Below are 72089 nucleotides of genomic sequence, written 5' to 3'. Positions count from 1 at the left end.
GAAGTACCTGAGATAGGATCCCAATGGGGCTTGATCTTTGACGGAGCTGTTAATGTTTATGGACGAGGAATTGGGGCAATCATTGTTACCCCTCGAGGTACCCATATTCCATTTACCGCCAGATTAACTTTCAAGTGCACAAACAATGAGGCCGAATATGAAGCTTGCATCATGGGTCTCGAAGAAGTCGTGGATCTAAGAATCAAACACTTGGATGTATACGGAGATTCTGCTCTGGTCATCAATCAAATCAAAGGAGAATGGGAAACACGCCAACCTGGGCTAATCCCTTACAAAGACTACGCGAGAAGATTGTTACCGTTCTTCGACAGAGTAGATTTTCATCACATTCCTCGTGAAGAAAATAACTTGGCAGATGCATTAGCCACTCTCTCTTCCATGATTAGGATAAATCATTGGAATGACATTCCTCTGATCGATGTCATGCGCCTGGATAGGCCCGCTCATGTTTTCACAGTATAAGCAGTCATTGACGATAAACCATGGTATCACGACATCAAGAACTTTCTTCAAAGGAAAGAGTACCCTCTTGGGGCATCAAAGAAAGATAGAAAAAAATTGAGAAAGTTAGCTGGCAGATTCTTCCTGAATGAAGATGTGCTGTACAAGAGAAATTTAGACATGGTTCTGCTCAGATGCGTTGACAGAAAAGAAGCAGAAATACTCATGAGAGAAATACATGAAGGTTCCTTTGGTACTCACACCAATGGACACACCATGACATGGAAAATATTGAGAGCAGGGTATTATTGGCTGACGATGGAGTCAGATTGCTACCAGTATGCAAAGAGGTGTCACAAATGTCAGATCTACGCCGATAGAATTCATGTGCCACCATCTCTTCTCAACACACTCTCTTCCCCTTGGCCTTTCTCCATGTGGGGAATCGACATGATCGGAATGATCGAGCCAAAAGCGTCCAACGGACATCGCTTCATTTTGGTAGCCATAGACTATTTCACCAAGTGGGTCAAAGCAGCTTCGTATGCAAACGTCACAAGACAAGTTATCGTCAGGTTTATCAAGAATCACATCATATGTCGCTACGACATTCCTAGCAGGATAATCACTGACAATGGGTCAAATTTGAATAACAAAATGATGAAGGAACTTTTTGAAGAATTCAAGATTAAACATCACAACTCATCTTCTTACAGACCAAAGATGAATGGAGCTGTAGAAGCAGCTAACAAAAACATCAAGAAAATCATTCAGAAGATAGTCATCACTTACAAAGATTGGCATGAAATGCTCCCGTTTGCTCTTCATGGTTACCGTACATCTGTACGTACTTCGACTGGAGCAACTCCTCTCTCCCTTGTATATGGCATGGAGGCAGTCCTACCAATAGAGGTTGAGATCCCATCAATGAGAGTCTTGATGGAGGCAAAGTTAACAGAAGCCGAGTGGTGTCAAAGGAGATTCGATGAATTGAACTTAATCGAAGAAAAGCGCATGACAGCTTTATGCCACGGTCAGCTATATCAACAAAGAATGAAGAAAGCTTTCGACAAAAAGGTTCGACCTTGCACAATCAAAGAAGGCGACCTTGTACTTAAAATGATTCAATCTTTTCTCATAGATTCGAGAGGCAAATGGACTCCCAATTAGGACGGCCCATACATGGTCAAGAGAGCTTTCTCGGGAGGAGCCTTAATACTCACGACTATGGATGGAGAAGAATTCACCCGTCCTGTGAACGTCGACGCAGTCAAGAAATACTTCGCCTAAATAATTAAAAGAACAGCTCGCTAAGTTGAAAACTCGCAAAGAGCGGCTTAGGCAAAAAAGAGCGTCTCGGTGGATCGAAAATCCGAAAGGGCGATTCAGGCAAAAGTTAGAGACATAAAAAAATATATAATCAATCCCGGTAGACTTAAAACCCGAAAGGGGTAGTTTACGCAAAAGTTAGGGATATATGGCAAGTAACTGTGTTCGGGACAAACTTGATCATTCAGAAAATCCATAGCGGAGTATTCATCATCAGTAGGTCATCTTATACGAAGCACGAATACAGCGCAATTCAGAGTGGAAGGGAAATATAACGGTCGTCACGTTTCATCGTAGCCGTTTTCCCGAAAATTACCAATTTCCAACTTTGTAAATACTCCATGGAATCGAGCATTTGGCTGGTTACCATTCCATAAATAATAATTTGAGCCTTATGCCTTTTCTTTGCAATCAAGTCTTATTCAGTTTCTTAAGATGCATTTTAAGTTTAAACAGTCATTTTTCTTGAAACAAATATTTTCATAAAATAAAATGAATTTACTTGCAAAATAAAGGTGAAATTTCTTTTTAGGGTTTACAGACAATAGGAAGAATGCAAACAGTTGCTCCAAGAACGGTTGAGACTCCGGGAATAAAATTCCCCATGAGGTCGCTTTGCGAACATCTCTCGATAATGTATCTTCACTTCAAATCATTTCACTCACTTCTAACAGCAGACAACTTGTAACCCGGTATCCCCAATGGAGTGCAAATCTACAAGAAGAAGACATCTTCTGACCAACAAATTCAAGTCATATCACAGGATTTCACATCCGCGACAATTCTATTCACATTCACTTTACATTTTATAATCTTCATAACATTCATACATTTTTTACGGATCATATCACATGACTGCATAGTTAGCATAGTCTAGTTAGGATTTGATCCTGTTATTACTCGAGTCACTTGGACATCTGCTCAAGTTTCCCCAACGATTTGTGAAAGAACCTTCCTCTTCATGATAACGGTTCATACACGAGGATTCCCCAGCAAGTCAGCAAGCAGGATTCCCCAACTAGGATTCTCTGACAAGTCAATAGTTGGCAGTCTTCTCCGGAAGATAGTTTGACCGCTTTCGAATTTCCCCACAAAAGTCAGCAAATGGCAGTCTCTTTCAGCAGAAGACAGTTTGCTCACTTTTTTTTCCTAAGCCGGGTCGACGAATGGCAATCTCTTTCACAGTAGACAGTTCCTTCCGCTTAAGGATTCCTCAACAGGGTTGACAAATGGCAGTCTCTTTCGGCAGAAGACAGTTTGTCCCCCTAGCAATTGGCAAATGGCAGTCTTTCCTAGGAAAGACAGTTTGTCTGTTTGATACCCAAGGAATCAACAAATGGCAGTTTCTTTGCAATAAACAATTTGTCTGCTTCTGAGATGTTTCATTCCCCATTAGGGTCGACAAATGGCAGTTTTCCTCCTAGGAAAACAGTTTGTTAATCTCCCGAGCGGAGTCAATGAATGGCAGACTTCTCCAAGTAATTCAGATTCCCCGGCATAATTGACAAGTTGTAGTTTTTCCTCTTGGAAAACAGTTTGATAATTCCCAGGCAGGGTCAATAGATGGCACTCTTCGTCAAAGAAAATAATTTGGATTCTCCAGCTGGTCGATAAATGGTAGTCTTCCTCCGGAATATAGTTTGCTCGCCTCCAGAATCTCCCCAGCGGATCAACAAATGGTAGTCTTCCTCCGGAAGACAGTTTGTTCACTTCCAAGGCTTTATCAGCATAAGTCGATGAATGGTAGTTTTCTTCCCGAAGACAGTTCGTCCACTTTCAAGTAAAGTCATTAGCCCCTCAGAAGGACGCATGATCATATGATATTCCTTCAAAGATGTCGGGTTGGAAGGAAATCATGGTGAAGTTTCTTAGTTGCCATCAAATGGTATCTTACCTCCAAGTGCCGGTGAGAAGTTTGATGAGGAAACAAACCCTTGGAGATTTTCTCTTCATCAGAGATATCTTCCAAAAGATGATGAAGTTTCTTAGTTGCCATCAAATGGTATCTTACCTCCAAGTGCTGGTGAGAAGTTTGACGAGGAAACAAACCCTTGGAGATTTTCTCTTCATCAGATATATCTTCCAAAAGATGATGAAGTTTCTTAGTTGCCATCAAATGGTATCTTACCTCCAAGTGCTGGTGAGAAGTTTGATGAGGAAACAAACCCTTGGAGATTTTCTCTTCATCAGAGATATCTTCCAAAAGATGATGAAGTTTTTTAGTTGCCATCAAATGGTATCTTACCTCCAAGTGCTGGTGAGAAGTTTGATGAGGAAACAAACCCTTGGAGATTTTCTCTTCATCAGAGAGATCTTCCAAAAGATGATGAAGTTTCTTAATTGCCATCAAATGGTATCTCTCCTCCAAGTGCTGGTGAGAAGTTTGATGAGGAAACAAACCTTCAGAGAATCTCTCTTTATCTGAGATATTATCCAAAATCACAACTGAGACTAGTTTCGCGATTTAAACATCCGAAGCTATAGGAGGTTGTTTACCTTTTTCTAAGTAGTAAACGCTTAGTTAAAGAAGATGGATCACGCATTTCGCATTGCCATTCATTCACCAAAATTTGCATAACACATTTCTCCAGGAGCTTATCTTCCTATCCCCCGCCAAGTGCGACAACGGGATCAAGTCATGCACAAGGATTTTATTATCGCTGCGACATCTCATGGACGCCCAAAATTTGGGCATTCTTCGATATTTAAGTCTCTTCCACGCAGGAGAGATCAAGATGTCAATCTTTCTCCCTCTGGGTGAAAGAAACTTAAATAGGGGCATTTGTCATACCCTAATTTTAACCCGTCCATGAGATGTCATACCTCCAAGTACCTCATCAAACTCAGGACAAGTACTCAGAGCAATCACTTGTTTGTCTGATACCCAATCGAGGGTGCTCAAGGACAAAGGAGTTCAGGCAAAGGATCAATCAATATGAGAATAACCTCTAATGCAATCATAGGATTCAAATGATTCATTTATTCTCCTATGTTGATTTGACAACAGTTATCAGGACTCAGGTTTGCTCAGCTAGGGTTTTGAACCCATCAAGGACTGAAATCAGGGACCACATTTGGGAAACCCTATAAAGCCCCAGGGCATCACTCAAAGGCTTCAATCATCTTCAAATGATCCATATTACAATATCCATAAGGCATTACACTACAATTCAAGACCTACAATCATCAATTTCATCTGGTCGACAATTAGGGTTTTTGACCTAATTCACCAAGATAGTTGACTTTTAATCAGGACATGGATCCAAAACTCAAAACATGACTCAAGAACTTCTATTACCTCAATATAATCCATTCACATCATTCATTTGAGGAGGAGAGTTTGATTCATCACAAAAGTCCAAGATTTCACTTCACTTGGAAAAAGTCAATTGTACAAGATCATCTTTGACTTTTAGGGTTATGGGTCAAGACATGACTTTTAAGGATCAATATCATCAATATAAGATTATTGAAGTCATTTGACCAAAGAAAATAAAGAAAATTAGTCAAGAATCAAAAAGTCAAAGATTTACTTTTCATACTTAGAAATTTTTCCAAGTGTTTAAAAGTCTTTTTTTTTTCAAAGCTTTGGAAGGGAATATCTCAAAATTTCAAGTACAAACTGAAAAAAACTTCCAACATCAAAGTTGTAGATTTTGATCCAATGAACAACTTTGTCACATATGATTTTTTGGCTAGAAATCAACCATTGAAGAGATATGGAGCTCCAAAGTTGCTGCCTTCATAAAACAAGTAAAAAACCCTAGTTTTCTTCAAACTTCAAGCTCATTTTTCACAAATTTCCCAATTGATTTTGAAGAAACTCCAAACTAATGAATTGAAGTACATGTTAAGGGCTTTCCAAATTGTGCTCAACCTTCTCCAAATTCATGTTGAGCTAAGAGATATGAGTGATCAAAGTTAGGCATTTGAAGAGAAATTATAGGTCATGCCTAAGTTTGAATTTTGCAATTTTATGCAAGTGCTTACACTAAATGGTGCCTCTAAACTTCAGAAACATTGCAAGGATAGGAGAGAATCGTTTGCATCATTGCACAAATATTTGAGGGGAATATTCTGAAACCAAAACATGTGATTATGTAATGATTGCATTTTAAGAATTTATGACCAAGTGGTGATTCATCAAAGGAATCTTCTCCCAACCAATTAGAGCTCATTTCTGCATCAAATTTGTCCCCTAAGATCAAGCAAAAACGATGGCTAGGGAGTGGTATCAAAGAACTCATCATTGCATATGGATCTTTCTCACATTTCTTCATAACCAAGAAACCAAGTTAACCTCATTAAGCAAAGCTCACTCTCTGCAAACACACTGAACTCTTTGCCTATAAATAGAAGAGCATACCTCAGTAATTAAACACACCAAAGCAACAGAATTCTTGCATTCTCTCTTCTCCCTTCATACTTAGGTTTTTCAAAGGTTCTTTGGCAAGAAGACTCGAATTCTTCAAACCAAAGCTCTTCCTTTAAAAGTAAGTATTCATACATATCAAAGGAGGTATTTAGAGGTGATCCAAACCTCTGGAACACTTCTGTACGTGGAGAATCATCATCTTCACCTCTCACTTGGAGCTGTATCAGTTGGGGTCGAGCAAGGAGTTCTGAGAAGTTTCAACCCAAGCTAAGCATCTCAACACCTTCCTAGGGGATCACTGAACCTATCTGGATCATTGCAACAACTCTGTAGCACACTTTGATCAGAGCTTAATCTCCATTTTTGAGGTAAGTTTCATGATCTTCAAACTCCAAAATTCACGCATGATAAATTAAAAATGAAGTTACCAGTTGGTTTCTGCACCTTTAAGGATCATTAACCCTCAATCAATTGCATCATATCATGCATATAGAGTATTTCATGTTAAATTCCAGTTTTAGGGTTCTTAGTGTTCACGCGTGCGAATTTTGAATTACACTGAAAATTAATGAAATCAAAGGATACCATCATAATCCTTGTTCAAAAAAGAGCAAAATCCATGTTTACATCTTTGAGTTTGGTTGAGAAACGAAGGAGATAGCAAATTCAAATGTTTGAAGCTTGAGGTTGAAGATGAAGATGGTGGCGCCATTTTTTCAAATTTCCCAGGTTTTAGTTTATTATATTTTGAATGGGTTGTGTTTAACCTATGAATTCATCGTAGTGTCCCATTGGTTACAGCGCGCGTCCAAAAGCCTTGCCTTGCCTTACGTCTGGGGTTCGATCCCCCCTCAGACCTTTTGTTCATTTTATTTTTTAACCACTTTGATGTTTGGCTTTCACATATAATCATATAGTTGCCTTTCCTAAACAGGCCACACGCGTGGCCCAGTTGATATTTGTTTTGTTTGGTAACCTATAGGGCGTGGGTTCAACCCTTGGCAAGACTAAACCCCCTTTTTTTATCACTATTTTCTTTCATTTTATTTTACAACTTCACCTAATTAATTCACCCATCAATTTAAATCATTTTCTCGTGATTTTTCACATACTTCTCTCTTAACATGTCTATTTTGAGAATATACAAAAAAATCATAAAAAAATATATTATTTTAATATGTTTTAATTAGGATTAAAAATCACATATTTCAAGTATGTTTTAATACTTTAAAAAAATATAATTTTCATTTGATTTTCAAAACCTAATCTCTTGTAAATATTTTCGAGTTAAAACCCTATTCATTTAGGTCTTAGTACGGTATAAACTTTGTCATTACCCTAATTAAGTTGACTGTTGTCAAGAATTTAAACTGTTTTCAAATCTCTGATTAACTAGACAATCAAGGTTTTTCAGACAACAAAACTTTGTATCATTACAAATCATTTTCAACTGTTTCTTATAAACAGTAAATAAATGCCAACACCTTTTTTTTCTTTTCTTAGTTTGTTTTCAAAAAGCTGTATTTACAAAATCCTCTTTCTATTTTCAAAACATTCTTCTGGTATTTGAAGGGCATTATTCCCTGTGAAACTCTTCAGATACCTATGTGACCTATGTCCATCTTCACTTCTTCTGTTTTCAAAAACCCTTAACTGTTTATAATAAATATTCAACTGTTATCAATAAAATTGCTGGTAAGGCTTTGTACATACATCTTCAAAGGCCTCCACTCCATCCAGGTTAGCCTTTATAGCTTTCAATTTACAGTCTTTATTTAAATTACTGTCAAATATAAACTGTTTATATATTTGTTTAGGACTACGTCTGAGTGTAAACCTTAGGACAGTTAAACTATATATATATATATATATTATAGGACTATGGCCTAGGATTGAGAATGTCTTCCCGGTGAAGGCTCTTTCCTAATTAGAGATCTGTAGTTCAAACCCTCAAGATGAATTATTCCCGGTGAAACATCTTGAAAAAGCCTTAGAACCCAAATAGGACACATCCACCCAAGAGGAATTATTCCCGGTGAAACCTCTTACCCATTTGCTTAGAGCCAAAATAAGTTCAAAACCACATAGCTTTCTCTTGTGCTATAACCAGGACCCTCGATGACACTCGATTAGCCTCCTCTTGGGCTTTGTACAAGGACCCACAGGCTTCTTAAAAGCATTCCCAGCTTCCTCTTGAGCTTGTATACAAGGACCCATCAGGTTTCTTATAAGCATAGGAACAGGTCTTTAGTTACCTTTTAGCCTATCCTGGTGAGTTTCTTCCATCTTTTAAACCAGACTTTAAATAAGCTAAGAATATCTCAACCTCATATTGAGTACACCTTTTGGAATGAGAGACATGGACAGTCTCTGTCACCCTTATCTTCATTAATCTTCCTTAGCAAGAGTCTAGGATCCATATTTGTCTATTCTTAGTCAATGTAAGCCTTAATCTTGGGCTTTAAACAAGAAGTCTCAACTAGATAATCTTTCTGCCAACAAAAACCCCTGGAAAGGGTTAGCCTCCAAAATCACTCCTTAAAAATCCAAAACCCCTGGAAAGGGTCAGCCTCCAAAATCACTCCTTTAAATCCAAATTCCCTAGAAAGGGTTAGCTTCCAAAAATTAAAATTTCAAAAGATAAAACTCTCTAGTAGAGTAAAACCCCTAAAAAGTCAGCCACAACCTTGGGCTTTATACAAGGCAGATAATAGAGTTTCCCCAGTGAGTCCTTCATCATCAAGTAGCCACAACCTTGGGCTTTGTACAAGGCAGATAAACCACATTTCCTGTGTCAAAGATTCCTAACCTCTAGGATCTTTTCCCCATAGAGTCATCCATATTCAGTTTCTTTAAGAGTCCGCCACAACCTTGGGCTTTGTACAAGGCAGAATATAGTGACTTCCCCAGCTAAGAGTCAGCCACAACCTTGGGCTTCATACAAGGCACAAAATAGAGTCTCCTTAGGTAGAGTCAGCCACAATTCTGGGCTTTGTACAGAACACCAAATAGAAATCCATCAAGAAAAACACTCTCCAACCAGAGTCAGCCTCAATTCTGGGCTTTGTACAGAACACAAAAACTTCTTAGTTTAAGTCAGACCCTAGTAGAGTTATCTCCCATAGTCAATAAAATAATAAATCAATCAAAAGCCTCAAGCTTGGGCCTCATACAAGCCAGCTAAAGTCAAATCTTTTATACAGTAGATGGATATAGCTTATCTCTATAGAGAGATCTTTCTCCTATCTCACCACATTCAAACAAACAAACATTACATTACATTTTAATTTTAATTAGTCTCCCATTTAGGATTTTGAAAGGCATGCTCTGGCAGTAAAACCCAGGCATGTAGTAACTTTCCCTAATTTGGATGAGCATCTTTCTTTCATTCAAGATGCAGTTGACTGGTATACTTGCACATAAACAAGTAAGGTCCCCCTCTTGAATGAAATGAATTCAGTTATTCTGTCACTCTTTTAATGTTTGTGGTGGAATAGTAGAAATACCTCTCTGTAAAGATGATTTCATGTCTCTTTATTGTAAACAGAGATTTAATTCAAGCTTCAAGCAAGGCACCAAAAATAATTAATTTCCCTAATTAGTTCTCCGAACTACAAAAAGCTCTGACTTCCATTAAGGATGTGTAGGCATGAGGTTCACAAGGAATCTCAGCGAGCTAATAAAAAACCAAAAATAGTCAGTTTGTCTGTCTTTCTTTTATTTCAATTCAATTCCTTCTCCTAACACATAGGAGAAACTTTCCCAATTAATCAGCAACAAACACAAACACATAGACACAGAGAAGGTTCCCGTAGAGTACTACGGATATTAAGGGTGCTTGAACTCTTCCCTATGTATAACCGACCCCCCGGACTCCAGAATTTCTAGTCTAGGTGAATCCCCACACTTAGCAAACACCTAGGGTTTATTTGAGATCTTTTTCCCCTTTCCTACTCGTAGGATAATTAAAAAGTTCGTGTGATATCGTAGGAAGAACTGAAACAAAATTCATCCCGCCCCGAGCGCATTCTCCTTCCAAATTCCGTGCGAAGGGTCTAGCGTGCCGTCCTCCCAAGTGAAACGGGGAGGTAAAGAAAACGACACCACAACTAGGGAGTGAACAGAGGTTCTCTTGTCTTAGATGGAGTTCTAAGATAAAGGTTGCATTGGGTAGCGACTAGGTAAACCAGAGGTTGCTTATTTGTAAACTAGAGGTTGTTTACATAAAATAGTACTACTGATTGTGAAATCTTCTTCCTGGCTTGGTAGCCCCCCAGAGAAGGTAGTTAAACCGAGTTGGGTTAACAATTCACTATGTTATTTATCTTCTGCATTGTATTTTCTATTTAGTCTTGGAGGTTGTAACATCGCGTATAACATCAGGTTCAGGTTTGATAGCTATTCCTTTTACAGAACCAATAAAGATTACAATCTGGTTATATTGACTGAACATACATGATCCCCGTACTCATGGACTCCTTCTAGGGGTAATTAAAAATTGGGGATCTTTCTGTTCTGCCTTTGGTAAGTTAATAACAGATCAGATGTGTTAACATCGTGAGGGACATCCTGAGTCTTTCATACCAGAATTTCACAAACAAAGATTAGGTTTAGGATGAGATAAGGATTATGGAAATGGATGTGAGTATTTATAAAGGAATGAGGGAAGGAGGAACGCAAACGTATAACCTGATGTAATTAATGCAAGAATTTGCATGCTTAATAAACATGATGAGAAAATATTGGAATACGCAAAGGATAGAAGCATTATGATTAATGATATTAGGGGAAACGTAAAAATTTAATACAACAGTTACCAAGAACTCGTTCCTTAATAGCTTGCACGCGTGACCTTTCAGAGATTTGCACACGTGTTCAACTCCTAGGGTTAGCGTGATACAACGATTTTATGTAATGAATTTATGAACCAATTTAGAAAATGATCTTGTGAACCAATTAGGTCAGATATTTCTAAATGGCTTCACTTCAAATCTTATGGAAAGTTATAAATCAGATGGTTCAATTTAGGCAAGGAATGTTCTAAAGGAACTTTAGATAATTAACAAAACTTTATTCTGGACATGATTCCATACCATTACTTTTCAGTATGAAATTGAATCTATATTCAGAAAGAGGTTTTGTGAAGATATCAGCTCATTGATGGTCTGTATTAACAAAATTTAGACTTAGTATCCCTTTCTGAATATAGTCTCTAATGAAGTAATGTTTAATTTCTATATGCTTAGCTTTAGAAAGCAAAATAGGATTTTTTGAAAGACAAATAGCTGAAGTATTATCATAGAAAATAGGAATCTTACGCTCATAGATGTGATAATCTTCTAATTGACTTTTCATCCATAGCATTTGAGTGCTACAGCCTGCAGCAGCCACATATTCAGCTTCTGTAGTTGATAGTGCAATTGTAGCTTGCTTCTTGCTATACCAAGAGATCAGATTCCTTCCCAGAAACTGAAAGCTTCCAGAAGTGCTTTTACATTCCACTCTGTCTCCAGCAAAATCACATCACAATATCCTACTAAGTTGAAATATTTGGATCTTCTGTAAAACAGTCCAACATTAGTAGTACCTTTCAAATACCTCATAATTCGCTTGACAACAGTCAAGTGAGATTCTCTTGGATCTGATTGGAGTAGAGATCCAATCATACATCTGTAGAGTTTCTGATCTACCTATTTACTTACCTCATCTTTTCCCAGAATGCATGTAAGATGCATTGGAGTTTTGGCTTCTTTGCTTTCTGATAGATGGAATTTCTTCAAAAGTTCCTTGACATACTTTGTTTGATGTATGTAAGTTCCTTCAGAAGTTTGATTAATTTGAATTCCCATAAAGAATTTAAGTTCTCCCATCATACTCATTTCGAATTCTGCTTGCATAGATTTAGCAAATTCTTTTCCAAGAGAGATATTAGAAGTTCCAAATATAATGCCATCTACATATATTTGAAAAATAAAAATATCATTTTTAAATGTCTTGCAAAATAAAGTTGTGTCCACTTTTCCTCTAGTAAAATCTTTATCTAGAAGAAATGAACTTAATCGTTCATACCAAGCTCTGGGAGCTTGTTTCAGACCATATAAAGATTTCTTAAGTTTCAAAACATGTTCTGGATATTTGCAATCCTCGCAACCAGGAGGTTGATGAACATAAACTTCTTCATCTATGTAGCCATTTAAAAACGCACTTTTAACATCCATTTGATATAAAGTAATGTCATATTGAGCAGCAAAGGCAATTAATGATCTGATAGATTCTAACCTAGAGACTGGGGCAAAGGTTTCATTATAGTCAATACCTTCTTGCTGACTATATCCTTGTGCAACCAGTCGTGCTTTGTTTTTTACAACTTCTCCTTGCTTATTCAATTTGTTTTTGAATACCCATTTAGTTCCAATGATATTGAATCCGTCTCGTCTTGGAACTAGATCCCATACATCATTTCTTATAAGCTGATTTAGTTCTTCTTGCATAGCAATAATCCAATCAGTATCTTGAAGAGCTTCATCTATAGAAGTTGGTTCCACCATAGAAACTAATCCAACTAGTGAATCTTTGTTGTTTCTTAGAAATGATCTGATTCTTATGGGGTCTTCTTTCTTTCCAAGAATAACATCTTATGGATATGATGAGTTAAGTCTAGAAGATCTTTTATGTGAGTGTTCCTTAGAGTTTCTCAAGTTCTCCATAGATGTTGTAATTTGAGGATCTTCTGAATTGTCTTTTGCTTTAAAGTCTTCAGTATTTGTTGGTTGAATTTCCATATCTGCAAAATTTTCAACTTGCTTTGGCTTTTGATGGCCAAGCTTATCATCAAATCTAACATTGATCGATTGTTCAACAATCAGAGTTTCTGTATTGTATACTCTATAACCTTTTGAACATTCAGAGTATCCAAGCAGAAAGCACTTTTGTGCCTTAGAATCAAACTTGTTCAGATGCTCTTTAGTATTCAAAATATAACAAGTACATCCAAAATGATGGTAATATGAAATGTTGAGTTTTCTATTTTTTCACAATTCATAAGGAGTATTTTCAAGAATAGGTCTTATAGAGATTCTATTTTGAATATAACACATTGTGTTCACTGCTTCTACCCTTAAATTTTTTGCCATATCGGTTTCGTTAATCATGGTTCTTGCCATTTCTTGCAATGTCCTACTCTTTCGTTCAACAACTCCATTTTGTTGAGGAGTTATGGGACAAGAGAAACCATGAGAAATGCCATTTTCTTTAAAGAAATTTTGAAAGAGATTGTTCTCGAATTGTCCACTATGATTACTTCTAACCTTTATGATTCTAAACTGTTTTTCATTTTGATCTTGGTTGTAGAAATCAACAAACACATAAACTTAACCCATGTCCATCTGCTATAGTTATAAACAATTACCAATCCATACTTCTTGCCTCTGATTGATACAGTTTTCACTAGACCAAATAAATCAATATGCAGAAGTTCTAATGGCCTAGAGGAAGAGACAACATTCTTTGATTTAAAAGAGGGTTTTGAAAACTTTCCCTTCTGACATGCTTCACACAGAGCTTCTGAGTTACTTCAGATTGGGAAGTCATGTAACCAAATTGAGTTTGTTAAGCTTAGATATTTTCCTCATGCTAACATGTCCCAATCTTCTCTGACAGACCCATTGCTCATCGTTAACAGACAGAAGACAAGTTACTTTCATAGTTTTAAGATCGGAAAGATCAATTTTATAAATGTTGTTCTTTCTCTTGCCAGTAAATAGGATTGATCCATCTTTCTGACTTACAGCTTTAAAGGATTTTTTATTAAAGATTATGTCATAATCGTTGTCACTTAATTGACTTATGGACAGCAAGTTATGTTCTAATCCTTCAACTAATAAAACATTAGTTATGGAGAGAGAGTTGCCGTTACCAATGGTTCCAGAACCAATAATCTTTCCTTTTTGATTTCCTCCAAATCTAACATCTACACCAGATTTAAGCTCCAGGTTTTGGAACATAGACTTTCTTCCCGTCATGTGTCGCGAGCATCCAGAGTCCAGGTACCAAGACTGGTGTTTCAACTTTGTTGTGAAGGACATCTGCAACATACATTATTTTCTCCTTAGGTACCCACATCTTTTTGGGTCCTCTTTGGTTAGAGTTTTTAAGTTCTGTTTGAACTTTGGTTTAGCATGAAAATTTTCAAAGTAAGATGTATATTTGATATCATGTGTGTGACCAAAGCTAAATTGTTTGTGCAGTGGTTTATATGTGATATCCATTTTATCAACAAGTTTAGGTTGGTATGTTTCTTTCCCTTTGGGAGTTTCATATCCAATTCCTCTTCTGTTGTTTCCACTTGCACCATAGATCATTGAAGCCATTTTGCTTCCATCTATGCTCTTAGTAAGAAATTTTTGAAAGCTAGAGTCATATTCCTTAAGAATACTTTTTGAACTAGAAGCAGTATCTAAATTAGAAACTTTTTGAGCTTTATGAAATTCCTCTTTGAGTTTGACATAATTTTCTTTAAGATCAGAGTTTTCTGCTTTAAGTTGCTCAAGTTCATATACGAGACTCTTCTCGAGTTTCTTGTATTTGACTTCACAACGCCAGAAAAGGGCTACGAAAGCTCTCTTTGGCCTTTTCCAGCGCTTAAAAGCGCTGCCTATTAGAGCGCTGCCGTAGGTAAAGACAGCGCTTTTTTTACGCCAAAAGCGCTGCCTTAGGTTTACTTCAGACAGCGCTTTCCCCTGAAAAGCGCTTTCGTAGGTGGGTCTGTAGCAGCGCTTTCCCTTGAAAAGTGCTTTCATAGGTGGGTCTGTAACAACGCTTTTTCTAGAAAAAGCGCTTTCTAAAGTAGCCTTTAGCAGCGCTTTTTTCAGCTTTTATGCTTTCTTTTATCATCTTAGGCAGCGCTTTTTTGTTAAAAAGCACTTTCGTAGGTAGGCCTTTAAGAGCGCTTTTAAAAACGACTTCGTTGCTAAACGCAATATTTTAAAGTGCAACCTGTAATTTAAGCCTCCCAGTTCGACCTGTAATTTATTTTTATTTTCAACCTGTAATATTTTGGGAAATAATCCCTAAACCTGTAATTCAAGCCTTACATATATACATATATATATATATATATATATATATATATATATATATATATATATATATATATATATATATACCGCTATTTCAACAAAAACCCGTATGTAGGACATTATATACCATTATATACCAATATAATACCATTATAATCCAAAATAAAATAGATACACCATTATAGTTCAATTCACATGTTTGCAACAGATACATATAACTAAATTATCTCTAACAATAACTAAATCAGAATAAGCCTGAAATTCTCAAAATCCGACTAGCGGACGGTCCTGGTCCTGCAAAGTATGAAAAGAACAACACGGTCAATTAAACTAACTTTGCTCAAACATAATTAAAGGCTCCAACACAAAGTCATTATCAAAATATGTCACACAATAATGTATTCATAACACTTTTCACACAATAATGTATTCATACCTATATGATCCTTTGCTGAATATAAAATTGACACAATTCCTCTTTGATTTCCTCCAACTTAAGTTTCTTGTAAGAAGCAGAATACAAATCATCAAAGTACTGCATAACAAAAACATAATATGCATGATTTAATTAAATGTAATAAATTATAAGAAATTATCCTAAGTTATAAATCCATACCGTGATTGGAATCTCTAATTGATTCATTTGAAGGATTTCTTTGATAAACCTTAAAACCAAGTATCCGCAATCTGTACTATTTCGCTGTTGCGGACACTACATTGAAAAACAAATAAGATTTTATAGCTGTCTTGTTTTATCAAGTAGCATAACTATAATAAGCAAAATTATGAAAATTAGTGTACCTGCACTTTGATCCAAGTAATGTTGTTTGATTTAGTCTGTGATACCTGTGCGTCTCTTTGACTTCGGAATACTTGTATTGATCTAACAAAATAAAAAAAATATATTTAGATCAATCTCATAGAAATAATTAAATATATAAATATACACAAATATTTAGAATAATCTCACTTACCTATCAATCACTGACTTCATATCCGGATAATTGGTCCACTCACTATCTACTGAATTCAGATAATAGACCACTTCTTTTATAGGATTGAAAGAAAGCAACAACCACTGTGCTCTATAAATTAAAACAAAAGTTTATATGAAAAATTTGCTACACAAAAGAAACAAAGATTAGATGAACCAAGAATGAAAAACTAACCCTATTGGTTGAGTATTATATGCCCAAAGATACAAGCTTTCTGTATGGCCGGTGGCCATGAATCTCTCAACTAAGCGTTGTCTAACTGAATCTGGTTCCCTATCAATTGTCGCTCCACTGACATGGGAGGAAGACACGAAATGGAATCTGTATGACAATTTAGTCCCGCGCATCATTTTGTCATACAACAACCTTAAATAAAAACATAATAAACATTAGACTATTTTCATTGAAATGTGTAAATAAATTGATCAACTAATTAAATAGTATATTGATCGGATTATCGGATGTATGAGTGAATATTACTGACGCCTAATTATTTATGCTTAAAAATATCTTCCATGTCCTCTAGTTCAACTATTTCGTTGAATTCAAAACCAAAGATAGCTTCATCCATATTATTTTCACGAATAGCACCTGTCTTCAAATTTGACATATCCACAAGTGTTCCAAGCGCCTGCGGTATCGAGGCACAAAAGCACCTCTTTTTGCCACGGCCTTCGGAGGACCCTTTTCCTTGGGTGGTACGCTACGAATTTGCTGGCTCACTTATTGTGACCCTTGAGCAGATACCTAAAAATCATATAACTTAGGTAAATTATAAAATCATGCAGTTTTATATTCATATCATATAATTAATGAAGGATAGAAAAATACTTAGAAAGGGGGGGTTTGAATAAGTGTGACTTTAAAAACTTGTAAGATAAAAACAATGAACACAATTATTTTTATCCTGGTTCGTTGTTAACGAAACTACTCCAGTCCACCCCCTTAGAGTGATTTACCTCAACTGAGGATTTAATCCACTAATCCAACTGATTACAATGGTTATCCACTTAGAAAACTTCTAAGTCTTCTAGAGTATACAGATCACAACTTGACCACACTAGGAATTCACCACTTAGAAAACTTCTAAGTCTTCTAGAGTCTACTGATCATACTGATCACTCTAGGAACCTTTTACAATCACTGTAAAATAATGTTTACAAGAGTATAGATTGCTTCTTATAAAGCTATAATCACAACAATGATATTTCTCTTAAGTTTTAAGCTTAACACTCACTAAATATTACAAGAGTTTGTGAGGTTGAAGATGAAGTTCGTGAGCTTTGATTTTGACAGCGTTTTGGTATTTTGCGCAAGAGTTCTCTTACTGCTTCTGATAAGAACTTCTATATATATAGGCATTGAGAAGATGACCGTTGGGTTGCATTTAATGCTTTGCGTGAATAGTATAGCTTTGCATTTAATGTTTCACACTTTTGTCAACTACCTCGAGCCATGCTTTTCCTGCTTTTACTGACTTTGCCTTTTGTAGCTTCTAACGTTCCTTTTGTCAGTCAGAGATTAGACTTAATAGCCTGTCATCTTGTACTAGCTTCTGAACTCAGATTTGTGAATAACAACGTTTGAATATCAGAGTCAACCACCTTGGTGCAGAGCATCTTCTTGTCTTCTTACTTTGAAGAGCTTGAGCGTGATACCATTCAGAACTTCAGTGCTTCTGCTTCTGACTTCATGTTCTTCTGATGCTTCATAGTCCATGTTTTGATTCTGCTTGACCATCTTCTGATGTATCCATCCAGAACCTTCTGAGTCAGTGCTTCTAAGCGCTGAATTGTGCATACTCTTTATATATTTCCTGAAATGGAAAATGCAAAGGATTAGAGTACCACATTGTCTTATACAAAATTCATATATAATGTTATCATCAAAACATAGAATATTGATTGTCGCACGCTCGCGAAAATCAGACAGAGTCGCCACCAATATATTTATCCCAAAGAGGGAAAGGAATATCAGAAAACCTAGAATAAAGAAAGGATAAGAAAAGGTCTTTCGACCAGAGATAGGGTACGGGAGTCGGTTACGCAAGGGGAAGGTGCTAGCACCCCTCACGTCTGTGGTACTCCACAGGATCCACTTATGTTTGTTCTATTCTAAGGGTGTATAAGTCTAAAGCTTAATTACTAAGGGAATGCATGCGAATGAAAGAAAAGAAACACGGGGAAAATAAGGTTTATAAATAGCTGTGCTCGCTTAGGCCCCGCGACCCAATGCCTACGTATCCTTTTCAAGAATCAGAGCGTCGTAGTTCGGCTCTTTAGTTTTTGTTTGTTTTTTGTGTTTTTTAGTTGAACAGTTACATTCGCACTCCGCTGCTCGACCTCTGGAGTCTTAAGCTGGGAATGGAGCGGAAATAACGTGTCCGATTAGGAGAAAGAATGCCCTGAAGGCAAGAGAAAGAATGCCTCGGAGGCAAGAGGAAAAGAGATTGGTTTGTGTCTTTTAGATGTAATTCCATGATGGACGAAAACCCACTACAAGGCTTCGCATCACTTCCTTACTTTGTTTAGGTCTGGGCCTTTATTAGATATTTTGAAATGTTTTTGGTTGGGTGTCTTTTAAGGGAAATTAATTTGTGACTTGAATCATGCCATAAAAAGGAGTTTTTGAATATTTAGAGAATGCACATCGAGGCCTACGCCACAATCGTTTCTCTAAATGAAATACAGTTTTTGAATAATTAGAGAATGCACATCGAGGCCTACGCCACAATCGTTTCTCTAAATGAAATACAATTTTTGAATATTTAGAGAATGCACATCGAGGCCTACGCCACGATCGTTTCTCTAAATAACGGTTAAGAAATACACCAAGGCCTACGCCTCAATCATTTCTCTTCCGCTAAGTGGGAAAGAACATACATCGGGGCCTACGCCCCAATCATTTCTTTCACACTAAAAAAAGCATTAGCATGATTCGCGTCGTCCTTTATTAATGTTTTAAAGTTGAAAAGAAAAAGGAAAAGAACTTAATCTAAAAGAACTAAAAGATGATTCTAAGTCCTAAATTGTCAAGTTAAAGTCTACCTAAATTATAGGATTTCAAAGGGAAGACTAACCTAAAAGTTATGGATTATGGGTCCTAAAATTCTAAAGGAACACACAAGTGAAACCACAATTACAAGTAAAAATTACAAGTAAACAATGGTACAAAATTAGTACAAACGCGTGACTTGAAAATATAACACCAAACATGAAAACAAATGATTCAAAATATAGTGCAAAATTGAATTAAATATACTATTTATTTTTATGATTTTTATATGACGAAAACAAGAATTCTAATTAAGCAAAAGAACTAAAATAAAAGCCTAAACTAATATTTTTTAGTGATTATTATTTTTATCAAAAATTGTATTGAAGTCTAAAAATGATAGGAAACATATAGGAAGAAAATTAGCATTTTTATCATCTAAAAAAATCTAATCAAAATCTAAAATAATAATGGAAACAGGGGGGTGTGAATTGAATACATGGGTGCAAATAGTTAACTGGGAGCAGGGCCCATGGAGAAAAGCCCAAGGTGATGTTTTTTTGTTCAGTTTCTTGATGCCAAAACGATGGTGACGGGCCAAGTGGGGGTGGCGTTAGCAATTCGGTCAAGGCCCTCATGATCCATGAACACAAATTTTCTAATCAGATCCAATTAATCCAAGCCTTATGCTAATTTCAATCAGATCCAGTTTTATCTCAATTAAACTTTATACTAAATCCAGTTAATCCTCAAATTAAACTTAGATTAATCATAGACTTTATATTAAAGATGGTATTAAACTTTATGTTAAAAAAAAAAACAAGATTAATCCAATTCAGCAGAAAACAGAAAGGGGATTAGGTCAAAGTATGTGACCTTTGGAATTTCTTGTACTCTCTTCTTCCTCACTCGCGAACGAACGGCGGTGGTGCGGTGGATCTTTCTTCTCCGACTCTCACTCTCTTGAACGACGACGGCCGGGAATCAAAGTCCTCCAACGAGAAACTCCGATCGGTCACCTCTTCGACTCATTGATCCTCTCGTCTATTGTCTTCTCTCGGATTTCCTTTTGAATGAATGTTGTTGTTCGTTGAAGAGCGGAACTGTTGCGACGAAGATAATGAAATCGCTGTGCTCTTGCGTGGATGTGGTGAATCAGAGATGACTGTTTGATGATGAATGCGTCGATGCGTCTCGGTGTTGTCGCTGTTGCTGAAATTGAAGGCGGTGAAGACGAAAGTGATGATTGAATCGATGAAGGCTGCGGTAGTGCTGCGTGAAACTCTTCAGAGCGGAAGGTGAAGAAGATTCAAAGATGTCGTTTGTGGTGATTTTCTGCGAGAAGAAGATGATACGACGACGCGATAAAAATCGGTGCTGATGATTGACGCAATGTTGAAGTGTTGATGATGATATGGATGCGTTTGAAGGAGTTATGGTGATGATGAAGATGTTGCAGATCAAATCTGAGAAACAAGATGGAGGTTCTTCTGTTATGAGGTTAATCCCGATCGATTTTCTTTTTCTGTTATCCGGTTTTCTCTTCTCTCTTTTTTTTCTGTTATTTTCTTCTGGTGATTCTTGTTTTTTTTGAATTTCAGTGATTGTCGATGGTGATTGAAAGGGATTGAAGGTGATGGTGAAGGTTGTGGAGATGAAGAATTGAAGGTTGAGGAATGGTTGAAAAGTGATGAAGGAGTTGCCGAGTGGAGAGTTTAGAGGTGGTGAAGAAGGTGAAATGATGGAGAGGATGAATGAAGAACCCCATTCTGCAGTGTGGTGATCCTGATTATATAGGTGAGTTTTCTTCTGGTTTCTATTGAATCTCTGATTCTTTCTCTTTGTTTTTTCTGTTTTGAGTTAGTTAGGATGCGGTTAGGATTCGGTTAGGCTTGTAACCGTTTTTTTTTTGGTAGTTAGAATTCTGTTGGGAAAGTTTGTAATCGGCTGTTAGAAATAGATGGAAATTCTGTTAAGGGTTCAGTTATATGGTTAGAGAATAGTTCAAAAACTGTTATAGGAAAATCAATTGAAAAAAACCTGTTGGGACTGGTTATGTATATATGTTTGGAAAATGGTTGTGACAGTTAGAAGAAATTGAGGGTGAGTTAAAAGTGGTTATCCGTTAAAGCTGGAAGTGAAATACATTAGTTAGTGTTAGAAGTTAGGTTGGAAGGGAATTCTATTTGGTGGTTATGGAAATTGTGTGGCTTTGTTTGATAAATGTGTAGGTATAAGTTTTTATGCAACGGTTTGGTTATGCACTTTGAATGAAAGTGTTAATGGTTGTTGATTAATAATCACCTGGTTTTATGACTGTTTTGGTTTTGGTTTTATGCAGGGGATTGGTGCAGGTCTTTTTGGTCATGAAGGGTTCAACATGGGCTGTTTTGGAGTTTATGGCTCAAGGTTAAAGATTTATGAACAAGACTCAAAGCATGATATGGAAGCATGGAGATTTAAGAATAAACTTAGGATGAATTTGGAATGTATACTCTGTACCAGATTTGTGATGGCAATGTTCTTTTGAATGCATAGTGTTTTTTTTGTAAAGGATTTTGAATGTATATTGTAATAGATAGAAACCTTATTTTGCTCCATGATCCTTGATCCCATGCCTCAATGTTATTTCATCATGAATGAATGTTATGCTATGTACATGACCTATTGAAATATATACAGATGAATGAGAATTATAAGCCAGTTAAAAATAAATTAGATGGGCAAATTTTGGGGTGCAACATTGATCAGAACAAATCTTGTTCTAACAATTAACACTTTAAATGTACCTCTTTTAGTGATGCAACAGAGTCGTTGTGCTGCAAAATCCCTTTACCCTTAATTGCGGGTTTTGTAGGAGTCTAAAATTATCATGTAAAAATAATTAACGTAACGGTTCAGAATTGAAATTTGAAAACTAAATGATTCATAATGGTTTTCAACATACCTCATCATCAATGAAAATGAGTTCCGAGGGCCATGCAACAAATGACCCTATTGCATCTCGCAGCAATGTTGTCTCTGAGACCATGTCAGGTACCGGTAGCAACGCACTGTGATCTAATACAACATCAACCGATACTTTCAGGTGTCCATCTGGGAGCGGTCTATGGTGAATTAAATCTCCCAAAGTGTTGGGCACTTTTCCCTTGCCAACTAGGTGATAATCCGGTGACGATAAGTATAGTTGGCAAGATGAAATGCCCTAAACCAATAATAAATATGTTACTGTTAATTCAATAATAGAAAGAGATGGAAAAAAAAGAGAAACTTGAACAATATAGAGTCATTATCATTACAAAAATAGAACAATTGTAAGAAAAAAGAATTTATAATTACCTCGGGAAATTTATTTTGACAGCTGATACTAGCTTTATCACTAGTTTCTTTCACCGATGAAGTATTGCACGTTTCCCTCATATATATCTCTTTATCTCTTTGCTATTCAGAGACTTGTGCTTGTAAATCCTGCAATTTTTACATCACTTCTTCATTGGTAGGATTTCTTCTCCTAGGATGCTTATAGAAAGAGGTTGGAGTCACACCATGACCTTTACCCCTCACCCGACCGGGATACTCTGGAACATCTAGTGCTCTACTAAGTACGCTCCTATTATCCTGGTCCTCACCGGTGGATGCCAATTGCGACATGGTCTCTTGTAATTCATTTACATTTCGAAAATTATTAGTGGAGATAAAAAAATCAATTATATATTAATAAACATTTGATTTAATTAAAGACACAATGTTATACTTACACATTCATCATAAACTTTTTGAACATCGGGATCAACAGCTCGATTCTTGCCCACACGAGCTTCCTTCCACAACACATGTACTGGAAGTGAGGTTTCCTCACTTTTCGTCTCCTCTAACTATGCATTGACACAAATGATAAAATCGTCAATTACAACACATTTAGACAATTAATAAGAATGTAGTATTTCTATTTACTTACAATTTTTCCTCTAAGCGTGCATATCCCAAACGCCCTTTTTTGTATGGATGCGCGGTTTTTGATGCTCTTGCCCTATTTTTGGCACTCCTTTTCCAGAAATCTTCATCTCTTTGATTTACAAACTTAACCCAATCTTCATCTTTAATGAAGATCGCATACTTTTATGGACGTCCCGGGGCCTCTTCAACAAAATTTCCTTCTTTATCCTTAAGATAGGTGTTTGTTAAAAAAAATTTCCACCCTCTATGTCTTTTTCTGGCCAAACCAAGTATGTAGTGTTAACGCTCATCTAGTATGTTAAAAGACCTCTGCGAAAAAACATACGCATATAGTGTGTTAGTATAAGTAATTTAAACACATTATCGTCAAGATAATAACAACAACCATATATGATACTTTAAGCTCAGCCCAAAACATATCTTTTTTCTCGTCCACTTAGATACGGAGATTGGAATATGCATACGAACAAGTGTACCAATGTAGCTTGTCAACTTTGCAGCATTAGTCCCAATTGCTTGGTTATCAGGATTCCATTCTAAATTATATATTAATCCTTTGTCTATATCATGAATGATTCCCTTCATAATGGTGATGCCTCGTGCAACTTCTCTTGCTGAAGTATCAGCTGAAGGATTTGTATTTGGAGCATCTCTATCTTGTGAGTTTTCTTGATTACTAGCCATTTGACCTGTATAAAAATAAAAAATGGATATAAAAATGAAATGAAATGACAAATATAAAAATCTATACAAATTCACAATATTAGTAAGTTCATCACTTAACAATTAACAACAACGATGTCAAATTAACGAAGTACGCACAAACGATATCCAAATCAAACAAACTAAAGCACATTAGTATACTATTACTATTTAAACATGTATACAAGTCAAATGGAAGTCAAAGTAACTATGTACAAGTAAATCAGAACCGAAATCGGTGAAATCGGAATAAGTGTCAAAAAAAGAAAGTTGTCGGAATTGAACGAAATTTACATGGCTATGGTAAAACATCCTCATGGACTCAAAAATGAAGTCGGTTTTCCGAAATTCAGACCCTAAGCCCGACTTTTGACTATGGACAGAAGCAAAACCGATCAAAAAACAGTCCTAAAATGAAAAGATAAGTGCATGAGCAGCTCCGGAATCGTCAAAATAGTATAGTTACATGTAAAGAAGTCGACAAACGGATACATGGTTCAAAAGTTATGTACAAAACGAGAATATGCACCAAAATCGGATATTTGTGTCATTTTCCGATTAGCTCGAGTTTTGATGTTTGGAAATGGTTAAGCAACTATCTTGAACTCATCGGTACATGACACAAACCTCAAATGACAAGTATTGTAACAATCGGCGCAAAATTGAAAAAAACAATACAAATTGAATATATATATATATATATATTTAAATTTTATTGAATGATATAGGATATAATTATACTATTACCTTTTTCACTAACGTCTCTTTTTTTTCTTGGTATGAATATGTTCTACGCATCTCTTAACAACGCGGACGGTTGGATTGATCCAAATACCTTCATTACGATAATTTCTAGTACAAGATTCATTCTCATTTTGATCATTTCTTGTACAAGATTCAATGTCAACACCAATATCACCTTGATCTCCAATGTTTTCATCAATTACTTTGTTAGATAAAAGCACTATAGACCATTTCGTACTTGTCGGATCATTGACATAGAACACTTGTTTAGCTTGAGAGTCTATAATGAAAGGTTCATCTTTGTACTCCACCCTGTTGAGATCCACTTGCAAAAATCCTGACTTATCCATTCGTATGCCATTATTATTTTCAACCCACTTGCAACCAAATACAAGAATCTGAAACTTCGCGTAATCAAACACCAAAATGCGCTCGATAACCCTAAAATATGACAAATTTGCAAATTTCGGGTTTAAGTCATTCGCACTTGATATGTGCACTGCTTCAGCTACCAAGGTAACACCACTATTTTGCATAGTAATTTTATCATCCTGTTCTTTGGTATAAAATGTGTATCCATTAATTGTGTATGCGCTATAAGAAAACACAACTATACTTGGACCATATGCTAAATATCTCAACTTTTTTGTTACTGAAGCAGGATTTGAACGATACTTTGAATAAATATGTTCCTTAAACCACGGTATGAAACTTCGATTATGCTCCCGTACTATCCAATTCTCATTTCTATTCGGATTTAAACCTCGGAGAACACCCTTGTGCATTTCAACATACGGCTCAACCTCAATCTCATTGTGCAGAACATACAAATGCACTTCATCCCGTTCGACCATTGATATTGTCACAACTTTATTTCCAATTAGCTTTTTTCCTTCTTTTTTTCCGACAATATGAGATTTGGGGAGTCCAATTGATTGAACATTTGACAGATATTCAGTACAAAACTCAACCACTTCTTCAATAACATATCGTTCGGCAATACAACCCTCCTGTCGACTTTGGTTTTTCACGTACCCTTTTAATATTTTCATATAACGTTCAGCAGGGTACATCCATCTCATATAAGCTGGTCCACACAATTGTGTCTCTTTCACAAGATGAACGACTAGATGAACCATTATGTTAAAAAACGAGGGAGGAAAATACATTTCAAGATCACATAAAGTAACAACTATCTCTTTTTTCAATGTTGGTAAGATCGCATGATCGATCACCTTACTGCAAATTGACTTGAAGAAAAAACACAATATAGTTATTGCGCTTCTTACTTTTTCTGACAGAATAGAACATATACCTATTGGTAGAAAATGTTCCATTATAACATGGCAATCATGCGTCTTTAAACTCTTTAACTTGAGGTCTTTCATGGACACAACTCTTCTAATATTTGATGAGTAGCCTTCTGGAACTTTAACTTCACTAAGGAACTTACACAATATTTTCTTCTCCTTTCTAGATAGAGTGTAAACAGCAGGTGGTAGATATGTCCGTCTTCCTTTCGTCACGGGTCCCAATTCAGTTCTCATTCTCATGTTTACCATGTCCTTCCTTATTTTAAGGCCATCCTTATACTTTCCTTGTATATTGAGTAACGTACCAATAACATTGTCAAATACATTTTTTCAATATGCATAACAACGAGGAAATATCTTTCACCTTTTCAAAAATTTGATCACCTGTCAATATAGGTGGAGCTCTACGTTGTTCGTAATTTCCATTGAATGCTTTTCTCCACCCACGGTAGTGATGATTAGAATTTAAGAATCTACGATGACCGAGAAAGACATTCTTCTTACAAAGTTCCAATCATGTCGTATCGGTTCCATCTTCACAAATAGGACACGCTTTTTGACCTTTATTGTTGTACCCTGATAGATTTTCGTATGATGGAAAATCATTAATTGTTCCAAACAACATCGCCCTCAAGTTAAAACTTTCTTTCCTATACCCATCATAAACCTCCACACCGTTCTCCAACAAAAACTTTAAATCTTCGATTAAGGGTGCCAAGTATACGTCTATGTCATTCCCTGGTTGTTTAGGCCCAGAAATTAACATAGATAACATCATGTACTTACGCTTCATACATAGCCACGGAGGTAGGTTATAAATCATAAGAATCACAGGCCAGGTGCTATGTGAGATACTTTGAATACCATGCAGGTTCATTCCATCAGTAGACAATGACAAGCGAAGGTTTCTTGCTTCTTTTCCAAATTCAGGATAATCATTATCAACTTTCATCCACTGTGGTGAGTCTGCCGGATGTCGCAACTTTCCAACAATAATTCTTTCATCTGCATGCCAAGTCAAGTGTCTTGAATCGGTTTCACTATGATACATGCGTCTAAATCTCGGAATTATAGGAAAATCCCATAAGACTTTTGCCGGAGATAACTTTTTCTTATATCGAGGGGCACCGCATTTAGGACACTCATTTAACACTGGATACTCGTTTGGAAACAAAACGGAATCTTTTGGACACACATGTATCTTATCATAGCTCATGCCAATAGAGGACAACATCTTTTTGGCCTCAAACGTTCGATTGGGAAGAACATTATCCTCTGGTAGCATATCTTTCATAAGGGCTAATAACTCTGTGAAACTTTTATTCGACCATCCATTGCCCACCTTTAAGTTGTACAACTTTAACACCACAGACAATCTTGTGAATTTTGTACAACCATCATACAACGGTTTCTCTGCATCGCTTACCAACCTCTCGAACATTTTAGGAAAATCCTTAAGATCTTCTCCAAGCGCTTCTGCAATCTCTTCGACTCGATCATGATTGTATGTGTCTGTGCAATCGTCGTTTTAAGCATATGTCGTATTATACCTCGATTCAACATTCTCGTTACTTTTCTCACCTTGCAAATTCCAACATGTATAACTTCTATCAATTCCAAACCGTAGTAAATGCAATGCCAACTGAACTGCGTCAACATGACCCCCATAACACCAACCCAAGCAAGGACACGTCATTCGACTCGGGTCTTCGGTGTGCGCAACCGCAAACTTAACGAATTCCGATACCCCTTTCTCGTACTCTTTCAACAATCGATTTGAATGCATCCATGTCTTATCCATGTCTTAATTAAGCTAAACAAAAAAAACTATTTAAGGCACAAAACACTATAATGCGTTTCTGTCAAAACGCAAAGTATACACGGAATGAATCCGAAGCAATAAAACGCAACATGTTACTTTGGCGAGAGAGAACAATGAATTACCTGTATAGAAGTAAGCAACTTCTAGACCCACACAATGTAAGATTCTTGAAAACTATCAAACTTTCACTCTTCACAAGTAACCCCTATAGAAAATTCACAAAGTTAGTAAGTTCATCACTTAACGATTAACAACATTGACATTAAGAATCATAACAACATTGTAAAAAATCAGCATTATGTACATGGTGCTAAACATATTTAAAAAAGATGCTTTGTCAACTTTCAAAAGATGCTGAATTGTAAAAAATCAGCATTATCTAACAATTTACACAATTTACAACTTGTTTGGATTAGGATACATCGTTATCCCACCCCATGGCCGATTAAATTTCCAACTCCTACTTTCGGCTTGACTTTTCTACTTGTATTTTCGGCTTTAACGTGCATTACCACCTAGCTATATTTATGTAGTAATTTTTTATTTTGTTATAAATTTCTAACTATGCTTTTATAGAAACATCACCGGAAATAGAATTCTAAACTTAGCTAAAACAATCATTCACCAAAGTTTTATTTACTTCCTAATAATAAAAAATGAAAACACTAGTCATTTTGGGTATCCAACATTTTCTTTTATGTATATTAGTCAATGTTAAATGGAGGTTAACATTCAAATATATAATTGTATACACCATTATTCAGGCACATACCCAATCATTTTACTTGTATGCATACAAAAATAAAAAGCAAGTTGAAGATTGGCCTAATTAACAAACTTCTCCATTTCTTTCAGCCTACTAATTAGTGTTCCCTTTAAATCAAAAGAAAGAAACTAAAGAGAAATATGTGCACTAAAAGTTCAGAGGATTATATTAGGATATTAACTCAGTGCAAATGCACATCAAAACAAAAACAAGCATGCATTCAAACTACATCAACTCAGTTCATGCCATACAATCCAACCATTATTTTTGTTCAAAATCTAAACATTCACTCCTAACAAAGTATCAAACACATCAATTTCACAAGTTCAAAGGCAATACACAACAGAAAGCAAACAAGAAATCCATCTAGGGATACATTCAAGGGATTCAGGGACACTAACTACATAATAGTTAACCACTCACCTCAGTTACACTCAAAACCTATCCTAAGCAAATATGTCAACAATTAACTTAACAGTAAAACCATTGACTATTACACTAACATGTCTATATCGTGAGGATGAGTTTACCTGATGCTTGAACTAGTGCCCTTTAATGCACTACAGACCATACATCTGATTCAGAAACTTCTTGAGGGTCTTCCGAGCTAATGTTATTTGTTGTTGTCGTCGGTGTGGCGGTTGGAATCAAAGTTGCTGCTGGTATCGGTGTTTTTGAGGCAGTACTGTTTTCAGGTGTTGTTCCTGGAATGGATACCCCTTCCAAATCTTCTCTGGTTGTCAATAGAGAAGCAACTGATTGTGCAGCAGGCTTCCTCTTCTCAAGAAATGTATCAAAAGCTTTGGATGTATATGGCTTTTGAAGGAGAATAATTTTAGTTGCTCATGGCCGGAGGGAGTAGTGCTCGTGACGGACGGAGGGAGGGACGACGAAGAGAGGGACGATAGAGAGAGGTACGACTGAAGTTGGGGACGACGGAGAGAGGGTGAGCGAAACACTGGGATGGCGGAGAAAGGGTGAGCGAAACAAAGGGGCACCGGAGAAGAGAGAGTTCGTACTACTGTAGAAAATCGTGAAAATGAATTAGGGCTTTAGGATGTTTTGTTTTATTTTTTAAAAATACATGGCCTAAGACTGCGCTTTCAACAAAAGCGCTTGTTGTAATGGGGGGCCTTTACCAGCGCTTTTCAAAAGCGCTTTGAAATGGGGGGCCCTTACCAGCGCTTTTCCAAAAGCGCTTTGAAATGGGGGGCCTTTACCAGCGCTTTTTTAAAAGAGCTTTCGCAAGGGGACCCTTTACCAGCGCTTTTTTTAAGCGCTTTCTTATGTTCCCCTACAGCAGCGCTTTTTTTCCTTGTTTTTTAGATTTGTTTTTAGCGAAACCTATAGCAGCGCTTTTGCTTAAAAGCGCTTTCGTAGCTGTGCTGGAAAAAATCAAATTTGGCGTAGTGCTTTGAGTTGATTTTAATTTTCAAGAAGTTATGACAAACTTTCTACAAGTTCAGCTCTAGTAAGTTCAGTGAATACCTCTTCATATTCTTATTCAGTATCAAAATCATCTGTTATGGTAGCCATAAAAGCTAAATTGGCATGTTCATCTTCTGAGCTAGATTCATCTTCAAAAGAATCTGAATCATCCCAGGTGGCCATTAAGCCTTTCTTCTTTTCAAACTTTTTCTTTGGCCTTTCTTTTTGCAGCTTAGGACAATCATTTATGTAGTGTCTTGGTTCTTTACATTCATAGAAGACTATACTTCTTTTGCTTGACTTCTTACGTCTAGAGGATTTTGCTTTATCTTCTGATCGTTTGTAATTTCTGAACTTCTTTTGTCTGTGCTTCCACATCCGGTTGATCCTTCTTGAGAGAAGAGATAACTCATCTTCTTCTTCTGAAGTAGAGTCCTCAGAGCTTACATTTTTTAACCTGAAAAGCGTTAGTTTCATAATTTTTAGTAGATTTAAGAGAAACAGACTTACGTGTCTTTTAGGGCTCATGTTCATCAAGTTCTATCTCGTGACTTCTTAGTGTACTAATGAGTTCTTCTAAAGATACATTGTTCAAATCTTTTGAAACTTTGAGTGCAGTAACCATTGTTGCCCATCTTCTGGGTAAACTTATGACGATCTTCTTGACATGTTCTGCTTTGGTGTATCCTTTGTTAGAACTCTTAGGCCAACAGTCAGAGTTTGAAATCTTGAGAACATTGTTTTAATGGACTCATTTTCTTCCATTTTGAAAGCTTCGTACTTCTGGATGAGAGCCAGAGCTTTAGTCTCTTTTACTTGAGCACTGCCTTCGTGAGTCATTTTGAGAGACTCAAACATATCGTGTGGAGTATCTCTATTGGTGATTTTTTCATACTCCCTTTTTGAGATAACATTTAACATGATCTTTCTTGCTTTGTGGTGATTTTTGAATACTGCCTTCTATTATTTGGTCATGATTTTTCTATCAATCTTATTTCCTTCTTCATTTACTGGATGCGCTTAGCCATCTAAGACCACGTCCCATAAGTCAGCATCTTGACCTAGAAATAAACTCTCTAGTCTATCTTTCCAGTATTCAAAATCTTCTCCATCAAAGACCGGAGGTTTTGTATAGTTGTTATTACTTTGATCAGTTGCCATTGTGTTTTCCTTCTGGATCTTTTTCTGTCACGGTTAAGTGTTTACACCCAGAACCAAGTGCTCTGATGCCAATTGAAGGTTTGGAAAACACTTAGAAGGGGGGTTGAATCATGTTTTTTTCTTTTTGTAAAAATAATAGACAAAACACAGTTATTTTTATCCTGGTTCGTTTGCAACTCAATCTACTCCAGTCCACCCGCCAAGGTGATTTCGCCTCTTTCAATCGAGGACTTAATCCACTATAATCAAAACTGATTACAAATGCACAACCAATTGCCGTGACTAACAATACAATGCACAAGCCAACTGCAAGTGACTAACACCTCTAAGACTAACTAGTCCTATCACTCTTGAGAAATCTGACCCAACTGGTCTCTCAAGGAACAATTACAAGTTAACTTCTAATAATAGTGATTCAGGTTTCTTCTAATAAGCTTTAATCACAACTGTGATTTTTCACTAAGTTTTTAGCACAAGGAATATGAACTCAGTATATTAAAGTGAAAATATGTTTCTTCAGCGTAAGAGTTCACGTAAGTGTTCTTCTTCGTATGTGTACTTCTTCTTGAGTGAGCTAGCTCTATATTCTTTTCAAGAATTCTTCCATATATATAGCTTCAAGAATTTGTCTGTTGTATTGATTTTGGAGAGAGCATTAGATGTTGCGTGTCTTCTTTTGTTTTTGTTGCGTGTTTGTCTTTTGTTTTTGTTTCTCCAATGAACTGCATGTGCTTTTTGTTTCTCCAATCATTCTTGGAAATTGTTCCATATGAGTTCTTCAGCCGTCTTTTAATCATTATGTTTTTAACGGTATTCTATCTTGTATCAGAATTTTGAAGTGTGACTTTCTTCATAACTTATATCAGAATTTGTTTACAGCGGTTGGTGCATTCAGAAGTTACTTCATTAGAACTTCAGCGGCTTTTCCTTTCAGCATTTGTTTAGCTTTACATAAAGTTCATGTTATGGTGGTACTTGTATTAGAACATCTTCTAAAATGAGAAACATATAATTAGATTACCACATTTACTTATACAAAATTTATTTAATTGTTATCATCAAAACACTAAGATATGATTAGAACCAAACTATGTTCTAACAAAACACTGTTAAAAAAATATAATTTGATTTATCATTTAAAGCATCTCTTCATACATGTCCCATGCTCGAGGGACTATGTACTATATTGATTCTCTCATAAATCATCTCGTTCGTACATGCCTCATGCTTGAGAGATTGTGTATTATCTGATTTTCCTCATAAAGCAACTCGCACCTATGTGCCTAATTCTTGAAAGATTGTGTACATTCCAGAAAACTTGAATCAGATCCATATACAGGCGCAAGAGAACCCACCATAGTCATCAAGCATCTTTTGAGGGTTCACTGATCTGAATCAACATAAATGGGTCAAAGTGAATAGTTTGGCCCAAACACAACACATTCGGTTGATAGATGGTAACTTTAATACTTAGACATCGCTTTAAGAGTGTATTAATGGCCATAAATGGTCGGTCTCATACAAAGAAACAAGGTTCTTAAATCTCATTTAGTATCTTCAGCTAAAAAGGGAGACATACACCATAATAACGAATATACTGGTCTTAAAGGGCTAAGAGCTTAGGAGACCATATATAAACTAGAAACTGCAACACATTTAGTAGGGACAACTCATACACATTGCGCAAATATGATATAACTAAGCTTCAATGATGTTACACTAGTGGAGTAGCAATGATATATTTTTACAAGTACGCATTCCATGAAATTATGGGAATTTCAAATAAATTTAATAATGTTTATATAAATTTTGATCTTAAAAAATATTATAATGTAGTAAAAAATATGTTGCCATTGGGGTGGCAAAGCGGGTTTCCCGCCCCGTTAAAGTCCGTCCAAAAGCATGGCGGGGTCAGGATGGGCAAACTTAGACGTCTGAGTTCAAAAGTCAAACTTGTCTTATTTATTATCCGCCAACCCGTCAATTTTTGGTTGTTTAATTTACTACTTTATTTATAATTTAATTTACTATTTTAATTATAAACTGTTAAATCATATGTCATTAACATCAAAACAATAATACACGCATTTAAGAGTCACTAAACGATAAAATATATAAAAAGTTGTAGTATTTCACTAAACAATAATAAAAAGAGCTCTATTATTTTATTACTTCTCAAATTTTTAATTCCTATATCATAAATTATTGGCTTTCATGGTTGTAACATGCATTTGCCGTCATTGTAAGCGAAACAAATTGAAAATAAGTTTTCTAATTAATGGTGATGTTAGAGGTAAGTATTCAACATCCCATTTTTATCAATAAAAAGAAAAAAAATTAATGGAATAACCTCCTCAATGTACTACCCGATTTTTATTTTAAGTAAAAAAAATATATAAAAATGGTTGTGGAAAAAACCCGCCCCATCGTATCCACACTGCATTTTTAAAACAAATTAGGCGAGACATGCTAACTTAAAGCACCAAGTTGAAAACATCGGATGGCCTAATCTATTTTGTCAAAAACTTGGAAGATAAAAACAATGAACACAATTATTTTTATCATGGTTCGTTGTTAACCAAACTACTCCAGTCCACCCCTGACAAGGTGAATTACCTCAACTGAGGATTTAATCCACTAATCCAACTGATTACAATGGTTTTCCACTTAGATACCCTCTAAGTCTTCTAGAGTCTACAGATCACAACTTGATCACTCTAGGAATCCTTTTACAATCAATGTAAAATAAATGTTTACAAGAGTTTGATTTGCTTCTAATAAAGCTGTAATCACAACTGTGATATTTCTCTTAAGTTCTATTCTTAACACTCACTAAGATATTACAAAGTTTTGAGGTTGAAGATGAAGTTCTTTAGCTTTTGATTTTGACAGCGTTTCTTTAAGTTTTGCGCAAGTGTTGTATGTTGCTTCTGATCAGAACTTCTATATATAGGCGCTTGAGAGGAAATGACCATTGGGAGCATTTAATGTTTTGCGTGAATAGTACAATGCTGCATTTAATGTTTCACACTTTTGTCAACTACCTCGAGCCATGCTTTTGCTGCTTTTACTGACTTTGCCTTTTGTAGCTTCTAACGTTCCTTTTGTCAGACAGAGATTTGACGTTACAGCCTTTCATCTTGTACTTTCTTCTGGACTCAGATTTTGTAGATAACAACGTTTGAATATCAGAGTCATCAGCTTTGGTGCAGAGCATCTTCTATCTTCTGAATTTAAAGAGCTTTGAGCGTGATACCATCAGAGCTTCAGAGCTTGTACTTCTGACTTGCATTCTTCTGACACTTTCAAGATCATGTTCTGTGTAACGCCCGTAAATGTGTTTTTCTGATTAATTGTGATGTTTGCTACATTTTCCTAAATTTTACCGTTTTTGAGTCGAGTCAGTCGGTAAATATTAATTATGCTAATATTTTACTTATTACTTTCCGTGTGTGTAATTATTATGTTTTGGGTTTTAATTGGTTAGAATCAATGTTTAGTAACATTTGGGCCAAATTTGGAATTTATGGGAGTTGAGTGGGTGAAAATGAGAAGTAGAGAAATAGAAAGAGTTATAGAGAGGTAGAAGATTATGTTGTCTTAGAATAGAAGAGAAAAACAGATATTTTGGAGAAAAAGAAAGAAAAGTGAGAAGAGAAAGAGAAGAAAAGATTTTTTGTGAGAAGAACAACCAAGCTAGAATCAAGAATCTAAACAAGGTAAAGGGGTGAATCTAGTTTATCTTGATTGTATGATTCTTATAGTTTTGTTTTGTTTTGTTTTGTTCTTGTTCTTGTTCTTGCTCTTTTCTAAGTTTGACCAACAATGGTGGATTGGGTGTTTTGTGAGTTTTGAAGTTATAAACATGATTTTGTGGTGTGTATGTGTAGTATGATGATAGATATCCTCGTTGATCATGTTTGTTTTTCATTTCTCCATGTTTTCTTGCTCATGAAGGAATTATTAGGTTATTGACATTTAGTGAGTGAACCATGGATCATTGATTGTTAGAATGAATATATGGCATGTATGGATTGTGTAGGATGTGTAGGGAAGCTTATTTGAGGTTTTGAGATGATTGGGTGGGATTTTGCAGGTCTGTTGCAGAACTGATTTTTTCTAGGTTTACGCAGGTCCGCTGAGCGGCCTGGGTCCGCTGAGCGGAGGTCCTTTTGCAGAAAAATCTCTGTGAAGGTCCGCTGAGCGGAGTTTCTGCATTTTTGTCTAATAATTTTCTGTCTGGGTCCGCTGAGCGGAGCTTAAGCGGACTGTGCGAAATATAGTTTTTCCAAACTTCGTTTTGTTGTATCTTTTAAACCGTAGGTCGTTTCTACGCGCCGTTTGAAGTATTATGGGAACCCTTGAGTATGCTTTATGATAAAGAGGAGTGTGTTGGTGGTTGAATGATTTTTCATAAATGTATTTTGTGAAATGATATTTGCTAATCAAGTATGTTTTGACGGTATATGTGTGCTGTGTGAATATGAACGCCTGAGTGGCAATTTTGGTGATGTATCCGTGTGGATTAATATAACCGGTGTGATGTGGATATGTGACCGAGTTATATTATTGTTGATGTTGTTGTTATGTAATCGAGTCGTTTGTATGCACAGCATGACATTTCATTACGTTAATGGCGGAATGCTATTAACAGGTGGCCTGAATTGGCAATTATTACTAGTGGGAGCTTAATGCTCGGTAAAAAGGTGTATTTGCCCGAGTGGCAAGAGGTCATCAGTGGGGGCTAAATGCTCGATGACGGTTAGTCGTAGCTTACTGCTCGACAAAGGTGTATTTCCAGAGGGAAAGAAGTCCCAGCATAATGCTCGGCAAGGTGTATTTGTCATAATGACAAGGAGGAGTTTACTCCGGATTTGGTACCACATGCATATGAATAGTCGAGTCTCATTCATCTCCATTTGTACTTACCATTATGTTCTTACTCATTTATCGCATTACTTATATATTGATTGTGGCTGACTTAGTGGATTACCTTGATGTATGATTCTTGATGATACTTGTTGGCATTACTATATTTATCATGCTTTTCAATATAAATTATATTCTCACCCTTCTGCCTTAATGTTACCTACTCGTGGGTAATGTGCAGGTGATCCGCAAGCGTAGGTGCTCTTTTAGTAGTCGTCCGTTTTGGTGTCGTCCGCTCGTGATACGTAACACCTAGGGGGGGATCGAACACTTATTTTGTAGATGATGCTTATAGGATCCTTTTGTTGTATATTTGATCCTTTGGATGTATTCATATTATATATATATATATATATATATATATATATATACTGTCAAGTGTTTATGAGAGTCTTTCCTCTTTGATTAATTGTGTTACGCATCTTTTGCGAGTATGTTATGTTTGGTGATGAGGTTACTTAAGTGTAATACCCTAATTGTTTTTATGAATTTAATTTTTATACTCTGATAATTGTACCTATATGCTTGGGTAGAATTGGGGTGTTACATTAGTGGTATCAGAGCGGGTCGGTCTTGTCCGACCAAGTGTCGTGTCGTTTGGTCTAACCATTCTTGTGTTATTCTTTGGGCTTACTTCTCTTGGTGTTATTGTGAAGTTTAGAAATGGCTGGACGTAATGACGCTGCTATTGCTGCTGCATTGCAAGCTATGGATGAAGTTATGCATGCGGATGAGAATGCAAGGTCTCGGAGTTTAGCGACTTTCCAGACAGAGAATCCTCCTGTGTTTAAAGGAACGCATGACCCCGAGGGAGCCTTGACTTGGATGAAGGAGGTGGAGAGGATCTTTCGTGTGATGGATTGCACGCAAGAGCAGAAAGTCAGGTATGGCACTCATCAGTTAGCTGTGGAGGCTGATGATTGGTGGCTGGAGACTTTGGCAAGGTTAGAAGCAACCGATGAAGAGATTTCCTGGACGGTGTTCAAGAGGGAGTTTTTGAGGAAGTATTACCCGGAGGATGTCCGTGGAAAGAAAGAGACTGAGTTTCTGGCGTTGGTTCAAGGCAGCATGTCTGTGTCAGAATATGCGGCAAAGTTTAATGAACTTGTGAAATTCTACCCGCACTTTGTTGGTGAGGGAGCAGAATTTTCTAAGTGCATTAAGTTCTAGAATGGGTTGCATTCTGATATCAAGAAGGCAGTAGGGTATCAGAAGATTCGGGTATTTCCAGATTTGGTGGACAGCTGTAGGATTTATGATGAGGATAATAATGCTCATCATAAGGTGATTAATGAAAAGAGGAACAAAGGTCCGCAGATTCGTGGGAAGCCGTATGATGGAGGGAAGGGTAAGCAAAAGATGAATTATAGACCAAAGTTTAGTGGGGGAGATGCTCCTGCTAAGATTGTATGTTTTAAGTGTGGTAAACCTGGCCACAAAAGTGATGTCTGCTTTAGTGACGCGAGGAAATGTTTCAAGTGTGGAAGGGTAGGACATATATCATCCGACTGTGCGTCCAAGGGAGTTGTGTGTTTTAATTGTGGTGAAGAGGGACACATGAGCGGTCAATGTCAGAAGAAGAAAGTTCAGGCTGGTGGGAAGGTGTTTGCGTTGGCTGGAACTCAGACGGATAAGGGTGATCGACTGATCAGAGGTACTTGTTTTATTAATGGCATTTCTTTAATTGCTATTATTGATACGGGTGCTTCCCATTGTTTTATAGCCGATGATTGTGTTAAAAGATTAGGTCTTGTTCTATCTGATTTGGGTGGTGAGATGGTTATCGATTTACCAGCAATGGGGTCGGTGACTACTTCCTTAGTTTGTAAGAATTGTCCGGTATCAATCTTCGGTAAGGACTTTACTGTTGATTTGATTTGTTTGCTGATGAACGAGTTAGACGTGGTTCTGGGAATGGATTGGTTGATGAATAATCGTGTCCATATCGATTGTTATCATAAGTTGGTGAGGTTTCCATTTCTTGAGAGGGATGCGGAATTTGGTGTCTTATCTACCAAGGAGTTGAATCAACTGTTAGCAAATGGGGCACAATTGTTTGGTGTGTTTGCATCGTTGACTTTGGAGAGTCGAGCTGCAGTTGAGGATTTTCCAGTAGTGCGAGAATTTCCCGAAGTGTTTCCTGAAGACTTTTCTGATGTGCCGCCAAAGAGAGAGGTGGAGTTTTCCATAGATCTAGATCCTGGTATGAGGCCCGTGTCTATGGCGCCATATAGAATGTCGGCATCAGAGTTAGTGGAATTGAAGAAACAATTGGAAGAGTTGCTAGCAAAACATTTTGTGAGGCCTAGTGTTTCACCATGGGGAGCTCCAGTTTTGTTGGTAAAGAAGAAGGATGGAAGCATGAGGTTGTGTATTGATTATTGCCAGTTGAACAAGGTGACAATTAAGAATAAGTATCCGCTTGACGACTTGATGGATCAGTTGGTGGGAGCCAGTGTGTTTAGCAAGATTGATTTAAGATCTGGTTACCATCAGATTCGGGTGAAGGAGGAAGATATTCAGAAGACTGCGTTTAGGACTCGGTACGGGCATTATGAGTTTTTGGTGATGCCGTTCGGGGTTTCTAATGCACCTGGTGTGTTTATGGAGTATATGAATTGCATATTCCATGATCAGTTGGATAAGTTTGTTGTGGTCTTCATAGATGACATCTTGATCTATTCTAAGTCTCCGGAAGAGCATGAGGAGCATTTGCATGTTGTACTACAGGTTTTGAAGGAGAAGCAGTTGTATGCTAAGTTATCCAAGTGCGAGTTCTGGTTATCAGAGGTGAGTTTTCTTGGTCATGTGATTTCAGGTAACGGGATTGCAGTGGATCCATCCAAGGTAGATGCAGTGCTACAATGGGAGGTTCCGAGATCGGTTACTGAGATCAGAAGCTTCTTAGGTTTGGCGGGTTATTATCGAAGATTCATAGAAGGCTTTTCGAAGTTGGCACTTCCGTTAACTCAGCTTACTTGCAAGGGTAAGGCGTTTATTTGGGACATAGTTTGTGAAAGGAATTTTGAAGAGTTAAAGAGAAGGTTGACTTCAGCTCCGGTTTTGGTTTTACCTGATCCTAAGGAACCGTTTGTGGTGTATTATGATGCATCACATATGGGGTTAGGTGGTGTTTTAATGCAGGAAGGTAAGGTGGTGGCTTACGCTTCGAGGCAGTTAAGGATTCATGAGAAGAATTATCCCACTCATGATTTAGAGTTAGCTGCGGTTGTTTTTGCATTAAAGATTTGGAGGCATTATCTCTACGGTGCAAGGTTCGAGGTCTTTAGTGATCATCAGAGTTTGAAATACTTATTTGATCAGAAAGAATTGAACATGAGACAACGTAGGTGGTTGGAATTCCTGAAAGACTATGACTTTAGCTTGAGTTACCATCCAGGTAAAGCTAATGTGGTTGCCGATGCTTTCAGTCGGAAATCTTCGCATATGTCCGCTATGATGGCGGAGGAGTGGGAACTTTTGGAGCAGTTTCATGATCTTAGTTTAGTATGTGAATTGACGCCAGGTAGTGTGAAGATGGGTATGTTGAAAGTGACGAATGATTTTCTGTCGACCGTTAGCGAGGGACAGAAGATGGATGTGAAACTTGTTGATTTGTTTATGGTGGCAAATCAAAGTGATGATGGCGACTTCAGAGTGGATGGTCAGGGTGTTTTGAGATTCCGTGGTCGAATTTGTGTACCTAATGATTCCAAGCTGAAGAAGATGATTTTAGAGGAAGGTCACAGAAGCAGTTTGAGTATTCATCCGGGAGCCAATAAGATGTATCAGGATTTGAAGAAGATCTTTTTGTGGTCTGGTTTGAAAAGAGATGTGGCTCAGTTTGTGTATGCGTGTTTGGTATGTCAGAAGTCAAAAGTGGAACATCAGCGTCCTGCAGGGTTGTTGCAACCGTTGGATATTCCAGAGTGGAAATGGAATAGTATTTCTATGGACTTTGTGACGAGTTTACCGAAAACTGTGAGAGGTTTTGATGCAGTTTGGGTGATTGTTGATAGGTTGACAAAGTCTGCTCACTTTATTCCTATTAGCATCACTTTTCCAGTTGCAAAGTTGGATGAGATTTATATCAAGGTGATTGTGAAACTACATGGTATACCGTTGAGTATTGTGTCGGATAGAGATCCGAGATTCACATCAGATTTTTGGAAAGGTTTACAAGAGGCTCTAGGTTCTAAGTTGAGGTTGAGTTCGGCTTATCATCCTCAGACAGACGGTCAGACCGAAAGGACTATTCAATCGTTAGAAGACTTGTTGAGGGCATGTGTTCTTGAGAAGGGAGGTTCGTGGGATACTTATATCATGTTGATAGAGTTCACTTACAACAACAGTTTTCATTCTAGTATCGGAATGGCACCTTTTGAAGCGCTATATGGTCGTAAGTGTAGAACTCCATTATGTTGGTTTGAATCGGGCGAGAGTGTGGTACTCGAACCTGAGATGGTAAGAGAGTTCACAGAGTAGGCAAAAGAGTTATCATGACAAGCGAAGGAAAGATTTGGAATTCCAAGCTGGTGATCATGTATTCTTAAGAGTTACGCCTTTGACGGGTGTTGGGCGAGCTTTGAAATCGAGGAAGCTTAATCCGCGTTTTATTGGTCCTTATCAGATATCGGAGCGAGTGGGCAAAGTTGCGTATCGGGTGGCGCTACCGCCAAGTCTTGCTAATCTGCACGATGTATTCCATGTGTCTCAGTTGAGGAGATACATTGCGGATCCGTCCCATGTGATTCAGATGGATGATGTGCAAGTGCGTGAGAACCTGACGGTTGAGACAATGCCGGTGCGTATTGAGGGTCGTGAGACTAAGACTCTGCGAGGCAAGGAGATCGCCTTGGTGAAAGTCGTATGGTTAAGTGCGGCAGGTGAGAGTTTGACCTGGGAGTTGGAGAGTAAGATGCGAGACTCCTATCCTGAGTTGTTTGTAGCAGGTAATTTTTATTTTCGAGGACGAAAATCTCTTAAGTGGGGGAGGGTTGTAACGCCCGTAAATGTGTTTTTCTGATTAATTGTGATGTTTGCTACATTTTCCTAAATTTTACCGTTTTTGAGTCGAGTCAGTCGGTAAATATTAATTATGCTAATATTTTACTTATTACTTTCTATGTGTGTAATTATTATGTTTTGGGTGTTAATTGGTTAGAATCAATGTTTAGTAACATTTGGGCCAAAATTGGAATTTATGGGAGTTGAGTGGGTGAAAATGAGAAGTAGAGAAATAGAAAGAGTTATAGAGAGGTAGAAGATTATGTTGTCTTAGAATAGAAGAGAAAAAGAGATATTTTGGAGAAAAAGAAAGAAAAGTGAGAAGAGAAAGAGAAGAAAAGATTTTTTGTGAGAAGAATAACCAAGCTAGAATCAAGAATCTAACCAAGGTAAGGGGGTGAATCTAGTTTATCTTGATTGTATGATTCTTATAGTTTTGTTTTGTTTTGTTTTGTTTTGTTCTTGTTCTTGCTCTTTTCTAAGTTTGACCAACAATGGTGGATTGGGTGTTTTGTGAGTTTTGAAGTTATAAACATGATTTTGTGGTGTGTATGTGTAGTATGATGATAGATATCCTCGTTGATCATGTTTGTTTTTCATTTCTCCATGTTTTCTTGCTCATGAAGGAATTATTAGGTTATTGACATTTAGTGAGTGAACCATGGATCATTGATTGTTAGAATGAATATATGGCATGTATGGATTGTGTAGGATGTGTAGGGAAGCTTATTTGAGGTTTTGAGATGATTGGGTGGGATTTTGCAGGTCTGTTGCAGAACTGATTTTTTCTAGGTTTACGCAGGTCCGCTGAGCGGCCTGGGTCCGCTGAGCGGAGGTCCTTTTGCAGAAAAATCTCTGTGAAGGTCCGCTGAGCGGAGTTTCTGCATTTTTGTCTAATAATTTTCTATCTGGGTCCGCTGAGCGGAGCTCAAGCGGACTGTGCGAAATATAGTTTTTCCAAACTTCGTTTTGTTGTATCTTTTGAACCGTAGGTCATTTCTACGCGCCGTTTGAAGTATTATGGGAACCCTTGAGTATGCTTTATGATAAAGAGGAGTGTGTTGGTGGTTGAATGATTTTTCATAAATGTATTTTGTGAAATGATATTTGCTACTCAAGTATGTTTTGACGGTATATGTGTGCTGTGTGAATATGAACGCCTGAGTGGCAATATTGGTGATGTATCCGTGTGGATTAATATAACCGGTGTGATGTGGATATGTGGCCGAGTTATATTATTGTTGTTGTTGTTATGTAATCGAGTCGTTTGTATGCACAGCATGACATTTCATTACGTTAATGGCGGAATGCTATTAACAGGTGGCCTGAATTGGCAATTATTACCAGTGGGAGCTTAATGCTCGGTAAAAAGGTGTATTTGCCCGAGTGGAAAGAGGTCATCAGTGGGGGCTAAATGCTCGATGACGGTTAGTCGTAGCTTACTGCTCGACAAAGGTGTATTTCCAGAGGGAAAGAAGTCCCAGCATAATGCTCTGCAAGGTGTATTTGTCATAATGACAAGAAGGAGTTTACTCCGGATTTGGTACCACATGCATATGCATAGTCGAGTCTCATTTATCTCCATCTGTACTTACCATTATGTTCTTACTCATTTACCGCATTACTTATATATTGATTGTGGCTGACTTAGTGGATTACCTTGTTGTATGATTCTTGATGATATTTGTTGGCATTACTATATTTATCATGCTTTTCATTATAAATTATATTCTCACCCTTCTGCCTTAATGTTACGTACTCGTGGGTAATGTGCAGGTGATCCGCAAGCGTAGGTGCTCTTTTAGTAGTCGTCCGTTTTGGTGTCGTCCGCTCATGATACGTAACACCTAGGGGGATCGAACACTTATTTTGTAGATGATGCTTATAGGATCCTTTTGTTTAATATTTGATCCTTTGGATGTATTCATATTATATATATAAAAACTGTCAAGTGTTTATGAGAATCTTTCCTCTTTGATTAATTGTGTTACGCATCTTTTGCGAGTATGTTATGTTTGGTGATGAGGTTACTTAAGTGTAATACCCTAATTGTTTTTATGAATTTAATTTTTATACTCTGATAATTGTACCTATATGCTTGGGTAGAATTGGGGTGTTACATTCTGATTCTGCAGGACCATCTTCTTCTGATGTCTTTCCAGAGCATATTCTAATGAAGCCATCCAGAGCCTTCTGGGTCAGTGCTTCTGAACGCTGATTTGTGCATACTCTTTATATATTTCTTGAAATGGAAAACTTAAAGGATTAGAGTACCATATTGTCTTATACAAAATTCATACATAATGTTATCATCAAAACTAAGAATATTGATCAAAACATTTCTTGTTCTAACAATCTCCCCCTTTTTGATGATGACAAAAAAATATATAATTGATATGAATTTGTATCCAGAATATCAGATGAACAAAGACAATTACACATATATAGCATAAGCATATAATCAGAGTGTGTGAATATGTCTCCCCCTGAGATTAACAATCTCCCCCTGAAATTAATACTAGAAGAATTTATAAATAAAAGACTTCCCTGAGTATTTTTCCATTTCAGTTGAGACTTTCACGTTGAACTAGAACTTCAGAACATTCAGAGCTTCTCTTCAGAGCTTCCATTGGACAGCTTCAGAGCTTTGAATTTCTCTTGGTGATCACTTGTATCAGAGCTCTATTATCTTCAGTCTTCTATGTATCTGAGCTATCAGAACTTGAGACTTCTTGTATCAGAGCTTCTAGGTTTGATCACAGCATTTCTTGCTTCTAATCTTGAAGCTTCAGAGCACTAAGTTTGCTTCAAATCTTTAAGAGCTTTAGAATTGCTTTTACCCATGTATTTGCTTCTCATTTTGAGCTTGTCCAGAATATAACATTCCGGTAAAAAACTATCAAAGACAGAAAACTTGCAATATAGTTGTTAGGAATGTTGAGACTTAAGCCCAGCAACTGATATTATAAATCAATTCAATTATCACATTTCTCCCCCTTTTTGTCATAACATCAAAAAGCATAAAAGATTCAGATGAAAGACACACAGAGTGAAGAAAGAAAAAGATATTTCATTGATAATAATCATAAGAGAATACAAAATCAGATGCAAGCAAACAGATGCAAAAACAAAGAAAAACCAACTAAGACACAAGACAGACTACGACTGGCTAAACTTAGAAGCTAAGACGCCAGAAGGTTCTTAATCTCATAAGTGTCTTCAGCTTACTTCTTGGAGGTTTCTTCTTGGTTCTTCATCCAAGTTCTGAATTCTGCGTATGTGTCATCTTGCTTATCCTGACGACTAGCCAAGGTAGCTTGATTATGTTGGAGCTCCTTCATAGTGTTCAGCAGAACAGAAGAACCAGCAGAAGTAGCAACAAAGATATCTTCTAGAACAGGATGAGCAGCATCAGCTTCAACCATTGTAGCATCTTCATTTTCCTCAGCAGGAATATCTTCAACAGAAATTTCTCCAGAAGGTAACCCTTTGAAAACAGGAATTTCAGGTTCTGGAGGGTACTCAACTTCTGGGTAAACCAATTCATGAGCCTTTTCCAGAGGGTTCACCCTGAACCAGTTAAACAGCATCTGAAAATCTCCAGTTAGAACCTTGTATGGATGTGGCTTCCACACAACGATAGCCAAAGGATTTTCTTCTTGTAACTCATCAACAAACTGCTTTTCTTCCAGAGACTTCCAGTTGGTTATGGGATGGTAGTACTTTACATCATCATACTCCAAAAAGAATCCAGAAGGACCAGGAGCAGCAGCCAAACAATCTTTCTGGAGATCCAGAAAGTCAGCCTGTATCTTTTCACCAAAAGCTCTCTAGAGCTTTCCAGCAGTTACATGATCCAGCTTGGAATCATGAGCAACCTTCAGAACTTCTAAACTTGTCCTGACCTTGTTATTTAACAAATCAAAATGTGCATCAACAGAAGGTTTTGGAGGTTTTGTTCTGGGAGGTGAGATTGGAGATTTTGGATTGAGAGAAGAGATTGGTTTTTCTGGGTGAAAGAAAGCATAAGGTTGAGATTCTCTATCAAGAACAAACAATGTTTCTGAAGAGGATGGTTGTCGAGAGGATTCAGCTTCATTATCTGAGTCTAAGACTACGACAACAGGGTCAGAAGATGGTTTGTTTTTACAGTTATAGGATTGCATGAGGCGGATGAAAGAATCAGAAAGAGAGGATTCTGATGAGGGAAGGTGAAAGAACACAGCAGTGTCAACTGGTTCATAATTAGAATGTGGAGGAGGTTTAGAAGTGGATATAATGGCATGAGGAGGAATGATAGTGTTTAGAGTTGTGGGTTCAAGAATAGGTTCAGAAACAAGAGGTTCAGAATCAAGAATAGGAGATTTACCTTTAGACTTGGGTGAAGAAGAAGGTATAGAAACTTTGATGGTTGGAGGTGGTTTTGTTGGGGCTTTTTCTGGTGAAATATCTGGTGGAGCTTCTCTTGATACATTATTTTAAATTAAAACAGGAGCAGAACCAGGTTTAGAAATTACAATACCTGAAGGTTTTTTCTTCTTCTGAGGCCTAGCAGGACCTTCTTCAACAGTCTTCCTTTTCTTCTCCTTCTGCTTCTCCTTCTGTTCTACTTTCTTCTTTCCTTTCTCCTCTTCCTTTTTCTTTTCTTTCTTCTCTTCCTTACTAAATTCCTTCTGTTCTTTCTTCTGCTCTTCCTTCTTTTCTTCTTGCTTCTCTTCTTTCTTGTCTTCTTTCTTCTCCTTCTTATTTATACCTATTTCTGGAAGATCTAACTTTCTTTTCGTTCTTCTTTCTTTTTCTTGCACTAATTCTGGAACTTGGTTAGTAGTAGTGGCAAGATTTTGCTTGCTTATCCATATAGGATCACAGTCAGATCCTTCTGCCTTGTGCATAGCAATGTATTGGACAACAACTTCTGGATGTTCATTTCTGAAGAATAACTCAAAGTCAGCCAGAGCAGGAGCTTTTCTGGACCGAACTTCAGTGTTCACTTGGGGAGTAACACCAATGGTCTCAATTAAGCCCATCTTCTTCAGAATATGAGCATTCATGGTGCTTCCAATCATTATATACGGATCCTTGATTATGCCAGCTTTCTCCAGATCCTCAACACTTTTTGTTTGAACCAGAAGATCTGTAATGATTCTTCCAAACGGAATAATGTTTCTCTTGAACTTGGGATTCTTCTTTCTGAATTCATCTCTGGATTCCTTCACATGCTGCCACATGTGGTTGAAGATAATGAACGGAAGATCCACCTTTTCCTGTTTACCAATACAATACATAATGTATTGTTGGTTCTTGCTAACATAGTTTGAAGAAACTGTTGCCTTTTTGTGGTAGATGCAACCCAGAAGAATCTTAGCCAAGATTCTGTAGGAAGGCTTTAGTTCCTTGATTTCTGTAGATTCTACGTCATTCTTGAAGATTTCTTCATACACAACCTCCCACTCTATTCTTCCTGGAACAGCTCCAGAAACACCTTCAACGGTTTCCAACCCAAACAACTTCCTTAGAAGGTTTTCTGTAGTGGAGAAAAGTTCACCATGAACAATAGAAAGAATGGCCTTTGGCATGACTGTTGCATGAACCCAGAATTCTTTCACCAAATCTGGATAGATTGGTCCACACAAACCATAGAAGAACGCTTGCCATCTTTGAAAGATCATGGCCTCCTTCAGATGAGTATCATGTGCTTCCAGGTTATCAAAATCAACCATCATTTCACAGATAACCTCTAATTCGTTCAAAGGAATTGAATAAGTCTTTTGTGCAACAAGTTGTTGTTGCTGTTGATCTTGATTTTGTTGTTGAGAAGATGAACCAACTTGTTTCTTAGAGGAAGAAGCCATTGAAGCACTACTGAGATTTCTAGGTTTCTTTTTAGGGTTTTTGAAAAGAGAGAAGAAGAGGCAGAAATGTATAAACAAAGAGATGATGAATGCGTGAAAAGAGGGAAAATGAATATGAGATGTGTTTAAATAGCCACGGACGCGAAACAAAATGCAATGAAATTCTGAGAATGAACAGTTACAGAATGCAGAGAATCAATTGCATTTAATGTTGAATGACGTTAATGGAGAAAACGTGAGATTTGAAAAGATTTGCACAGTTATCTAGGGTGACGTCTCATCAACTGCACGCATGCTTGTCCCTTCAGAATGAACATGTGGTCATCATCTGGAATAGCTGGTGACAGCTGTTTTGCTTTAACAGAAATTATGGATCAACTTAGACATATGAAACGTTAGCAATAACAGAATCAGAGTATCTAAATGATCAACATCCTTTCATTCTTGGCATAAATTCATACTGATATTCTTCATAATGAACTTAAACCTATCTTCAGCAAGGGGTTTTGTAAAGATATCAGCCCATTGATGGTCTGTATCAACAAAGTTTAAATAGAGCACACCCTTCTGAACATAGTCCCTAATAAAGTGATGTTTTATCTCAATATGTTTAGCTTTAGAATGTGAAATAGGATTCTTAGATAAACAGATAGTAGAAGTATTATCACAGAATATAGGCATGTTACTCTCATATATCTGATAGTCTTCTAGCTGACTCTTCATCCAGAGCATCTGTGTACTACATCCAGCAGCAGCAACATATTTTGCTTCTGTAGTAGAGAGGGCAATTGTGGCTTGCTTCTTGCTATACCAGGAGATCAGATGACTTCCCAGAAACTAACAGCTTCTAGAAGTACTTTTCCTTTCAACTCTATCTCCAGCGTAATCAGCATCACAATATCCTACTAAGTTGTATTCTTCAGATCTTCTGTAGAGTAAACCAACATTAGTAGTACCTTTCAGATACCTCAGAATTCTCTTAACAGCAGTTAAGTGAGATTCTCTAGAATCTAATTGGAATCTAGCATACAGGCATACACTGAATAAAATATCAGGTCTAGAAGCAGTAAGATATAGAAGAGATCCTATCATACCTCTGTAGAGTTTCTGATCTACCTTCTTGCTTACCTCATCCTTACCTAATACACACGTTGGATGCATTGGAGTCTTTGCTTCTTTGCTTTCTGAAAGATTAAACTTCTTTACTTAATCTCCACCGTTTATAGAAAGAGAGTTAAGCATATGAGATTGATGGGTTTAGGTTAGTTTTCCATCCTAATAAATAGCCTTAATAATATTTCATTATGATTTGAATTCATAACAATGGGTCATAGTTATTGATATTTATTAATTTCAACTACTTATAGCTAGGCTATAGTTATTGATATTTATTAGTCTCACCTACTTATAGTTGTACAATTCAATTCATTCAATACTTTTGAATTATTATCTATGGGTAATGTTAACATGTGACTTAACATGTGCCCTAAAGTTGTGAAAATTGTGTTATATTTTTATTTCAAGACAAGTTTTCTATTAATGTGTTTCTTAATAGGTGCCCTTATGGCACATGTTAGCCTTAATAATAGTATTTCATTATGTTTTGAATTCATAACAATAGGCCATAGTTATTGATATTTATTAGTCTCAACTACTTGTAGTTAGGCCATAGTTATTGATATTTATTAGTCTCAACTACTTATAGTTGTACAATTCAATTCATTCAATACTTTTGAATTATTATGTATGGGTAGTGCTAACATGTGCCTTAACATGTGCCCTAAAGTTGTGAAAATTGTGTTATATTTTTATTTCAATACAAGTTTTCTATTAATGTGTTTCTTAATAGGTGCCCTTATGGCACATGTTAGCATTACCTATCATGTATTAGTGTACATACAATTATTTTTAAAAAATTCTTAGGAATTACATACCCCTCATTAAACTTACCTAAAAACGTACAGAACAATTTATGTACATACATGCTCTTATTAAGTGTTCATATGATACTCCATCCGTCTCATAAAAAATATTTTATTTGAAAAATATACGGTTTTTAAAAAGATTATTAAATATGTTGGTCTTAGTGAAAAATTAATTTCATTTACTAGAATACTTCTTATTAATTATAGATAATAGAGTAGTTGAGTAAATTGAAAGCTAATAAATTGAAATATAATATTTGAAAAATTATAATAAATGTTTTCTTGAAATTGTAAATAAACAATTATTTTGTAAAAAAAATTACAAATGTGACATTTTTTAATGAGACGGAAGTTATTAAGTGTTTACGCAAAAAAAAGGACATAATTATTAAGTACATGAATTAATTAATTTATTTTACATAAACAAAAACAGTTGTATAATAATTCAAAAAGAATAAAATATTCATCAATTATATTCAAATATGTTGAACTAATTATTTTATAAATTATTGTATTATTTTTTTATTTGTTTAATAATCATTACAAGTTAATATTTTTTATGTAATAAAATAATTTAAACAAAAGTTAAAAGAAATTGATGTATATTATACCATACTAACAAATACCCTTAGTAATATTTCTTTATGGTGTCAATTCATATCCCTACGTAGGGGCGGATCTACTCCTATTGCATTGGGGGCTGAAGCCCCCACAAACAAATAAAAATATTCTTTAATAATATTAGTATAATTATTTTTGAGCCCCCATTAAACTCACTAATGGCATGTTCTTTATTCACTCAATTTTACAATTTAATTTTCTAACTTTTAACTATTCATATTTTTCTTTTCTAATCTTTTGTCTACTATCTCTTTTAACCATACTTTCATTATTTTATTTCCTTTTATTTTAAATCATAAGATTATTTTCAATAAAGAAAAATAAGTGATATTTTATCATCTCTTTCTAGTAATTACCCCCTCCTTCAATATTAGGTTTAAATTTTTTAGTGTAATATCAACGAATAATTATTTATTGGTGCATTCATTCATCACTAATATTCTTGAAATGTAACATTTTTACTTTAATTAGTTACAATTTTGTTAAAATGTTTTTTGATTGATTTTTATTAAAAAAATAAGTGTTAGCTAAATTTTTAATATTTTCCAACAATTTACTTGTGTCCTTGAAAAGAAATATTCTAAGGTGCATTGACTTATTGTGTCTCGGTGCCAAAATTTTATAAAAATGATAAATATTTAAAGTACTTTAATAATAAGACATTAATTTCTAAGAAAATTTAAAATACGTGTTTTTCATAAAGTACCAAAATAAACTTTTCAAAAGATTTATATACATATACTAGTATTATTTTATAAAATCATATAGTCGTGTTTATTTATAATTTCATCAATATAATATTATAGTATTTATAAATATAATTATATTTGCTATTAATTTAACATAACAACATGCTAATATAATTTTATATATTTGATTTTACATAAATTTTATATATTTTGTGTGTGTTAGAAATAGAAAAATATTACTTACTTACATATACAAAGTATTTTTGGAATATAAAAATTTATGAAGGAATTTTGGAAGAATTTATATATTTTAATTTATTTTTTCATTATAATTATATATCTTTTAATTCTTAATGTTTTATAGTTAAAGTATAAAAATTATTTTTAAGCGATATTTCTGAATCTGCCACTTCCTAGAGTGTACTCTTTGAAACTCCTAGTGTTTTATTAACCTCAACTACTTCTAATTATCAATTGAACCAAAACATTTGAATGATTAACCTACTTTAACTTATAAACAAATTTTGATGTAAATTTTATTTGGATTTAACAACACTCCATTATAGACGTATTGGAATAGGATTTTAGGATGATATAATGATAAATTTTTTTAAGTATTTTAAAAGATTTTGTTACACTATTATGACTTTTCAAACTTTTTTGAAAGAATATTTCAATTAATATTTTTCAATTTTGATTTGAAGAGATTTAAAATATTGATTTTTAAAATTTTAAATTATTTTATAGGTTTTTTAAATTTGAAAGGATTAGATGATTTTTTATTAAAATAAAAAAGAATAAATAAAAAATATAACTAATAAATCTAAAATCAATACAAATGTTAAATATTTTAAGTTCAAGCACCTAACTGAGTGTCAAAAATAAACCAAGATCTATTCTACTTAACCTAAAATAAAAACCCCGTCTCATATCTGATACAATTGTCAATTGCTACTCTAATGTTGGTAGTAGGAAAAAAGATGCATCCACATTATCTTTGATACAATACGACCTATATTATTTAGGGGTGTATAAAAATGTGGTTAACCGAACCGTATGTTATAACGGAATTACACTGAACTAAAAAAAAATTGAATCATTTAAATGATTGATAAACTGAACCATATATTTTAAACAATTTAGTTATTCAAATTTAATTTAAAAACCCGTTTAAACCGTTAAATAACGGTTTCTAAAAAAATATTATTAAAATTTTAAAAAATACAATTTTTTAAATAAAAAAAATATTTATTTTCTGAATTTAAAAACTAAAAATAAAAAAGATATTATTTCAGAAATAAAATATATAATTTTAAAAAATATGAAAAATAATAATTTATATATAATAGGCCCCAAAAAGATGTTCTACTGTTATAATTTCTATTGAATTTTTTCCTTGTGGTTAATATATATGCACCGAATCTAAATTGTGAAAGGAGATAGAGCTTAATTCTAGTTGATGTTAAAATTCAAGTTTAGTATACATTGAATTACACATCGATTAGTTGATGTTAAGTTAATAAAGAGAGCTTAATTCTATACAAAATTAATATTGATATTTATTGCAGCCTTGCAGTCATAGACGGAATATTTTAACACAATGCCACCAAATTTTATAAATTATGTAATATTTGTTTTAGAAAATAAAAATTGATAAATTTTTCTGAAAAATAAGAAATAGATTTTTTTTTTAAAGCTGGAAATAAAAAAATTATTTCTTTCAAAAAATTAAAAATAAATTTCTGTAAATTTTTTTTTAATTTTATTTCTGAAAACAAAAACAATTGGAAAAAATTGGTTCTAAAAGAGTTTTTAATATAAAATCAGTTTATAAACGAAATTTGATTATAAACCAGTTTATAAAAGTAAATTGGTTTTAAAATGAACTTAAACTGTTTTGGCAATTAACTGGTTTGTTACTAAAGTGGTTATTGAAAACTAAACCAAACCATTAATATGGTTTGGTTCAATGCAGTTCATGAACCATGAACACCCCTAATATTATTCAACCAAATCAAACCAACAGCGACAACAAACCCAAGTTGTTGAAAACCACCAACAAGAGGAGAAATTATTCATGGCTTCTTGCTATTCAGTTAATAGTAGTAAATAAACATGACTAATAGATAGTGGATGCACCAATCACATGATTCGTAATGTTGACATTTTTAAGGAACTTGATAAGTCCTTCTACTCTAAAGTTACTATAGACAATGGAGAACATGTTGATGTCAAAGGAAAATGTGTTATAGTTTTTAAAACTCCCTCAGGTATCAAATACATTTCATATATTTTATTTGTACCTGAAATAAATCAAAATCTTTTAAATATGGGGCAATGATGGAAAAGAACTATCCACTGCATTTCAAAGACATGAGATGTACTATTCTAGATCCTTCTAGATCTAAGTTAATGACGGTTGAAATGAGAGGTAAAAATTTTCCAGTAGAATGGAAGCAAACAACCATGCATGCATTTCCAAGTAATGTTCGTGATTCCTCTTTGTGGCATAAAATGTTGGGTCACTTTAGTTACTCAACCTTAAAACAAATGAGTTCTCATGATTTGATTGAAAATTTACCAGTCATTGATGATGTTGTTGACATGTGTATTGTATGTCAATTTGGAAAACAAAGTAGATTATCATTCCCTGCTGTGTCAACCTAGAGGGCTTATGAAAAGTTACAGCTCATACACACTGATATGTGTGGTCCGATGCCAACGACATATATAAATGGCAACAAGCATTTTCTGCTATTTATTGATGATTTTACAAGGATGAGATGGGTATTTTTTCTAAGGCAGAATTCAGATTTGTTTGCTGCATTTAAGAGTTTCAAACTTATTGTTGAGAAAGAGGCTGATTGTCAAATTAAAGAGTTTAGATATGATAATGGTACTGAGTATACAGTAGAAGAATTTAAAATTTTTTGTGAGCAAGCTGGAATCCAACATCAATTTATTGTTTCTTACACTCCTCAACAAAATGAAGTGAGTGAAAAGAAGAACAGGAGAGTCATGGAAATGGCTTGATGTTTTCTTTTTGAGAAAGATATTCCTAAAACCTTTTGGGTTAAGGCTGTCAACACCCCAGTGTACTTGCTGAATTTGTTGCCTACCAAAGCCTTGAAGGGAAAACACCCTTTGAAGCATGGTATACGAGAAAGTTGTATGTTCAACATTTAAAATTATTTGGATGTGTCTGCTACGTCCATGTTCCAAATGTGAAAAGAGATAAATTGGAAACAAAGTCTATGATCAGTAATTCTTGGGGTATAGCAGTAACTCCAAAGTGTATCAAATTTATAATTTGGAGACCAAAATAATTTGGTTAGCAGAGATATGAAATTTGATGAGTTCTTTAAATGGAATTGGGAGAAAAGTCAAGCTGAAAGTTCAAGTAAGGTATTGTTTATGGAAAATAGTTTGGAGGATCAAAATTCAGAAGATAAAGGAAAACATTATGATAGTGATGCTGATTTTCCAACCCGAGGTACTAGAACCTTGGATAATATTTAGGCCAAGTGCAATATAGCTACATTAGAGCCTACACGGTATGTTGAAGCTGCTAATATTGAGGGATGGAAAGCTGCCATGTAGGAGGAGATGAAGATGATAGAGAAAAATCAAACATGGAAGCTTGTAGACAAACCAAAAAATCAAAAGATTATTGGTGTCAAGTGGGTTTATAGAATCAAACTCAATCCTAATGGTTCTATAAATAAGCTTAAGGCGAAATTGGTGGTAAAAGGTTATTTTCAACAACATCTTGTTGATTTTTCAGACACTTTTGCACCTGTTGTAAGACATAATACAGTTAGGTTGTCGGTTGCCTTAGCAGCAAAATTGTGACGGAAAATTTATCATTTTATTGTTAAATCAGCTTTTTTAAATGTACTACTTCATGAAGACATTTATGTCAACCAACCTGAAGGTTTTATGGTTGCAGGAAGTGAAAATAGAGTTTACAAGCTTCACAAAGCCCTCTATGGCTTAAAACAAGCACCAAGAGCATGGGTAGAATTGATGGCTATCTTTTGCAAAAGGGTTTTAAAAGAAGTGAAAATGAGACTAGTTTGTATGTTGATGATCTGTTTGTTATAGAGAATGAATCCAATTCTCTAAGTCAATTCAAGCAAGCTATGGAGAATGAATTTGAGAAGACAGATGTGGATGAAATGAAATATTTTCTTGGAATGGAGATCTTTTAGTCAAGTGTCAGAATCTTCATTTCTCAAAAGAAATATGCTTTGGAGGTATTAAAGAAGTTTCATATGGATAAATGCAATCATGTTTCCACACCTCTGATTGTGAATGAAAAACTATCAAATTATGATGATAGGACAATATTGTTGATGCTTCTATTTATAGAAGTATAATTGAAAGTTTGTTGTATCTTTCAGTGACCAGGCCTAATATAATGTTTGTTGTTAGCTTACTTTCCAAGTTCGTGCATTCTCCAAGTCAAGTTCATCTTAGTGCAACTAAGAGAGTTTTGATGTACATAAAAGGTACAACTGATTATGGTTTGTGTTTTTCTGAAAATTCAGAGTGGAGACCTCCAAGGATATGCAGATAGTGAATGGACTGGAAGTGTAGATGGTTCAAAAAGTATCTGGTTATGTTTTCTCATTTGGTAGTGTTGTGTTCTCATGGAATTCAAAGAATTCAGGAATGGTCGTCCAATCATTAGCTGAAGCAGAGTCTGTTTCCACACCTCTGATTGTGAATGAAAAATTATCAAATGATGATTGGGCAATATTGTTGATGCTTCTATTTATAGAAGTATGATTGAAAGTTTGTTGTATCTTTCAGCGAACAGGCCTAATATAATGTTGGTTGCTAGCTTACTTTCCAGGTTCGTGCATTCTCCAAGTTAAGTTCATCTTAGTACAACTTGTAAGTACAAGCCTATACTCACCACGATTCATGGCAAACATCATAAGTGAGCAAACACAAAAGCACAAGTGGATAACTCAAGGAAAATCAAGTTTTGGCTATCTAAGACAATGTAGGTCGACCTACCCTGTGTCAAGGTCAACCTATAAAGCTCAAATTACTCAACATATGGTTTTGCATCAAATAGGCCGACCCAGTGCATCATTTGGTCGACTCAAATTAAGGCAAACAAAGAAGATACAAACATGCCACTGTTAGGTCGACCCACTAACCTTCCTAGGTCGACCTAAACTGAAGGAATTTACACATGCCACTGTTAGGTCGACCTACCCACACTCCTAGGTCGACCTAAACTGAAGAAAAGTCCCAAGAACGCATTTCAACTGACTTTAGGTCGACCTAAACCTTCAACAGGTCGACCTAACTGGCAACAACTGACTTTAGGTCAACCTAAACCTTCAACAGGTCAACCTAACTGGGAACAATTTCAACTCAACTAAATCTGCTTCTGTTAGGTCGACCTAATCAATAAAACAGGTCAACCTGTCTTCTCAAAAAGGCCAAAATTGTTTGTTTGCTCTGTATCAATACACCAGCTCCCATATATAAATTGTTTGCTGTCAATTATTGATAAAAACACCAACAACTGAAAGATACACAAAGGCTTCTCATCTTCGATCTTCGTCACAACTCCAACACAACTACACACAATCATTTTTGCATTGAGGGTTTGAGTTCAAGATCGATAACGTCCATGGAACGGAATTGAAGATTCCTAGTGGGTGAAGATTTGTAGCGTTGTTGGTGAATAAAATCTGCGGATTTTGTCCTCCAAGATTGGTGAATTTTGGGGGTTTTTATCAAGAGGCTTTATCAAAGATTCAGCTGAGTGTGAAGGTTGAAGAACAAGGGTTCAAGCAAATCAATACACTGCAGCAAGGGAATCAAAGTGAAGCTCTTGGAAGATACTTGATCTGGCTCAAGATCAAGGGGAAGAAGATTCAAAGGATCAACATATTCGGTTTATTGTTATCGCTTTGTTATCTTCTTTGTATAAACTGTTTTCAATCATAATGAAAGACATCCCAATTCCCATTTGGAATTGGGGGCAGATGTAGTCGTAGCGAGGGCGATCGACGAACTGCCTGAACAAATATCGTGTTCTTATCGCTTTTATCTTTTCGTTTACGTTTCGCTTATTTCTGGTTATAATCACAAATTGATCAAAGGTTCAAGTGTTAAACTTGTGTGTTAAAACCTAATACAAACATCACAAGTCACCACACATTGAATCAATATCAATTTGGTTATTATCACCAAGTGTTTGATATATTGCTTCAACTATTATCAAGTCATTGCAAACAAGTTAATCAAGCGTATAGTTTAAACGATTTACATTAGTGTAACTGTTTGATTCTATAAGCGATCTTTTCATCATTAATCCTTAACTATTTTGTGGTTTTATCACATATCTGATTCTTTCAATAGAGGTTCGGAATAGACGCAAGTCGATCCCGATACGCTTTCGCCTAAGTTTGAAATAATTCCGAAAAATTCTGAGGCATCTATTCACCCCCTCTAGATCTTCAAGCCTAGCGTCTAACAAGTGGCATCAAGAGCTCTGGTTGATTCCGTGCTACGTGAAACACTTATTTGAAAGATGGCTTCCGGACCTAAAGGGGCTCATAATAGAGCTCCAGTTTTCAACGGTGAAAACTATGACTATTGGAAGGATTGTATGTGCGTTCATATCAATGCAATTGATAGGAACATTTGGACAGCAATTGTTAATGGTCCCTTTCAATTTACCATGACAAATGCAGCTGGTGCTGTTGTCCCTAAACCAGAAAATACTTGGGATGCTGAAGATGAAAAGAGATATGGATACGTCGAAAACATGCAAAATAGATTCGTGCATCTTAAAAATCGTTCGAACTCTCTTGATAGACCTGTTTCCAATGCTATTGCTACTAACAAAATCTTAAGGTGTTTAAACAGGGAATGGCAACCCAAGGTTACAGCCATAAAGGAAGCAAATGATCTAAATACCTTAGACATCACCACTCTCTTTGGTAAACTTGAAGAACATGAGCAACATCTTAAATGCCTTGACATGCATGAGTAAAGGGCAAAGAAAGATAAGAACATGGAGAAAGAGGTAGAGAAGAAGTCAATAGCTCTAAAAGTTTCAAGCTCCAAGACCTCAAAGCAAGAGCTAGAGGATAGTGATACTAGTGATGATGAAGATTCGGATGATGAGGAAATGAGATTGTTCGTGCGAAGATACAACAAGTACATAAAGAAAAATAGAGCAAAACACTCCGGCAAAAGCTTGATTAATCATAAGAAGCAATTCAACAAGTTCAAACAAGATGAGAATAACAAAGGAAAAACCAAAGGTCCTTGTTTCAATTGCGGCAAAGATGGTCATTACAAACCGTTTTGTCCATATCTCAAGAAGGAGAAAGACAAGAATCAAAGCAAAAGTTACAACAAGTCTAGAAAAGCTTATATAGCATAGGAAACTGATTCCTCAAGTGAAGACTCATCAAGCAATGAAGAAGAATCGGCAAACTTATGTCTTACGGCTCATCAACACAAGAAAAAGAAACGTGTAAGATGTAGCAACCTGCCCTAAAATTAAAGTTTTAGAGTCGCCACCTATTCTGAAGGGCGAATAGGAAACCCTATGCAGTTGAGAGATTCAGGGTAAGTTATTATAATCAGGTTGAGGGAAGGTGTTAGGCACCCTCAACCCTTTCCTAAGGTTTTATGTTCAAAGTAAAGGTTAATGGCTAAATATTGAGGTTTATAGCTAAGGAAGTGAATAGGGCGAAAAGTGAGATTTGAACTGAATTGAGGTTTTGGGGAAGGGGACTCGCCTTGGTTATCCAAGTGCCTACGTACCTCCTTATGGAGGATCAGAGTCTACGTAGTTCGGGCACAGGGTTGTACGCCTTAGAATTTGAATTGATTGTTTGAAGGCTTTTTGACTGGCCTGTCGTAGTTGTTGAAAGTTGTGATTTGAAAGGCATTTTGAGTTGCCTGATTGAAAAGGATGAAAATCCGTAGTCTCGTGGTTTAGTGTATTTTAAGATTTGGGCGTACAACCCTGGTTTAATATGTCACCGTTAGTTGCGATGATCAATAGGTTTGATCATTATAGTTAACGGATTAAAGGGGCATTGCTGGTTACTCTGATCGATAGATTCGATCGTCGCGGGCAGCAAATTAGATGTGTTTTAATTTTGTAATTAAATCTCATGTTTTATCCTTTTATCTCTCGTCTAATGCGACTAATAGCTTTAGTCGGGTCGAAGAAAGAATTAGTAAGAATTAATTAAATAAATTGAATTGATCAAAATTATTTCTCGCCTAATGCGACTAATAGGTATAGTCGGTTCGAGGAGAAAATTTAAAATTAATCAAGAATCAATTGAAATTTTTGCCCAAATGGGATTGGGGCAAACCCTAATGCGTTGGTCACCTTTCTAAGGTTTTTATGATTATAATAATTAAAAATGATTAAATAAATTTAATCAAATTAATCGAAATGATCGGGAGAATAATCGGGACAATCTTAATGTTAATTATAGTCCTAATCCTAATTATATTATTAATCCTAATCAAATAAATAAATTAATTTAATTGTCCTAGTATAAACAAGTATATAATAAAATAAATAGAAAAATATATAACAAAAACCTGGCTTGAATCCTGTGTTGCTACTTCTTGGGAGTGCACCATGGACGTATTCTTCCTGGATCTTTGGATCTGACTCTGGAGAGATCCGGTGGCAGCAGGGTGAAGGCGTACCGTAAACCCTTATAGTGCGCGCACGCTAGATCTATGAGCAGATTTTAACAAAACGAAATTTAAAAAAATTGCAACACCCAGGGATCGAACCCAGGTGTGATTGGTATTTAGACTCTTCCCTTTGCCATTGCGCCATGCCTCACTCACTGACATTGAATTGAAACATATCCTACACAAACCTTTTAAAAGCGTAAAACAGTTTTAAAACAAACTCAGCGTCCTTTCATTGTTCTTCCTCTTCGTGGATTTTTTTAGAGAAAACACACAGACCTTTTAACCACAGTTTTAGAACGTAGCCATAGCCCTGCAATTGCCAAACTCACCATACATATTAAATAAATCCCAAATAAGATCATGATTAAATCAGAAATCAATTTCTAAACATGATAGAGCCCTTGATTTGAGTTAATTTGGTCTCTAATGAAAAATCTCAATTTCAAGCTTCTAAAACCTAACAATGGTGAAACATTAAATCTACCAAGAAACTTCAATTAAACGATTCTAAAACGTTTTAAACATGATTATGAACATGAATATACGATTAAATTAGATTTACAATGCATAAATCCACGAAATCAAAAGTTTCAAAGAAAGGCCAAACCGTGACGAATTGGTCTTAACTCAGAGAGCTTTGAGCCTGAAAACGGATCGGAGTACCCTCAGAGACGCCTCTGGAGTGTGCTTGGATCAATAGAAATCCTTGAATCAGACTCAATCCTCGAATCCCACAATCACTTTTTCTCCATTTTTTTGAAGCTTTTTACGTTAGTTTTGGAGGCCGAAAAATCTCCCCCTTGCGTCTGCCATTCTTGTTGATTTATATATGATTCCATTAGGTTAAGAGAACTCAATCAGAATCTCTGTAATTGAAGAAACAAGATTTGATTTGGTCATGGATTCCAAACTTGCCATTCTTGGTCCCTTCTTTCACGTTTCTTCAAAGCTCTCTTTCTTCTTTTCTTTTTTTTCTCCATGATTTTTTTATTTTTTTTTGGCCCAAACGCATGGCAACAACAATCCACAAACAAACAACCAAAAAATCAAATAACTCTATTTCACTTATTTAATCATTTAATTAATTAAACAGTAAGCTGATAATATATTCCTAATAATAATCCAATGAAAATAACAATTAATAATATCCTAATAATTAACAATACTATATTAATAATTCTAATACCAATCTAATTATTAATAGTAGAACTAATAATATTAATGTTAATAGTTAGTGATAATATTATTTGTTAAAAGGATTAGATAATGGGGAACAAATAGGCCTAACACAACTTGGATCTCCAACATTTGCTATTTACCCCTCCATTTTATTTTAAACCGAATTATACGGGAATTTTATAGGAGAGCGAGTTTAATAATAGGTATATCAAACCCTATGGCTCCTAATTTTTAACTCCCTTAAAAACGAAATATAACGGGTAAATTTTGGGGTATGACAGCTGCCCCTATTTAATTATCTTGGATTGAATGGCGTGAGAATACGCAGGTCTCACGCTTTTCGGATCGAAGAGTTATTAAATAATGGAAGACCCCTAAATTTACCTCGTGCTTGAGTGCGAGTGAGAGAAAAATCGTCCCGCTAAAGCCTAAGTCTTACATAGCGAGGATTTACCGTTAGTTGTGATCAGTTTGTTATGGTGCTAGCAAGCTTTTCCCGCACCAATAGGAGTCACTTGCCCTGATTCAGGCAAGTCTACCTGTATAAAAAATCGCTTTGTAAATGTGTATGCATTGCAGATGTATGAATGTTTACACATGTAGATGTTGCGTGTATGCAAATGAGTATGTATGTATGTATGATAACTCCATCGTCTTATCTCCTTATCACCCATTGAATTTGTTTCACCCTTTTGAGATGTGTGCGAATCCTTGTTCGGATTGTATTTGAGGAGAGATGAAGTAATGTCTTACATAAGACTACCTGAAGAGGTTTCCTGAACACGGTATATCAATGACTGATGTGACGGAGATTAGGCTTCAAACAAAGCTCGGGAAGAATTGTCTTAGAGAAGACTTGACTGAGGAAACTCTCTGAAAGAGCAAGATATGTCTTTTAGAAAAGATTGGAAGAATCTTACCTAAAGAGGTTGAGATATGTCTTAAAGAAGACTGACCTAAAAAGATCCCTAGAAAGGATATTTCTTAAACAAAATTACCTAGAGAGGCTTCTAAAAAGATATGAAACGTCTTAAACAAGACTGACCTAAAAAGATCCCTAGAAAGGATATTTCTTAAACAAGATTACCTAGAGAGGCTTCTAAAAAGATATGAAACGTCTTAAACCAGACTGACCTAAAAAGATCCCTAGAAAGGAAATGAAATTTCTTAAACAAGATTACCTAGAGATGCTTCTAAAAAGCTATGGAACGTCTTAAACAAGACTGACCTAACAGGATTCCTAGAAAGGATATGAAACTTCTTAAACAAGATTACCTAGAGAGGCTTCTAAAAGGACGTGGAACGTCTTAAACAATATTACCTATAGAGGCTCCTAAAAGATATGAAACGTTTTAAACAAGTTTACCTAGAAAGGCCTCTAAAAAGATATGAAACATCTTAAACAAGATTACCTAGAAAGGCTATGATATGTCTTAAACAAGACTGACCTAAAAAGATTCCTAGAAAGGATATGGTAAGTCTTAAACAAGACTACGAGGTTAACCTAGATATGTCTTACATAAGACTGACATAGAAAGACTCCTAGAGAGGATAAGAAAGGTTTTGGCGAGGACTACCTAGAAAGGTTGATAAGCGTCTTGGAGAAGATTACCTAGAAAGGTTCCTGGAAAATCTCTGATTGTTTCTGAATTGCCTTTGAAGAAAGGCTCGGAATGAAACACCGAATTTGTTAAGATTAAATCGTTGAAACGATCGTATTTGCACCGTATTTGGATGATAATATCCTTTTGACTCCAGAGTGACCTGAAAAGGCAAATGTTGATTTTATGCAATGTTATGATGCATGCAAGGTATGATGTGATGAGCTTCTCAAAATAAATGAGAATTATGTATGTACGACGCCCCCCACTGTAGGTCGTAAATAATACAGGCGTAGGAAGGCCGATTACGAAGCAATGCTCCTTGTGCGATACTAGCGTGATTTCCTCAATATCAGAAATTTTGAGAGACACACCATTTGACTTGAAGGAAATTATCCTTAGAGGGAACTCGAATATTACCATGTCACGCCATAAACCTGATATGCACTGCCCCAGTATTTGAATTCTTGAAAGATATGCCCCAGCCAATAGGATCCTTGATTGTATGCCCCTATAATCCTTGATATTTTGCCCCTGTTTAGGAGAACCCCCTAGATGTGGTTCCCCCGGTTCAGGGATCTTTATTAGCAATGATCGCCTCTGATTAACCCAATCTCCCTGATGTTAGGTATTGATTCGAATGTGAAGCAGATGCTTTTCAGAATTAGTCATGCGTCTTGGTCGTGTCCGATGGACAAAAGTTCACTGAATACTCAGAATGAGATGATGTCTTCTAGGAGATTACCTGAAGAGATTCCTGGAAAGGATATGAGAATGTCTTGAACAAGATTGTGCTTTAAACAAACCTCGGGGAGGCACGTTTGCAAAGAGGTTCTAGGAATCCCATAGAGGATAAAGACTTTTTTTAAGGAATGTAGTGTTTTGAACAAAACTCAGGAAAAGACATTTCGAAGAAGACTACCCTAGAAAGGATGGGATACCGCCCTGAAGAAGACTGTGCTTTAAACAAAGTTTGACACGGTTTATAGGAGAAATTTGAACATGTCTGAAAAGATTGACGGGTGTCTTTGAGAAGATTACCTAGAAAGGTTCCTGGAAAGGACACCGGATTTTTTAGAGAATATTGCCTGAAAAGGAATATCTTAAAGAAGACTGAAAAAGTTAAGATACGTCTTACAGAAGACTACCTAGAAAAGGTTTTTAGAAAGGAATATGTCTTAGAGAAGACTATCTGAAAATATTTCTGAAAATGACGAGAGACACCTGGAAAGGTTTGTGGGATGTGTCTTAAAGAAGACTATTTGAAAAGGGGCTCCTAGAAAGGATAATAGATATTTGAACATGTCTTAAAGAAGACCACATGGACAGATTGAGAGATGTTTTATAAAAGTTCCTGGAAAGGACGTGAGAGTGGTATTGACAACATTTGATACTGAGTGACCTTTTGCGACGTGCCCCCCCATTAATGGACTTGCCCCATGGGCTATTCAGAGTCCTTGAGAGACCCCATGGAACTTGATTAGATTGCCCCAGATGAAATAGGATAACAACGGGCTATGCCCCGGGTATACAATAGCCATCCGAGTCAGGCGTAAGAGATATTTCTTCTTTGATATGCTTTTTAAAGCTATTTCGCCTGTCGGTAGGATTTTTAGTCATTAGCCATGCCCCATGCAACTTCTCCCTGATGTTAAAACATTTGAATCTATATAGACCAATGTGCTTTACGATGAAATTCATAAGATGCGAATGCATATGTCTGTCTTGAAAGCTTAAAAAACATTTTTTTTTGGGTAAAACAAAGTTTTTTTTGTAAGAAAGTGATATCAACTCAAGAGTTATAGTAGACCTTAAGGAGTCGGGATACCTTTTTGTAACGGTATGCTTTCGAACTAACCATGTTTCAGTTAGGACTTTTAAGGGTTGTAACGTGGCCTGTTCACGGTTTTAAGAAACAAAGGATAATGGCTCAAAGTGTATTTGTACCCATCCCAATCTTCGTGATGTTCTTCAGTCCTATGCTCAGTTAACTATGCATTTAGGCTCCAAAAGACTTTGGATATTGTAATATTGACATTTATGATGGTTCAAAAACCAAAGGTCTATCTGCAAAGGCAGTCATTCTCCTTTTTTGTAATATCTTCCTTTTGTCGAGGGTATGTAGTGACCTCTTTTTTTTTTTACTTTATTATCCCTAAATTTTGCCTGAACTGTTTATTTAAAATTACAGTCAGCGGGATGCCCTAATTCTGCCTGAGTCTCCTTAATAGGTTTTGACTTGGCAGGCCTTGCGTTATTTTTTCTTTTTCTTTGCGGACATTGTTTGCCAGGCTTAATTATGACGGAGAACCATCAATGATCATGTTCAAAGGAACAATTTGGGATTATCAAGTTAACTGAACAGCTACCCTACCCCAGGTTATATTTTGAGGGTTTCTATTTTGTACGTGAAGGAAAACTCCTACTTCTTAGGCTCAAAGGGGTTGACGAGGGATTAACATCCTTATATCTCCACTGTATTGGAATTGAAACAATGCCTGTACATCGTCAACACGGTATGTTCGAAAGCGTACTGTATGAGATTGTGGTATCGTTTTCGTCATTCTCCCTCTAACGGTATACAGCTTTAAATGAGAGTTGAATATCACAAATAATAAAACCAAGTAAAACGCAGTTTTGAATATAGTGAAAACACTAGGAATAAATCAAGACAAACGTAAGCAATGCATTAATGAATATTGTAAAGTACATAGCGTATACCGCAAAACCAATGCTTAAACAAACAGAAAAGAAATTGCGAATGCAAATGAAACTAATGATCTAAGAATCCCTCCTTCTAGACATCTATAGCATTAGACTTGTGTGGCTCTTTAGGTTGGCCGGACTCAATGACCCCTTCTTCAATTAAATCTTGCTTCCCCTCCACCATGCCTATGCATCCTTGTTCAAGATATTGCCCCCAGTTGGACTAATCTTTGCCCCACAAACCGTTGTAAGGTATTCTCGTAAGCTTCGTTGCGTTCTAAGATGAACCCCTTTATAAGTAAATACCCCTTAAGTGCGTCTATTGGGGAACTTCTTTGTTGAACCAACTCCTGCTCGGTAATGACCTCTATTGCATCGACTGCCCCCAACATGAGGAGGCATAGGCGCGGGCGTAGGCGTAGGTACGTAGTTTGTATAATGAAGGGCAACCTTTTCCCCTTGTAGGACCAAGCTCTTTTGAACATTCAATGGTTGATTCTCCTCTCTCCACATTTTAGGGCTCTTCTTGAGTTCATTTATGAGTCTCAGGAAATCAGCTAGCGTAGTTGTTGATTAGATAAGGGTGAAGACAAAAATGCAAATGTAGATGTAAATGCATGACAGCATGAAAATGCGAATGCATGCGTATGCGAGAGACTCCTTGTATTATAACTCCGTGCATGCAATGCAGATGCGTGACGTATAATCCTAGGGATAGCCTTAGAGGCGACATTAGACCCTTGTGAAATCCTTGCAAGATAGATGTTATGACACGCCAATGGAAATCCCTTAGGTTGGGGAGTATGCAGAAGGTAGCGGCTGGTGACCGTTCAAGACAGTCACCAAGTCTCATGGCCATCGAGAGGCCGATCAACGTGTACCAATGAAGTTGTCCTTGGTAGGGAGGTTCTCTATGCGGAACACAACCTATATAAGGACGATATCGGATGAAGTGAAATCCCTACAGGCTAGGGATGAAAGATGTATAGATGGAAATCCAAACCCTACAAGTTAAAGGGTGGCGGAAACAAGCATGGAGTGACCGTTCAGGACAGTCACTAGATCTCATAGCCATCGAGAGGCCAACCGAACGCATGCTAATGAAGTTGTCCTTCGGGGAAGGACGCGTCGTTGTGAAAACACATGGATGTAAAAGAAAAATCCCTACAGGCTAGGGAGTTCGTAGGAATACCTGCAAAAATTAAACGCAAGACATTCACAGTATATAAATTGCATATAAGCACGTAAGCACATAAGCCTAGGTTCATATGTCCGACGTAACGGCTTAGGGTGCCTACCCTTCCCATTGGTATGTTCTAGAAGGTCTCATGGGATTGTTCGTAGCTGTCGCTACCGCGAAAAATGGAATCAGAGTCGCCACTAATATATTCATCCCATCGCGGGAAAGGAATATCAGAAACCTAACTCGAAATAAGAACACGGTCTTTCGACCAGAGAACAGGGCACGGGAGTCGGTTACGCAAGGGGAAGGTGCTAGCACCCCTCACGCCCATCGTACTCGATGGTATCCACCTATGTTTGTTTCTATCTAAAGGGTGTATATCTATGTCTAAATCCTCAATGCGAATGAATGCAAAAGAAATACGGGGAAAAGAAGGAATTATTTACAAGTGTGCTCGCTTAGGCCCCGCGACCCAATGCCTACGTATCCCTTAAAAGGAATCAGAGCGACCGTAGTTCGGCTCCATAGTTTCCATTTGTTTTGTGTTTTTTAGTTGAACAGAGGTTACGGTCACAATCCACGATGCTCGACCTTTGGAGACTTATACGCCTACTTTTGGAAAGGACTTAACTTGTTCTTAAGCGCCTAACAAGGCAGAAGAATGAACTTGGGTTTGTGTTTTTTATGTAACTACATGATGAACAAAACCCAATACAAGGTTTCGCACCACTTCGTCACTTTGTTTTAATTTGAGCCTTTATTAAGTGTTTTAAGTATTTTTGGTTGAGTATTTTTTAAGGGGAATTTACTTTGCGATTAGAATCACATAAAATGTATAATGATCGAGAAGCAGATTAGGGAATAAATCCCACTCACTTCTATCCCATTATGTAATGATCGAGAAGCAGATTAGGGAATGAATCCCACTCACTTCTCTCCCATTAATTAATGTTTGAGAAACAGATTAGGGAATGAATCCCACTCATTTCCCTCCCATTAAGTAGTGACCGAGAAAAAGGTTAGGGAATGAATCCCACTCATTTCTATGCCACTAAGTGATTGAGAAACAGATTAGGGAATGAATCCCACTCATTTCTCTATCACTTTCTTAATGTGATTCGCCTCTTTATTTATTAATGTTTTGAAGTTGAAAAGAAAAAGAATGAAAAAGGGAACTAACCTATTCTCTAATCTAAGTTATTCTAATCTAAGTCTAATGTACTAATGAAATATATTCTAAACGGAGCTACAAATGATATTAACAAAGTAGGCCAAAAATATGGCAAAAACAAGTAACAAAATCACACAACAATTACACAAAAATGACATGGAAATAGTACAAAAGCAATAAAAGAAGCAATTCAAAAATTAGCCTAAAAATATACTACTATTTTTATGAGTTTTTTAGGTGTTAAGGGAATTCTAATTCAAACCTAATCGTATTAAAAAAACCTAAATTCTAATAAGCCTAAACTAGCATTTTTTATGAGGTTTTCTATGTCATTTTTATTACCTAAAAGAAAAAAAAAACTATGTGAACCAAAACCTAAATCTAGCATGAATTTGAGCGACACAGGGGGTTCAGTCATAAAATATTGGTGTGCCTAGTAAAACTGGCGCATGGCCCAGTCAAAATTAGCCCAAAGTTTTTTTTGTTCTTTCAGATTTTTGGACTACCAAAACATAGTGATGGGCTCAGAATGGGGTGAAGGGAGCAAATCGTGTACAGGCCCAATGGTGTTTTTTACTCAAATTTTGTTTGATCCAAATAATCTCCAATTAACCTGAATTGATCAATATTACACCCGGATTTTATTACTAATTACTGCAGATTTTATTGATCCATTAAACCTTATGTCAGCATTAATATACTAATCAAACTTTATAATAATAACATATTAACTTCTCAGATTAATTCAATTAAAACCAAATTAATTAATTAAAAATAAAATAGAACAACAGAAAGGGGTAGAATTAGGGTTACGTGTGTGGGTTGTGACGCCTCAGCTTCCTCCAAGGGGATTCTTCTTCTCTTCCTCGTTTCTGAACGGCGCCGGCAACGGCACGCATACGCCGTCGTGAATCAAACGGCTCCACCGCACCATCCGCTTCTCTTCGCCTCATTCTCCCCCTCGGATTTGTTTCACTCGGTCTCTCGTCTTCCGTCTTCGTTCTCCATCGCTGCAACTTCACCATCACTATCTCAGTTCATCACCTTCAAGCTTGTCCTTCGCACTTAGTTCAAACGTGTGATTCCGTTTCAACAGAAACTTAGATCGGGGGCGCTTCAACGATCTCAATAACGAGAAATCTGCGGTGCTCAGGTAACATGACGTGCCCAAGATTCTTCAACTCATTATTGTTCTTCTTCTCGATTCTTTTTTTTTTCTGCTACGATTCTTCTGTTGAGTGATTGTTTGGAGTGTTGTAGGTTGAAGTTGTTGGATGAAGAGTTTGATTCAGTGATGATTTGTTGACGAAGTTTCAACGGTGAATCTTTGGTGGTTATGATCGATTCCGATGCAGAAGTGTGGATGGAGGAGAATTGAGTTGAAGACAATTGCCTGAGTTTGGGATGATTGAAGATGAGTAAGGTTGAAGCAGTGATGAAGATACTGAGAGAAAGATGAAGGTGAATTTTTTTTGTTACGATTTCCTTTCTCCTCCTTTTCTGAGATTCTGTTTGCATTGAATTCATCTGCTTCTGATTTTTTGGTAATGATTCTTTCTGTTAGGGCAATTCCTCTGCCGAATCCATGGAGATAAAGAGGATGAAGGTTTTATGTGAGGTGGTGAAGATTGGAGGAAAGATTGAAGAATTGATGGTTATGAAGCTGTGTATGGAGATTGAACAGATGAAGATTGCTGCGATTTTGAGAAGGTGATGAAGATGAAGAAATTGAGGTGAGGGATGAAGGTGATGATTGAAGAAGGTGATGAAGATGGATTCAAGAAGAAGGTGAAAATGGAGATGAATGAGAGTGGTGGAGGAGATGGAAACAGAGTGGAGAATGGTTGAATTGAAGAGTGAAGATGATGAATGGAAGTGAAGGGCATTGAGAAGTGAAGAGTTCTGTTTATATAGAGTTTCAGGTTTGGTTTTCCTTTCTCATTCTCTTATGGTTCAGTTTCTGTTGGTGTTAGTTAGGGAAGTTAGTTACACTGGTTTGAAACTGAGTTAGTTATGGGGCTGAAATTGGTTAGAATCTGTTAGAGAAAATAGGAAGGGTTTTGCAATTCTGTTATGGCTGGAAAAGTTTGTTATAAAATTAGTTATAGGTTGGTCTGAATGCGGTTGTAACTGTTATAAGATGGTTAAAAATCTGTTGGGGGTTAGTTAAAACTGTTAGAGGTTAGGATTAAATGGTTTGACAGTTGGTTTAGGTTTATGACTTTGCTAGATTTTTTGTAAGTTTGAAAATGTTTGGAGTTTGGGGTGATTTATGGGGGGCTGATATGTGGATATTCTAAAGTTGCAGAATTGACTTTCTTTTGTTTAATCTGAAATTAATGAGGCTGCAAGTTGATTTAGTGTTTGTGTGGTGTAGGTTTTGAATGGTAGAAAGACTTAATGATTTGAAACATGTGGACTGTTATGGACTTTGTGTAGGATTAGTATGGCATGTGGTTTAAACTGAACTTGCATAATGGTGGTGTTGATTAATGTTGCAGGTTTTGGCTTGGTTAATTGAACTATATGGATGGATTATGAAGGAATGGTGTGATGATGATGTGATGAACACCTCAAGGGGACCCATGAAGATCTTTTCCAAGCAAAAGATGAAATCGGGATGTGGCTGAATGAAGTCACAATAATTTTAATGGATCTCTTTCTTTTTTTTGTTGTTGTAATTTTCCTTGTAACGATTGAGACTTGTAATGTATGTAATGGTGTTTGGAAAATCCCCTTTTTTTTTTGTAAATGTATGGACTATGTTTGAATGAGTGACGAATTTGTATATTTTCTTTGTAATTTGTAATGGATGTTGATACAATGAATCCTTGTAAGAAATTCAATCCCATGAATCTGAGAACTTAACCCTTGACATTTTATTCATCTAAACCTTCAAGACATAAAAAGTGAAACCTTGACATGGATGAACTTGAATTCCTCATAAACTTGGTGCGTGTCTGGGCATGAAGTGAATAATGGAGAACGGTATTGATTCTTAAATTTTTAATAAGTTAAAGACATCGCTTGAATGAACTTCACTTCAACTAAATCCCTACTCGACCAATGAACCAAATTACTTGCATTAAAAGTGACAAACAAAAGCCTTCATCGCCACACTATTTCTTTATGTCTTGATTCACATTCGAACTCCAATCCAACATAACAATAATGTCTTAAGAAATTCTTGAAGAAGATAGGAGTTGAAGAACCTAAGAATCTCTTGACATGGAATCCAATGAATCTCAGTTGAATTAACGATGGCAGACACCATGCATAAGAAACTTTTTATTATCTCTTGCCCCTGGTGAATTTTCATAAAGGAAAACCTTGCAGCTTTAGGGGAAAGAAGTCCACCATGAATGACCATATGAAAACCCTAGCTTTCAAGATCCTTGATCCAATGCAAAGTTATTTGATTAATGAATGTATGAATGTTAGATGGCCTAAATGACAGATGCATATGAACATGGAGTGAAAACCAGTCAGGGATAAATATGTGGGCAAATTTTGGGGTGCAACAGTAGCCGCCGAGACTTTTTGTCTCTTTGGATTTTGGAACAACTCATTGGTCCATGAGGTTCGAATTTTAGGGTTGGTTCCCAGAGAGATCAGCTAAATACCCAGTCCAGCCCTCAACAAGGTCGAGCCTCGTTGTTTACGGTGATTTCCGGTAAACAACCGCTAGTCTTCCAAACTATAATAAATATGATTTGGTTACTCGCAGGATCGACTAGATTGATCCTAGGACATAGTCAAACAAAAGGTTTATTGATGTGATTTGGTTCATACCTGTTTGTTTTGATTTCAAGAAACTTATGTTCAAATGGTTAATCATTCGATACAACGCTAATTGCATAAGTTAGTATAACTTCGAAACATAAATCGTAATAAGAGAAACATGTAAATTGCGAGAATGTAAATTGCAAGAAAATTAAACTGCAAGAAAAGTAACGCGCATGAAATTAAATGACTTTGAAAGTAAAGGCATGAACAGGGAAAGAGAAGTAAAGAAATTAAAAGACATTTGATAAAAGTAAATACACATGTATTCAAATTGATGGTGTCATACGTACATTTCTCAGCGAACTCTTTCTCTTAACACTTGATACTTGAGCGATATGTGAGTAATTTGTACAAAATGAACACACGAAATCCTATCATTAAGACTCCTATTTATACTAAATTCGACCCTAACGGTCGTACAATAATCTAATGCCACGTTATCCACGAGAACCCTGGGGACGCCATCTGTCGATGTGCAGTTTATGGAAACCGTTTCGCAATTCAAATCTTCCCGCTCGAGTCCTTTTCGACGCGTGGCAGTATAGCTATATTCGAAATTGATGCGGAAATACACTAAGCTTCAGTACTTCATGCAATTTTCCGCGAATTGTCTAAGTCTTGGCAAAAAGTGCCTTTTGTGTTAGCATTAACACTCCTCTCTTTCGTTCCAACTTAGACATTTCTCTTGAAACATGGCCGTCAGTAGCCATTCTTAAATCTTCAAAGATGGTCTTCAGTAACCATCATTCTTCGAACTCAAGCTTTTCGAAGGTTAATCTTCCCAAACGAAATCTCCAGCCAACACTCGTATCAGACCTTTCCGAATATTTAACCCACTCTGAGTGGATTATAATAAGACTCGTAGGCGATGTAATTCCCCTCTGGTCATTATTATAATTCCCACGCTTAGGCTTAACAGCAATTTATAATATCCCAACAGAATACAATAAAATAACAAATATAAAAATATTTAATTCAATTGAATGTAAATGAATAAATTGCAGATGAATAAATAAATAAATAAAAATTTAAATATTTAATAAAAAAAGGAAAACCTAAATCCTAAACCAAACCCTAATTTAGGCAAACTAGCCAAACCCTAAATGATTCGCCAAAACCTAAACCCTGTCAAAACCTATAGGAGCCTAATAATTCACCATTAAGTGTCTCCCCAGCAGAGTCGCCAGCTGTAGCAACCTGCCCTAAAAATTAAAGTTTTAGAGTCGCCACCTATTCTGAAGGGCGAATAGGAAACCCTATGCAGTTGAGAGATTCAGGGTAAGTTATTATAATCAGGTTGAGGGAAGGTGTTAGGCACCCTCAACCCTTTCCTAAGGTTTTATGTTCAAAGTAAAGGTTAATGGCTAAATATTGAGGTTTATAGCTAAGGAAGTGAATAGGGCGAAAAGTGAGATTTGAACTGAATTGAGGTTTTGGGGAAGGGGACTCGCCTTGGTTATCCAAGTGCCTACGTACCTCCTTATGGAGGATCAGAGTCTACGTAGTTCGGGCACAGGGTTGTACGCCTTAGAATTTGAATTGATTGTTTGAAGGCTTTTTGACTGGCCTGTCGTAGTTGTTGAAAGTTGTGATTTGAAAGGTATTT

At 36.2% G+C, this 72089-nt stretch overlaps 1 protein-coding gene across 1 annotated transcript; it reads right to left on the bottom strand.

Annotated features, from left to right (window-relative positions):
• Positions 1-44285: 44285 nt before the first annotated feature.
• Positions 44286-46913, bottom strand: LOC131624436 (uncharacterized). The gene is made up of 4 exons (XM_058895375.1): positions 45815-46913; positions 44913-45520; positions 44740-44846; positions 44286-44631 (listed from the first exon to the last, which is right to left on the bottom strand). Exons 1-4 carry the CDS (start codon positions 46911-46913, stop codon positions 44286-44288), a joined length of 2160 nt encoding a protein of 719 aa, XP_058751358.1.
• Between the last annotated feature and the right edge of the window lie 25176 nt (positions 46914-72089).

Source organism: Vicia villosa, unplaced genomic scaffold, assembly GCF_029867415.1.
Source record: "Vicia villosa cultivar HV-30 ecotype Madison, WI unplaced genomic scaffold, Vvil1.0 ctg.000121F_1_1, whole genome shotgun sequence".
NCBI classification, from domain to species: domain Eukaryota; kingdom Viridiplantae; phylum Streptophyta; class Magnoliopsida; order Fabales; family Fabaceae; genus Vicia; species Vicia villosa.
Note: the sequence above shows the minus strand (reverse complement) of the source record. Positions and strands in the feature narration are given on the sequence as shown.

What these genes read in the sequence shown, in the direction of transcription:
- LOC131624436 (XM_058895375.1), bottom strand. Translation starts at nt 46,913, where the DNA reads ATGGCTTCTTCCTCTAAGAAACAAGTTGGTTCATCTTCTCAACAACAA. An exon ending in ATGATTCCAAGCTGGATCAT is followed by an intron (nt 44,847 to 44,912) that starts GTAACTGCTGGA and finishes CTGGATCTCCAG; the next exon opens with AAAGATTGTTTGGCTGCTGC. An exon ending in AAGTCTCTGGAAGAAAAGCA is followed by an intron (nt 44,632 to 44,739) that starts GTTTGTTGATGA and finishes TAACTGGTTCAG; the next exon opens with GGTGAACCCTCTGGAAAAGG.